The sequence below is a fragment of the Lipophrys pholis genome (genome assembly GCF_963383615.2).
Source record: "Lipophrys pholis genome assembly, chromosome: 3".
NCBI lineage: Eukaryota > Metazoa > Chordata > Actinopteri > Blenniiformes > Blenniidae > Lipophrys > Lipophrys pholis.
Genome location: NC_137627.1, coordinates 16,622,489 through 16,694,577, shown reverse-complemented (window position 1 = coordinate 16,694,577; position 72,089 = coordinate 16,622,489). Strand labels below are relative to the sequence as shown.

Below are 72,089 nucleotides of genomic sequence, written 5' to 3'. Positions count from 1 at the left end.
TTCTGTGATTTGCATACCATACGATCGGCTGTCTGTTGCGTAATTTATGATCTATTAGTCATAAAAAAAAAAAAATGAAATCAGCAGGCTTAAAGTGGGACTCAATGAAGTGGTACCCTTCCATGCACATTCCATTATATGTGGCCAGAATGGAAAAGTAATGGGATATTTAGGTCTAGTAATGCAGGCTGAGAGTTGATATTAATTTTTCATAAGCCCTGTGGGACAAACACAAAGCTACGCTGAATATGTATTTGTTTATTTTATTCCCCCTAAATGTACCAGCTGAATCATTGTTATTATCATACGGATCAGGAGTTTGTCCCTGCCAAGGCAGAATCCAATCATCGCCGGTTGATCCATCAAAGACACGGTGTCACTCAGTAACAATGGGGAAGAGGCACTGCGTGCTTCCCACATGTAAACATGCAGGTCCAGGTGTAGCACCGTATTTATTCCATGCACACCTCTTCTGTCAACATTGCTCCTACATTACCAACAATACCACGGGACCTGGGACGGTTGGCTCGAGGTTTTATGTGTAATGGATGCAAACTAATGAGGGGAGTGGGCCCCAAGGTTATACGATGCCACCCCGGGTTCAAATCCCTGGAAAAAAACTAAATTGAGGGTGACATGGCCTCCCCAGAGATGCCAGTAATACGATAATACAGACACGTATCTGACAGTGTTAGAAAATCACATTTAAAACATTCTCCCCACTACAGCATGATGATAAAAGCACAAACCCTCCTGGAAGACGACAACATTTTATCACCCACCTGCAATAAAAACAAATATAGAAAAGAAAAGCTGCAAAATACCACAGAATCGAGGGGCAGAACTTTAAAAAGCCAAGAAAAATGAACAAACAACATAACCTCAACCTGCGAAAGGCGAAACATATTGAGCTGGCCATCACCCACAAATCCACAATCTACCCAGAGAAAACCCATGCAGACACCGGAAAAACATGGAAACTCCACCCAAAAAGGGGCTTCAGGACATCATCTACTTTGAAAACGTTCTTCATCAAACCGGGTCTTACAGGGGGACAGTGCTTCATGTGCCTGTATACTCGACTCATCGGACCAAACGCACAAAAGCCCCGCATGTGTTATTGACGAGATAATAGTTTCCCAGTGTGAGCCTGCAAGTGAGGAAAGGAGAAGCTGATGCTGCGACGACTGCAGGGAGAGGTGCTCACCCACCACATGTGGCTGCATTGACTCGTGTAACTTTGAACGGAGACAGATTACGAGCAGGTTACAGAGGTCAGGTCTCTGTCTACATCACGCACTTAAAGAAAAAAAAATTCCTAACAGTTCACCTCGAGCTGCTGTAGCGTATTAAAATGTAATACTTCCCATTTACGTATTTCAAATGAGACCATGTCAGCAAATCTCTCAATAACATTACAGAAAAAAATCTTTTTAGAGCCTTCGTGAGAGAAAAACATATATGTATGTGTTGTCAATGGTGAAATGACTTCCACACCACACTTGCCACCTTTTGTATGTGGCCGAAAATACAATGTATTTTATTTTTTTTTTTAGCTTATGGTGCATAAAGAGGCCACACCTTTGGCAATTACTGACAAAATACAGATGATCTCCTCGGAAGAAAAAAATCGTTCATAAGTCCTGAATAAACTCCTATTCTTGGCCAGATTTGTTGTCCAGAAGTGTTGTCCATTAATATGTAACTGGTCACCAGTTGCAGTGGACTCCCTCCTGAGAAAACTGTGATCTTTAACGCCAGTTGGCTCATTCCGAAGCTGCTCATTGAATCAAATCATTTAGAAACAGCAGCAGCTAAAAAGCCATTATATTTTTCTTTCAACAAATTTCTATCAAAGCATTTCCAGGCTGTCAAAACAAACTCACTATTTGTTCAAACCATTTTTAATTCATCCCCAGTTCATTTTTCATTGTGTTTGACACCATTCAGCATGTTATTTACCTCCATTTCTTTCAGGCTGAGATCAAAAAACAAATATGAAGAGCGGGGATTTGATTATCGGGTTTTAACCATTTGTTTTTGTTTTCAGAGCTTCTGTTCTGTAAGTGATAATAATCGGTGCTGTGGTATTAACAGATTTGATTATTTCAAATCTAACTTTCATTTGTCCACAATTTTGATTTAAACAGTTGCTAATAGTAGATCTTTGTTTGCAGTTGTTGATTTGATAAACAACTTGAACAATTAGAAATGCGATAAAATGTTGCTCAGTTAAAGAAATTATGGCTGCTTTCATTCCCTTGATTTCTAGTAGGAGATCCAGAATAACATACAATCAAGCGTGCATATCAAAGTAATGACCATCAGTGGTGACTGTGGCACAGGTGGTTGAACAGGTTGCAGGTTGTTCAGTCCCATTTCCAGATGATGAAGTGTCCTTGAGCAAACTACTGAAGTTATTCCCAGTGAGTGAACACGTTGCACGGCTGCTGTATTGAGTGTGCCAGGGTGTTTGTGAACACAGCCATTCTTGTAATTAGCTGAAAACTGTTGAATTATGCAGATTAAATTAAATACTTTTACTATTAACAAACCATTAACTCAGGGAGCAAATGGACATACATTTTAGAAAACAACATGAAATTAATCTGTTATTTGTCTTTATTTCTAACATACATAGATGTGTAGAACAAAGGAAACACTATTGTAAAATGTTTGGGGAGTTTAGTTTCACCTTCAACATTGTCATCCCCTATGAACTATTATAGAAACTGGGAGATCGTGGATTAGACAGTTCCTGATGTGCTTGAATACCGGACTTCCTGAACAAAGGGTCAGGATTGGAACTCCCACTCTATCCGCACTCATCCTGAACACAGGAACACCACACTGATGTGCTCCCAGCCCCCTCCAATCCTCCCTCCTCCCCCGTGACTATTCAGCCATCCACCTCAGTAACACAAGAGATTTTTACTAATAGCACCACTATATACTAAGACCAATATGAACATCACAAAACAGTGAAGCAACAAAGCCTACAAGGAAGAAATTCAGCATTTTGACATAGAAAGAAACCATCTTTTAATGATCCCCTTGGAGAATTTAAGTCTCTGCTTTTGACCCAACCTATTCATAGTTAACCTTAGCTATAAGTGCTAAGAGCAGTGGGCTGCCACAGTGCGGGGTTCAGGGAGCAGTGGGGTCAACGGTCTTGCTGAGGAACCCACTATGGTGACCTGTCAGTGGGGTTCGAACCTGCAAACTTCCAATCCCAAGTCCAGTCCTCAAACCTCAAGGCTGCCATTGTCTGTTTAAATGCCAGAAATGGTTAATGAACTTCCCTTATACATTGTGTTGTTACTGCTTGAGATGGAGGATTGAACCTGCAACCTTGTGGCTGTAGCTGGACGAGTTTCAACGGAGCCACATTCACTCATCGATAATGTTCTGCCAATAACCTCGACATTAACATCGGGAAGACCAGAGAAATAACTCTAGAATTCAGAAGCCCTCCTGCTAACATTAGTCGGAGTTAGAGAGGCTGCAGATCTTCATGTTTCAGATGACCTCACCAGGACAACAAATGTCTCCCATAGAGTGAAGAATATCCAGCAGAGACTTTCTCAGGAAGCTTGTTTCTACCGTCCCATTTCTGTGGGTCCACCACAGAGAGCCTGCTTACCCATCGCTGCACTGAGTTGTTCTCCAGCTGTATGGAGCCAAACCGGAATGACCTTCAGTGGGTGGTGAGGGTGGCTGAGCTCCTCATAGAAAGACCACTATGCCCCTTAGAGAAATTTAAGTGACTGACCTTCTGTATTCAAAAGACCTGACCTAAACTCAAAATTGTTCTTATTGTTATTTATTATCTTATTATTCTGCTTCTCATTAACCACTCGACTTCTCAATATTTGGTGTTGAAGCATAATGGAGTTGATATGCTCTCTTAGAATGAAGTCACAAACATGGTGTGTTTATGTCAAAGGTTATGAAAAAAACTCTTTCAACACACACACACACACGCACACGCACGCGCGCACGCGCGCACGCACGCACGCACGCACGCACGCACGCACGCACGCACGCACGCACACACACACACACAGCTCAGAGCAGTGCTGCTGTAGATAGGAGTGGAAGTCCAAATAACCAGTGAACAGCACAGATTTGCTGTGCATTGTTGCAGTTAAAGTGCCAGGAATCTCAACGGACATATCTGATGTCCCATTCCAGGCACAGTCACAGACGTGCGCATCTCCTTGTGTGAAATGGATTGTTAATGGGGCATATAAAAAAAAAAAAATGCTGCTCAGAATCTGACTTGTGGAACTGGCACATTGACAGCTGCACCACATTTGCTGAGGCACAGTACAGTATATGCTTTACTGAGTATCATCCAGAAGTTGCACGGGAGCAATTGAACAAGCCATTGAGGCAGGGTGGAAAATCTGCCGTATAAAAACAGAGGCATTCATAAATATGATGCATTCAAGCCGTGCCATCTGAGAGTCTGCCCCTGTCTCTCAGCTACCTGCCATTAGTAAGACTCAAGTCTTGTATTCCTTGATTAATGTCTGCATGACCATGTCTGACTCCGAACAAAGTATATCTGAGTGAGAGCCATTTTGTAATTAGACAGCACACTGACACTGCAATAGGCTTTATTGACAAAGTCCTAAATCCCCAATGAGCTGCAGCAACGTGTGGGCGGGACGGATGTGAATGAGGCAGCTGATGCTGAAATGGCAGGACAAGGGTACAGTCACCTCGCTATGATGCGAACAAGGATGCGTGGTGGTGCAACTCACAATGGATGACACATTTATGCTGAAGTCAGGGAGTGGGTGCATCCCTGCTGGTGTATTGATTGAGGGAAGCTGGCAAGGTGGAGTGTAACGTGGAGTAAAATTCACTGACAAATCAGAACATGGATTGTCAGCAATTTCCCTCATTAGCATTCAAAGCCTTATTCTATTGACAGCTGTTTTGGCATTGACTCCCTTATTCACTCGTCAGCCTGAGAGGTTTCTTTTCTTCGAGAGGCCCGGGGTGAACTCCGCACTGATCTCTGCAAACCAGAATTAAAGCTCATTCATCACAGTGAGTAAAACTGATGAAAAGTAAAGGTTTGGAAAGCCTGATATTTCAAACTGCTCATTACAGTGAACTGTGGAGCCCAAAATAAATGCACTTATTGTAACCAAGCTCCAGTTCTTTTCGGGGGGGTTGAGTTCTACACAGTGTTTGTGTATTGTAGTTCTGAAAGTAGTTAAATCAGAAGGAAATGAATGCGAGTATGCCTGTTTTTTCTTTTTCTTTTATTACGCTATTACTTTAATTTAAATTAATTCTAAGTGTAATACACACTAATTAGAAAAAATGAATAGGTATAAACTCTGCAGATTATATATAGAGTGACCAAATGTTCTGAATTAAAAACATCTAATAAGAAAGAGAGGAGTTGTGCTTTTCATTCCCCAACAGCTGTTAACAATCATTCATATAATGTGAAGAACATAAGGATTCATTCAATTGAAAACCATGTCCTTGTGTGAGACAAAGCATGAGGAATATGAGAGTTGGGGAAGTGAATATGTTTTGTGAAAGGGGGATTCATCTTCCAACACTGTTTTAGATGAGCGACACGTTATATTGATCTTTAAAATTTTTACACTCACTCGCTGGGAATTGTTACTCCCTCCTCTTCACCAGTGGGGATTTTGAGAACCTCAATTTTTTAAACTTTGTCATCAAAAACTATCATCAAATCACACCTACACAATCACATGATTGAGACTCAGAATAGGTTAATACACTTTGACTTTTCAATTTTTTTTAAGAATAAATATTTGAGGTTGTAAGAGAAATGTTTCGGCCTTGAAGAAGCAGCTGACGTCGAATGCACTGTGAAAGCCTCCTAACTGTTTGCTCCTAGCTATCAAATATGTTTCTGCTGATCTTATGCAAAATCACCACAATGTCGAGTGCAAAGACGTGTCGGATCTGGAAAAAAAATCATTTCAATGACCAAGATGAAGACAAACAATGGTGGGACGCACACTCCTGATCAACATGTCAATTAAAGCTACAGTACACACCCACTGTCACCCATGACATCTAAAGTTGAAATATAACAAAAGCTTGCTGCTAAATTTAATGTAGTAACAGTGAAATTCACCTGATTAATCCTAAACTCATACGCTGCATTGACTTTGTCTTGGCTCGATGTTGAATGCTTCAATGTGTACAGTAATGAGTGCATGAAGACTTTTACTGTGAGTGTTCAGATATAGCTCTCTATAAACCCCCAACAAAAGCTGCTGGATTTCGATTAGAGCATTTTTAATAAATGTAATTTGTCTTCATAACATTCACATTGCTCTCTTTCTAAAATACATGTTTTCATGAAATATTAGGCTTTAAAATCAACTGGTGATGATATCTTCTTAATCTGGCTAACAGCCTGAAGTGTCATCTGATGAAAATACCATTGACCTGACAAAATATTGTCAAATAAACAGCACAGAGAGAGAGAGAGATGGCAGGAGTAGAATCAGTCATCACTTCAGGAGAACCCTAGATAATTGTGTTTAACAACACCAACCAGGCAGACGTACCGATTCTGTTTTGTTCTCAAGTAGAAGTAGAAGTGTGGGATCAAAGTGCAAAAGTGAAATGTATATTTTTGAGGAAGTGCTCTTCATGCTGTTTCCGCGCTGTGAGCTGACATCATCAAACATTTCTTCTAAATCGTCAAAGTGATGTGGCTCACTATCGGCCATGTGGCTACCAGTTCTCCCCGTCGATCAAATCACATCAAAGTCTTCACTCCTGCATCTAATCCCACCGTCTCTTCACGGTGCTGTGCAAGTTATTGAAATGTTTACCAATTAGCTAGACAAATTAGTTACAGTAACCAGGAATTTTGAACTCATCTGCTCCTTTCATTTGCCTTTCTCAATTAGAATTTGTTTGCATTGTGCACATAATAAGTGTAGTGTTGCTGTGACACTGGAGCCGAGGTGCCAGCGCCGCGCGCCGTCCCGCATGTTTTAGTCGTTGTTGCTTCAACTCACTTTGATTGTAATGAGCAGCTTGTTATCGGGCTTTCTGCTGAGCTTCATGATGACACATTCATTGCATTCAGGTGTATTGTATGTCGAAGGAGACAGATCTGCGAGCTGACGACGGTGGAAAGAAGCCTCAATAAAACTGCTGTGAAGAACAGCCAGTGTGCAGCGAGCCGCACACAACTCAGGAAGGGAAAACCAATGCTAGTGGATGCACTAAACAATCTTCTAAGTTTAATGGTATTACAGTGAACCTATGAATATTTGTACTTTACTTCATTGCAGTTGTGTCCAAACCAGGAATACATATTAATCAAATTCTGCTGAAAGCCTGACAATGAGACTCCTGGCATCACTGTGTTTTAGCAGAGAGACACCAGACACGTGGTCAGTGGACCCTCAGAGCCAGGATGGGACGCCACTGATATAAAGGGTCACATTCTGATGAGGCGAGAGTGAGAGGCTCAACGTGACTGACATTGTATGTAATGCAAGGCATGGTTTATATATATATGTTATCTACCATCCAGTATCACACAGCACTTATGGAGACTGGCTCTCACTACACCTTGTCCGAGTCCACTGGGAATAGAGAAGATACACCATGTCCCTGGAGCGACATACATACATATAGAGGCACACATAAATGTATGTAAAGCTGTCGATACGCACTGGTCCATGTCCACGCGTGCGCGCAGAGTCCACCTTTCACCTTGACAGCTGCTTGCATTAAAGATTGACTTACAAGTCTCAGCCACTCGTGGTTCAACACCTCAGTTTCCACTGCGAGCCCGTGCAGGTTCAGACATGGCAGAGCCGCGCTGGTAAATATTCATCAGCTGTGAATCAGACCACCGCTGCACCCGTGCGGCACTGCTGTATGGTGTCACGCTGTGTGGCTTCAGGGCTCGCATGTGTGTGCTCAGACACCCTGTGGCTGTCCACTGCATCACCTTCCCACGTCCCCAAAGGCCCTCCAAGCAAACGCCGCGTGACCAAGAGGTGCCGTTCATTTTGCGTCAGCTAACAGTATAGATCCCCCTCCTGTCTTGGACTGACAGTCAGGCTAATGGCTCTGGCTTTCCTCCAAAGTCCAAACAGAGATGGGAAGACGTAGCATGAGGGAGGAGGGAGAAGAAAAGAGAGAGAGTGTGGTTAATAGGCGGATAAAGCAGCAAAGGAAGAGTAGAGTGACATGGATTTGGAGCAGCAAACCAAGAAGTCCTTTTCCATGTTCACGCCAAAGCTGAGCCAACCGGAACTCTCACTCCCTGTGACAGTTCTGAAAGATATCACACAATTAGAAGTTGCCTCTTTGAAGGGCCTCCGCACAACTTTGTTTGTGTTTGCAAAAAAAAAAATTGCTGCTTGGTGTGATGAGCAAAACCTGGGGTTATGTGGTTTGTTTGGACAATTTCGTCGCTCGTAGCAAACCATTACGCAGACACACAGGAGAGCTATATTGCACTCAGCTAAGGAGAATGGGCTGGTAAATGTTTCTCTAACTCCTTCCAAGGCAGCGGAAATGAGCAATGAGGACAGGTGGGAGCGTTTAAGTGACAGTAATAATCTGAGGATGCGCACGAATCACTGTTTGCGATGCGTGTGCGTGGAAAGTGGGAGGTGAGACTCCAAATTGTACATCGCCCTGAAGAACTCTTAAAATTGTTGTCGCAAGATCAAACTCCAATACCCGGAAAAAATACTGCAGCCACTGGAGCGTGCTCCTCGTCTGTGACTACAACACCGTGTATTCACTATTTCACCGTGTCACAATGTTCAAACAACTGATGAGCTTGGACTAATAAGCCAAAACTTTATGACCATGTCCGTTTAATCAGTTGTTGGTTCTTTGTGTGCTGCCTGAGGAGTGCGTCCCCATCGTGGCATGTGGCGTCTGCCAAGACGTGAGAAGCAGATCATCTAAGTCCCCCAAGTTGTTCCTTGGAGCTGCCACGGATCACAGTTGTTCCAGCACATTCCCCAACATAATGTTGCAGGTTTATGATTTGTTCCTCATCGGACCACTGCTGGCCTGGAGCCCCGCGCAGTCCTCTCCATTTTATAGACGTTCTGACCCACTTGTCTGGGCGCATCAATTCGGCCCTTGTCAGAACTGCTCAGGTCTCTCCTTCTTCCTGCTCCTCTTGAATCCATCACACTGAGTACAAGAAACAACTGTTCACTTTTTGGCTGATATATCCCTGATGTCCAGCACTGAGATAAGGAACACTTCATTTGAGAGGGGTCGTGATGTCTCGGCCCATCAGTGTATGACAGAAATAAGTGTGTCTTTGACCGAGAAAGAAGATGAGGAAAGACAGTCTGATTTTAGAAAGACTCACCTAAAGGTTAACAGATAAATACCGCTCCTCCCCTCTTATCTTCCTCTCCTCAGTCAGGAATAATCTGGTCTGGATGTCAGTCACCAGCCCTGACGTTATTAGGGGTTAAAAAAAAAAAGCACAGATCTCAATTTCCCCCTGCCTGTGGAACAGGCTTTACATTGGCAGAATGCATTTCTTTAATCAGGCGTCTCGATCACAGCCACTGGCACACTGACTTTCAGCGTGTGACCTCCATAAACAGGGGCAAATAAGACGACCATTCAGGATCATCTATTATCTAGACGCTGTCTCTCAAGAGCACACGCATCTCCCTGGAAATGAGAAAATGAATGGTATCATTTCAAAAGGTCAAAATACCTCAACACTTGACAAAAGCCCATATGCTGTAAAAGCTATTTTGAGTGGCAAAAGCATCTTTTATCCAATTTCCAAGGTGAAGATGTTAATGGAGAGGAGGAGAGGCTTCTCTCTGGGCCACCTCTTAATAGGCGCCCTTCTCCTCTGCCAAATAGCGCCCTTGTGAACCGGTTTAGCTGGATTAGCGGGGCCCTTGACTGGAGTCATTCTCTGCAGAACCTCTGGCTGAACTTCTGCTCCAGTAGGTCTTGAGAGACAGCTCACCTTCAGGCCTTACCGGGGATTATTAGTGTCCACTGAATTCCTGCCCTTTTCAGAAGCCAGCAGGAAGCTGTCAGATGAGTTAAAGCGGACAGCAGGAAAGCCTCTCGGCTGTTCCAAATGACTAGTTTAGGTACTCCGGCCTGTGGCGGGAATAGCAACTCACGGCCAAACAAAAGAGTTGTTTTGGATTCCAGTCAGGTTTCGTTATTTCCTCTCCATCTTTGCTCACTTGTGGATCTTTTCTCTTCAAGTAGATGCATTCCTTCCTGATGTTGGCATAGGAGCATTATTGATCAGCTCCCTGCAGGAGCGTGTCAGGTAGATTAAATCACCTGACCCCAGCCTGGGCTCTCACCATCCATTCAGGACTTTTGGACAGGCACGCGTTAAAGTCGCTCATCTAGTGCTGAAATACAGCTGGAGCTGTAGAGGCTGGATAAAGTGACAAAAACAACACCAACAACAAAAAAAACCCTCCCTGGACAGCAGTTACACTGCATCCACAAATAGAAATACAACACAGGCTCAGATCATGACACCAAATGATTGATCAATCTTTTATAGCTCCTCAATGTTTATTCAGATTTTCAAACATAGGTTTTAATACTGAATCACAAAGGAAGCAATCAGTGATGCTTGCCCTTTTCTTATCTTTTCTTCTTTTTTTTTCTGCCACAGCCACAAATTAAATTAGAGTAGAATATGAAAACAAAAGATTGGGAAGCATCTACTGCGGTTTGAAGAGTTTTCCTGGATATTCATATTCCCTTTTCCCCTAAGTTGAATCTAGCCTCAGAAAGTAGTTTTCCCATACATTAAAAAAAAAAAAAAAATCCAATCTGTTTCCTTAGATTTAGATAGATGGCCCTTTTTAGTATTTCCCTGTGTACAAATATTACCAATGTACAACAAACCTGTTCAGCTTCAAGGGCTCATGCAAAATTCATGCTCATGCTTAAAACATAACCCGGGCCAGTGTTGAGGTATTAGCACCTCCTCATGAGAGGACATGTTGTAATTAGAGACGTGAGGTTTGAAATAAGATTGTGAAAGCCTTTTGCCATCACACACGCTTGCCAAGAGTGTTCAAACAATTAAGGAAATTTTGTCCACAGGATGAACAAAAAGATATTACAGAAACAAAGAAGACTCATGATTCCTACATGACTCACGCTGTGACTCACTTATGAGATTGTTCCCTGCAACACTAAAAAAAGGAGCCTATACGGAAGCTGCACACTGCTTTCAGAAGTGTCAAAATTACGCAACAGTTATGTAATTTTCTACTTTTAGGTATGGTTTTTAATCAAATGTAATCATGCGAGCAGCTGCTTCAAATTGTTTCTCGGTAGTTGAACAAGAGAAACCTACCACGTGAGATCAGCTGTATAGCAGTCGGTTGGGATCAGTTGGCACAGCAGCACAGGGAAGGTCTGACGGTCGGGGGGATTCATTAGGGCTCAAACACAGGAAACAAAGGAAGGGTCAAGAGCTGCTTTCAAGCTAAATCTCGAAGTTAAGTTTAAAACAATGACAAGCAAGATCTTACAAGCGGTTGGAATCACAGTAAAGATTCTAGCTGATTCATCTCTCATGCCCAATGTGCCTGTTGAATTTGCTGCCGGATCATGTCTCTGCCATCTTTAAATGATATTTACTCACACTTCAAACTTGTGGATTTTTCATTCGGTCTTGCTGAGAAAGGGAGTTGTCACAGAAGTGATAAATCAATTCATTCAAATAATGATTTGAAGAATTAGGGGTGAAGCTTATTTTGGGTTCAGAAATCAAAAAATGTGTCCAAAATGTGAAGATAATAAAGCCAAGTGTTTTTCAAACAGTAGATGTTATAAAGCTATAGGTGGTTGCAGCAGCAGGGATCAGGGGGATGCCTTTTCCCTGCATAATTATTTAAGAAAACATTTTAACATTTGACAATGATGGTTTAAGCTTAAAATGTAAAGCATCTAACGAGCATGAGAAAGAGTAATTCTTTTGTACTCTTGCATCCCAACAGCCTTCACAGTAATATATTTCATAATGCGGAAATCATTAGGAAGTATCTAAAAGCAGGAAACAACTGCATATCTTTCTTTTACTTGATTCATATTTGGCCCACGTTTCTAGAATGTGATTAGCTTTGTGCTAAGTTGTTAAATTGTGTGGCGGCCTTCAGAAATACATCATCCCTACATCTCTAATCACCAAGTAGTCATGACAGTAGCATCAATTCCCCTGTGGAGGTATTGGCAAGACATGAAATAAACGTCATAATATGGCTCAAAAAGAAGGATGTATTCTCTGGGTTTTGTTCCCCTTTTAATTAGTCTATTTCTTATGAGTCCAGATTGTGGCAGTCATGAATTAGGGATGATAAATACTAATCAATTCCTCCTCCCAACCAAATCCAGCATCAGGAGGAATGTAGCAGGCTCCATTCATTTGTTGTCTCATACAGTAGCGGAGGAGCCATCACATACCCAGAGGACAACACACAGCAGCTGACTGTCAGCTCACTTATGCTTTAAACCATCTCGCTTGGATTAATTTCTGCTTCTGGTTTTTTGGGGTTTTTTTCGCCCTTCTGTTTACATGATGTTGGACACAAATATAATTTCTCTTCCCAATCAACCAACAGAGTTGTGGAGGGGAGAGGTGGGGGGTTGGCGGCTGCAGCTGCAAAGCCAAAGTCCAGGTTACCAAACTCTGCACAGGCACGCCTGCCAATGGTGCCCTCTACTTCTGCTATGGATGTGAGTTGTATTGAGCCAGGGTGGGCTCTCATGCCCACAACTCAACAGCTCAACAGCTCAGTGCCTGAGCTCAGTCCCACTCGCTCTGGTTGCTCCTCCACAGCAGGCTGAACCAGGGATCCCAACGCCAGCTGGCCTGCCCGAAGCTTTTTACCCACATACTCCATCAAAGTGTGGTGTGGTAATTAGACAGGTTTAACGCCAAGTCAGGCCACAGGTGCCTTTTCATTAATGGATGGGTTGATTAAAACGTGCCCCACAACAGCCGCTGAAAAGGCTCGGGCCGCCTCTCTGTTGTTTGGCATGCCTGATTCTGTCTCTTTTTTTTTTTTTTTTTTTTTAAAGCATATCGCTCTCATTTAAAGGAGTCACTTCATCCATCCCTCAGCTTTGGCTTAACACATCCTCCCCAGGTATCACCTGGCTCATTGTTGTGTTTGGGACAGTGATTACTCCACAGAGGCTATGGATTAACCAGACTGTGAAGAGCACATTGATCTTCACTTCAATCCATCTGATATTGGCTTCTGCACGACGGAGAGGGAGAGGAGCAGCATGAAAATCAATCCTGTAAGGTCTCCATTTGGGAAGCGGGTTATAAAACTATGGTAATCTTTCACAATGTTTTCGATTGTTTGTGAAATTCATCGGAGAGAGTAACTCACCAAATGCACATAAAGGTTATGCGTTTTTGAAATGGGCAGTTTCTTGAGGTACTTTCCCCTTCATCCATCCATCTTCTACAGCTCATTGTCCATACCCAGCTTTAACAGAGCTGGACCCAATCCCAGCTGACGTTGGGTGAAAGGCACTGTGCGTCTTGGACAAGTCACCAGTGTGTTACAGGGCAAAGACAAAGACAAACAAACCACCCACGGCCAATTCAGAGCCACTGGCTGACCAAACAAGCCTGTCTTTGGATTGTGGTGAGAAGCCAGTGTACCCAGAGAAGACCAGTCCAGGAGATAGGAAGAACATATAAACTCCACATGGAAAGTCGCAGAAAGGATTAGCAATCGAACACTGAATCATTAAACTACAGGTGCAAAGCCCTGATTGAGTCAAACAATACGTTTGACTCAATTTAGCATCAACTCACATCTGAAATGTAATGCAGCAATTGAACCATGCACAACGGTGTCCCCACAGTACACCTATACAAACAGACATTCATAGTTTGACAATTTTCTGCAATATTATATTATATTATTATATCATGATATCGTATTTAGCAATTCAACACCATCCACAAAGCAAACAAACCCACTCAGTAATTTTTTAAATACTGTATTACACAACGATCAAATATTTCTATCTCTTTTTAAACTGAATTATGTTTGACATTTACTTTCCCTCCACACACAATTTGTTCCACAGTGTTATGCCACACATAACAAAGTAGTGCACACATTATAAATCTTTAAATGTAACTTTCCCCTGAAATCAAAACCTCACTTTCTGAATATTAGCCGCCAACAAGTTATTCTTTGCTTTATGAATTATTTGAATGGTTTTGAACTTCACGAGGTCAATACATTTTAAGGTTTCACATGGTAAAAATAGTGGACTGGGGCGTTCACAAAAATCAACCTTGTGGAAACTTTGTATTGCTCTTTTTTTTGCTGAATAAAAACTCTTTGTAATGAAATGACCTTGCATGTGTATTTATCCATACACAGTAAGTTTGTTGGGTAAAACCAGAGAATTATAAATGAGGTAAAGTGATTATTGATCTAACATGCCTTTAGCTTCGGCCAGGACTGAGATGCTTCAGGAAAGTTTGTTTTAGACATTTCAATGGAGGTTCCCAATACATTTTGTCAGGAATTATTACTCACCCTTCCTCTACATCTATACCTTCTGTCTGTAATAAAATAATATTAGAAATGAGTGAAGCCAGTCACACTGGTTGCACGTTAGTGTAATGGTTCCTGGTTCGATCCTGTGCTTGGGGATCTTTACTGAATGGATGTTTTATGTGGATTTTATCTTGGTATTCTAACTTTTCACAATGTCCAAACACATCTGTTTGATGGTGGCTCTAAATTGTGGGGAGGTGTGATTATGAGGGGTTGTCTCTCTGTCTCTCTGTGTTGGCCTGTGATGGACTGACAAACTGTCCCACAATGCACCCTGCCTCCAGTGTCTGTGATCCAAGCTGTGATTGAGAGAAAACTGGGTGGACAGCTGACATGTTGGCTCACACCCTGAGCTGGTATGTTTAACCTGTTACTTCCACAAGTCCCTGGGGTTTCATTAAGAACATTTCATCATTTCCTCACATCAGAGAAGCTGTTTTAGAGCTACATGTACTGTCTGTGGTGCAGAAGATTCACCGTAAAATGACTTCTGGCACATTTCTTAAAATGCAGATTTGGGGCGAGAAACTTGATATACAAGACAAATATACAATAAAAATCATGCAAACTGTTGGAATCCTTGGAAATACACAGGAAAAACAGATTGTTTGATTATAGTTCCAAACACCCACTGTCCCCACTGAATAAACAGACTCAAAACGAACAAAATCCACTACTAAAGCGTGTTTAAACTTTTTCTAGTAGTAGTTTGCATTATTCCTTTCTCTGTTTATCCTCTGTAGTTTGAAACATAATCGCGTTCGATGAGCACCAGGCAAGCAGACAGTGATTTATTGCATTGCAAAACAACCCCACCGAGCCTCTGCGAGAAAAGCTCCTCTGCAGTAGTAATGGAGGAATATAACTAATTATTTTGCTGACAGATCCTCACTTTGACCTCACACAGTCTTCAGGATTGGTGATTGACTGTATATTGGTGAGAGGAGCAGACCCCCGGGATGCTGCATGTGTGCATCCCGCTGCAAACGCAGAGATGAATACTGATGAACTGCACACTCCGCCAAACTCGTAAAGTGAGGCACGCTGAATGGAGGCAGGAGAGGAGGAAAAAGGAGGGAGGCCCACTGAATTGCTGAGTGAAATTCTCAAGCAGGACGGCAGACAGCGACACTGAAAACGATGCATGTGTGACAACGGCAGCGACAATAACGGAGTGATTCTATAGAGCGGCGCTAGATGAGCATAAAATATATAACACCTGAAACATCAGAATGGTGATTCAGACACTTGTCGATGCATTAGCATATTGACGAGAAACTCTCTTTTTTTTGGACAGAAACATGCATGCATACATGTGCATGTGTGAGTGTTTGCCAGGAGCTTCATTACGGGTCAATGCACACACACACAGTTTGATTATTACAAAGCTCTTCATGGAAATGTGAATGGAAAAGAATATCTGCCTTTGTAATGAAAACTAATGCTTGTGGATTCTGAGCATTCACACGCTGCACTTTTCTTAGAATATTAAGTATTTCTTTATTTGATGTGTTTCCGTCAATTTGCACGTGGCTTACATCACAATGAAGGTAATTCATCAGAAAAGATCCCTCCATTGCCTACAAATCACACTGGAGTGGTTGTCCATTGTTGATTTATGTTTAACCAGTCAATGTGCACTAAAATTGCTGGTTTCCATTTGCTTCTGATGATCGGAGGTCCTACCTTAAATGGATGTCAATTACTGCTTTTCACAAACGACAAACGTCAGAAAACAGACGTGTTCAGTAGAACTAGTTCTGCTCGCTCTTTTCTAAGCTTAAATAAACATCTCTTCCGGCACACTGCAGCACAGCTGTATGTACGAGTCGTTGAAAAGCTTTGTGCTGGAGAAATAACGTTCCCAACATAGTTTTTGCGAAGATGTCTCACTGCACCCAGACTCAAGACTCAGCGTCCTTGAAGCTGCTCTCAGTTCAGCCTTATAACACTGACCTAAAGAAAAATGGGTCTTTTATCATCACAACTTTAAAAAAAAAAAAAAAAAAGGCTCCAAATTATGAGCTGTGACGCAACTGGAAAAGCAGTAGAAGGTAAATGGAGTTACAGGGACTGAAAGGATTCTCGTTGGCGTGCACACGTACGACTGCTGCGGATGTCGAATTCCTCAATTCAGAAAACATCTATAGAAAAACGCACAACCCTCTTCTGAAGTGAAGTCAACAGATCAAATTCAAACGCATGGATTCGAGCTGTAGCTCAAGTTGTTGGAGTCGATCATCTTCCAAGGTTGGACACAAAAATGTGTGTTTGTGGGCGGTCACATATAGACTTTGGGGTGTGTGTTCAGCTGTCCACTGTTTACATTTATATTTATGTACTTGACCCATACGTGGGCACTGTGTGGACTTGTGCATGTGCTTCAACCTGGTTGGAAGCCTTTCAGTGTGGAGTTGGAATGTTCTCCGCGTGTGTGTGCGTGTGTGTGCGTGTGTGTGTGTGTGTGTGTGTGTGTGTGTGTGTGTGTGTGTGTGTGTGTGTGTGTGTGTGTGTGTGTGTGTGTGTGTGTGTGTGTGTGTGTGTGTGTGTGTGTGTGTGTGTGTGTGTTCACCCACAGTCAGCTCCAGCATCGTGTGATCCTGGATTGGATAAAGCGGCCTTACAGATGGATGGAGTGAAAGTATCTTTTAGCAGCAACGATTCAAAAGGTGCCCTTAAAAGAAGTTAAGGGGACTGTAAAATGTTTCTCCTTGATGTGGTAAAAAGGTTTTGCTCCTCCATAGTTACCAGAACTTTCTCTCGTCAGAAACTGGTCGAAAGAGAAGCCGAGGAACACCAGATACAAATTCACAGATCGGGGAGGGAGGAGTAGTTTGCACTTCTGCCTTAAAAAAAAAACATCCAATCAGAGGCTTGAGGGTCTTTCTATGCAGAGTTTGCACATTGTAACTGTGCATATGTGAGGTGTTCTCTGATTAATGTGAAGTTCATTGTCGCCTCGAAATTGCTCATTGGTATAATTGCGAGTGTGTGTGTGTGTGTGTGTGTGTGTGTGTGTGTGTGTGTGTGTGTGTGTGTGTGTGTGTGTGTGTGTGTGTGTGATCTGTCTTTGTTTGCACTGTGTGATGAACTAGTGAACTATCCATACATGTGACCGGTTTCAGCCTCTTCTGCAAACCTAAAATGGGTGTAAAAGATGGATGATGGATCAGGGCAGAAAATGGTCATGCACACATATGTGGTGGTCCACCACATATGTGTGCATGTTCAGGGGGACTGTGTGAACAAAATGTATGCACAGACCGTATGATTATTACAAAGCTTTTTATGGAAATGTGGATGAAAAAGTCCCTTAAAAAAAAAAAAAAAAAAAAGTGTTTGCCTCCTGTCACAGGTGAGTTATTTAGTCAAGCATCCTTATCTTAGAACTAAGCCCCATGGCAACAACCTTAATGATGTGCTCCACTATAATCATCCGCAAAACAGTTCTTTGTGATCCCGAGCATCAGGTAAACACATCAAATCCTCAACTTCATTTTTTTTTTTTCCACCTCCCGAAATGTATGCAAATCAGGATCTGAAAACATGAATGTTTTCTGTTTCGGGTTTTTGTTTTGTTTTTCATTCTATTTTTAGAGGATGACACAACTTCAAGGACCTGGTGGGTGAAAAATAAGAGAAAAACAACAGTTGCACATATGCACTCTCGTTGGGAGTGGTCTTGAAGGCTAAAAAAAAAAAAAAAAAAAAAAAACCCACATGCCCCGCTGGCTCGGGTTGGATACGAGGGAGAAAAGAGTCGTCTTGTCAGAGCTTGACAGGGTCGGCCCTCCTGAAAGCCTCTGATGTGACTGACACCTCTCCCGTCTTTGTCTTCACCACTCCAATTAGCCGGATGACAGGTGCATGTGGAGGAGTCACACAATCAATTACCAACCCCTCTATTCTCCCTCTGTCCCCTGATACATCTGCCCTGTGTCTTTACACCCCCCCCTCCCCTCCAAAACTGTTAATTTATCAGCCTCTCTCACTCTTTTTAACTGCTTGGCCAGGTTTCTACTTGTCTGCCCTCTCATTGTCTCCCCGTAACATCCCCTCTCTCTCTCTCTCCTCTGTTTCACTGCAGCATGCCTTCAGTCGGGGGAGAGAAAAAGAAGGAGAGTGTCATTCACACTGTGCTCTCCACTTAGAGCACACCATGCACAATCACCAGCAGATGCAACTCTGGGACTACAGGTAGCAGTAAAATGGGACAGAAATCACCATAAAAGCTGCCTCCTCCTCTGCGGGATCCTCTTGACCGCAGCGTCCTCTCTTTACGGAGGCCAGCAGGAAGCACTCCTTAGTTGGTTTATCCGTCACGACACTGGAATAGCATATATCTGGAAGATCAATAGGCACCCCGGGTTATTTAAAACACTGATGTCACTGCAGGTTTTAGGGTGGGTCTCCTCCACATGAGGTTTAATGGTGGAAGCTTGCCACCTGCTGGTAATGAACATCGCCTTCCCCCTGTGTCCTTCATCAAGCCTCCCTCAGTTTGGTTTCTTTAAAAAAAACTCCTCACCAGCCTGACATTTACTGCTGCCAAACGCCGGCTAAAAACACTTCCTTCTCTTAAGGTCAGAGAGAAATTTCCTGGCATTTTGACTAAAGGGATGATATTAAGATGCCCTGAAATGCCCGCGTTGCCCATGTTCCCAACTACCTTTTCAGTATTGAAGTTGCTCGGGTTTCATGTCCTTCATGTCTCATTCCGATTTGGTCACTCACAAGCAACAGGTGAGACTCAAAGTTTTCGGCATTGATGTACAACACTTTCTGGGAGTCTGCAATACAAATGAGACTCTGGTTGCTCTCGGTTGAAGTGCTCCTTATTGAAGTCACTCACGCAGTGCAGCTTTATGGAATTACAGATGAGTTTCCTGCAATTGTGAAGCACCCTCCCTCTGCCATTAGGCTGAATTATAAATACAGTCAAATCCAATTTGATGATTTTATTATAACTCCAGAGTGGAGCCGTCTTTGACTCGGTGGACCTCGACTGCACAGAAATCTGATCTGGCTCACAAACACACTCCTGAAATCATATTAAAAAAAAAAAGCTTCCCTGTTAACATGAGTGGCTGCAGAAGTACTCAAATATCCAGCCAACTCAGGGCTGGGAGGCGCGAGCACTGTGAGTGACACGCATAAAAGAGAACATGCAAACTCAGAGGGGCCCAATCCTCCAGTTACAGCTCAAACTCCTGCATCGAAAAACAGTAACCGTATTGGACATGAAAGCATGGATCGAGTGGAGACTTCCAATAAATACAGTCAAAGCAAATTGAAAAAAAAAAAACCCTACTCTGATCAATATATGAATATGTCTCACATTGTCTGCAGTCCCGGTAATGACAATACGTCCCATGAATCAAAGAGCCGAACTGTTGGATTTCCAGATTTTTGTAGTGTTCGATCAATTATCTCCAAGACACAGTAAAACTCCAATGTTATATATATATATATATATATCCCTGAGGATAACGCAGGGAGCTGGACAGAGAGACAGCAGCTCTCCATGTTTTCATCTGTGACATAAGTAGCCAATAACAGGCTCACGCAAACTTCAGTAACTGCAACTGTGTCAATAATTACAAAAGTGTAATTAAGAGACAGTTTCTGTTATCTTTATCCTTCAAACGCTCCTGTGTTTACAAGGGACATGCATTTGTGGGATGTGCATCAGATCAGTCTTTATGCCCATTTGGAAAGCTCATTCATTTGATTTTTTTTGGGCATGTCGACAGATCAAAACTCCAGAATAACTAGAATTTGCTAATTAAACAGGAGCCTCAGTACTAGTGGAAGCGGTTGATTGGGGCTGGTGGGCGACGAGTGTCCTTCAAAATGATGTCCATTACAAACATGCACGGTTTAAAAGCTAAATGATTGCATGTTTATGTCGGGCTTTATGGGGTTCACTTGCTGTAATGGATATTACCATTATTACCTGCAGCATCCTTCAGAAAACAAGCTCTACGAAGAGAGCATAAATCCTCCAGGAGCCGATTCCAGACAGACACAGGAAGTAACCCCAGAGCGTGTCGAGGTGACGCCTCGTTGAAAGGAAATATAACAGCGGCCCAGACGGGTGGCGGATTTATACTGTGACGCATGTCAGGACACGAGGACAGTCCATGTGGGACGGATACATTACCGCCATTAGACATGGAAGCTTTAAGCATGCCGGCAGGAAACACTGACCCTTCCCATCAGGATGGCCTATAACTCAGTCAGCGAGAAGCGAGGCGGGCAGGCTCACCGCCTCACGTCTTATTTCTTTCAAGTTTTGACATTAAGAACACAACTGAACATTGTCGTCACGCCGATAGAAAAAAATAAATAAATTGTCCTTTCAGCAGCAGGGAGTGAAAAAAATAAAAATAAAAAAAAATTCCCAAGAATTATTGAAGACAAAGAGCTGTTACATGTGATTCTCCCTTGTCCTTGATCTCCGTCTTCAAAATGGCTTCCAATCATTTCTCCATTACAGTACCCGTCACTCAATAAAGGACTGTACAAGTCAAATGTTCGAGTCGGCTGGTTTAACACCTTGCTGCTGTGGCGCACATTTAGAGTTCCCTCTCAGCAGTGTGTCCAGCAAAATGAGTATTTTACCGAAACAGACGTTTTTAGAACTGAACGTACTGTGTTAAGAAGACTGGCTAAGCTTTAGTTTCAGAATATATAAGTTCATCCACCGAGCACAAGAAATGTCATTTTTTATGTTGTTGGAAAAAAAAAGAAAAAAAAAGAGAAAAAAAAAGGACAAAACCTGCAATCAAGTGAAAATTACTACTTCAAGCTCTGCGGTAGAGCTTCATCCTCCTACAACCGGGTACGACAGCGGTTTTAAAAAAAACTAAACAAAAAAAACAAAAACAAAGAAAAAGAGGCGCGTTTTCTTTTTGGATGTGTCATGGCACCATTTATTTTTGTAAAGTTATGCATAAACCTTCCAACTCGATCATTGTACAGTATATGTTGAACTTCATAACATTATTAGAATATCCGGCTGTCGGATCTGCGTCACCGACAGTAGCGGGAAGAAGAAGAAGAAGAAGCAGTAGCAGCGTCTCGGTCAGGGATTGACACAGAAAGGGCATAACCACTCCTTGAAAAAGGGGGGGGGGGGACGGGACGACAGATACCCGGAGGCAGAGGAGGAAGCATGACATAAGAGGGTAGGAGGGGATAAATAAGCATGGAAATCCACTGGGCTGCAAGGGAGGAGTAACGGGATGACACCCATACATGTTCACAGGAGAGAGAGAGAGAGAGAGAGAGAGAGAAAACCGGGAGGGAGAGAAAGTCACAAGCAAAAAAAAAAAAAAAGAAAAAAGATGAGAGACAAAATAGTCCTTCACAGCGAGGAAGAGCAGGACGAGGACAAAGGAGTCGGCATATAAATGCAACAGGACCAGATCAGAGCCGAGCGACTCTTCATTCTAGTTTACACCACACCTCGAATTCACGGGGAATTCTCGACTTGAAACACAATTCAAGAGGATGATTCTTCTTTTTTTTTCTTTTTTTCTCCTTTCCTTTGTTTGTTTTCAACACGATGAGATCTATATTCACCACCAGTGCAACTCTGGCCTCTATCAGTCCGAGTATAGTCCTACCTTTTCATCGCAGGATGCTTGAACGCTTGTGTGCACTCACACTCACCCCCGTGTGATCCAAGCAGCCAAAAAAAAAAAACAACAACAAAAAAAAAAGCATGCAAGCAATGTGGGAAAAACACTTTTTTAAAAAAAAAAAAATGAAAAGAAAGAAAATAAATACATCTTGGGATAAAAAAAATCTTAATACATTATCTTAAAATTTTCCTTTTCTTGTTTTGTGTTTCATATATATATTCTAAACACACATCTTTGTACATTTTGGTATAAGTTCTCTTTCTTGCAGGGAGTTCATGGGGTGGGTTGGATGGTGGAAAAGGAGGTGGAGGGTGGGGTTTCCGGAGGGGGGGGGGGGGGGGGGGGGGCAATCCCACTTCCCTGATTGCCTTGTGCTGAGGAGGGTGGAGAGGGTGCGGCGTCCCGACGGCGGCTCCACCCATCACACGTTCGCTCGCACTCAAAAGTCTCTTGGTTTTTTTTCTGCGGTGACGGCGATGGAGAAAAAGAACGACAGAGCGGCTCAGCAGTGAGAGGACAAGCTTATAGGACGTCCAGAAAAAGTCCGGGACACAGGAGAAGTAGGAACAGACCACCAGGTCGGTACGTCCTCTTTGGGACCGGAGGCTGTCCCACTATCTCTTCTCTGAGGAGGAAAGGGACACAGCGAGCGGAAGGTTAACAGACGTGACAGGTAATATGGACGTACAAACACGGGACTCATTGTCGATGCTGAAAATGATCAATGGAACCGTTCTCTTAAGCCACAACTCAAACTTACACAAACTACAGAAGCAAATTAATTCAACAAATGTTACCAAATACCAGGGACAGGATTATTAAATAAGTTCTATTCACTTGAGTAAAACACAGTTCTAACAAGTTCACATTAAAAAAAACAAAATAAAAGCATTTGACCAGATTACAGTCTTAATAAAAGCTTGTTTATTTTCTCTTTCACATGAAATAATGATTCAAATGAAGAAAATAAGCGGTGTTTTAAAATGAATGCCCACCTCCTTAAACTTTATCTTTTCTCAACTGAAAGTACAAATAAATGTCAAAAGGGGTTTTATGAGTATCTTCTCCGTCTTTGTTCTTCCTCCATCTCTTCTGCTCCAGCTAAATCTCTACACCCATCGATCTTCCCAGAGCTTCCCTCTCTTCTCATCCTTTCTGCCGGCTCCCAAAAAGTGTATTCTTTTTTCAAAGGAAACTTGAAATCATAAATAACTTATCAATAAAATTAGCGCAGCTTTGCTGATGCTTGTTTTGCCCGTGGCTCCCAACGGCCGTTACTAATATTTTAAAGTAAAATTCCTTCGATACTTTATGAGATTATGTGCGTTCACGTTCACTTTTCATTTGGGAGAGAACGCCTCTCTGGGCTGTGGTGGAGTTGAAGTGTTTGCCTGTTCCTCCCACACACACACGACTTGCAAAAGGCAGATAAATTACACCTGTTTTTCATTACATGTAATTTGCAGAGGCGGGTGTTAAATCCAGAAACGTGCCTCTGAACTGAAACATGTACGAGCTTCACAGAGCTCCTGAACACAAACTGGGATACCTTTGTTTCCCTCCGTGTCCGCTGCCGACCTCTCGGGCCTTTGGCGTATTAGATCATTGTACTTGGCCTCAACCTCCTGCAAGCAAAGAAAACCACATTTAGAAAATCCTCACTGCACACACACACACACACGTCGTGACATTTACCACGGGTGTTCGTTGTGAGGGGGGCGCTCATGCTGGATACCTTCAGATAGTTGAGGTTGGCCTGAAGACTTCGAAGGTGACACAGGACCTGCCGGCTGAAAGACGAGAGGCTGCCGACCTGCGAGGTGGAGGAGAACCTCAGATTGATGCCCGAGTCGGCGGCGCAGCCCTTGGAGGCGCTCAGCTGCTTCTTCCCGGTGGCGGCTGCCAAGATGTCGTCGTCTGTGCTGGTCTCGCCCGGGCCGCCGTAACCCTCCAGGACCAAATATCCCGCTGGAAAGATCACAAGCGGAGTGGAAATTTTATCTATACTGCAACTCAACAGTGACGACGAAGCGTTGGCAGCAAAATCGAAACGACGACGGCGAAATGTTTTGAGCCGACAAACGCGAGGAACGGATGACGGTGAAAAGAGAATGGCGACACCGAAAGAGAAATGAAGACAGAAAAGACAGTAATAGAGAGAATGAAGACAAAGAATCATAAAAGGCAAAATAATGAATACAATCTGAATGTTTAAAGTGGAGACTAAAAATTTACTGTCAGCAGTAAAGGTCAAAACATCGGGGGGTGCCATTCTGAATGTTGAGGATAAATGAATGTCAAGAAAATAAAATGGAATATCACAAGAGGAGATTAAAAAGTTGAGAACAAAGTGGCTGTATTGTGTGTTGAGAGTAACATTATAATTCAAGAATTAAAATGGAATTTGGGGAGTAAAGAGTTAATGAATTTGGGAATTTTGACATACGCCGTCATGAGAAACAGGTTGAGCTGAAGCTGACGGTGGAAAATCTACTCAAACCGACATGCAGACGTCTCGTCTCACCATAGTCCTCTGGAGAGTCGAAGAAGCCGGTGTCCCCTGAGCCCAGGTCCTGCGTCAGGTCCTCCGTCTGGGAGCTGGTCTTCTCGGAGCCGTTGTGGACCATCACCCGGGCCCGGCTGTCGATTGGGGTCCGCAGCGAGGTGGTCCGGAGGAGGCGGGCCCCCGTGGAGCGTTTGCTTTGTTCGGCCGCCTCCTGGGACATCAGCTGGGTCACCAGCACCTGCTTCAGCGCGGCCACTGGCGGGAGAGAGGAAGCGCGTGACTTCACCACCTGTGCAACACATGTCGGGTCGCTCTTCTTCTGTGGACTTACGTGTTTTCAGGGCCTCGTCGGCTCTGGAGGGAAACGCGTTGAAGGAGTCTCCTTCTCGGCTATCCTCGGCAGCCTGATAAGGCAGCTCTGGGTCCACGAAACCTTCCTCCTCCTCCTCTTCCTCAGCCTTCACTCCTTCAAAGGGATTACCGGCAGGTAGAGGAGTCTGCGGCGCTCCTCTGGAGGCTGGACTGCTCTCTTTGTCTGAGGAGGTGTAATTACAGTTATCAGACCAGGTCTAATGAACAGACACATTATCTACACCGCAGCTCTGGGTGGGATAGTTAAGCAATATGCAGGGAGAAGGATTCAGTCGGTAAGTGAGAGCGCCCTGGTTACCTGTGGACTGGGTGCTTCCGGTGGATGTGCGGTCCGGGTCTCGACTCAGCCTGGAAACGCCCGCTGTGATCATCTCCACGCCGTCTCTGTCTCCACTATCACACATGCAGGACTGAAGGTCAGTAACAAGTCCAAAACACTGGGAAGCGACCCATCAGGACACAGTGAACACATGGGAGCAGCATACTCAGTCTGAGGTAACGGTATGACGCTGTGAGGCTTCACTTTCATGGTATCGGCTCGCTGGGTGATGAGTCGCTGCCACCTTGCGTAGTGGGGAGAAAGAAGCCATTAGGCCACTTAACAAATGAAGCAGTAAAAAATGCTATGAATCGATGGAAGGTCGTCTGGACTCACGTCCTCTGATCTGAGACTGTGGGCGCCATCAGCTCGTAGATCTGAGCTCCGTTGTCTGACATGGACAGGACGAAGAAGGACTTGTTGTCTGGCAGGAGAGAGGGGAGGCTTTTACACATCATCCTGACTTTTATCCTGAGACCTTGTTGTTTTTTTTTACATAATCCACAGGTTTCTCTATGTTGAGCACAACGTTTGGAAAACCCTCACTGTTCACGAAAGAACAGATCAGTAGGCAGCGGTGAAGCTCTTTAGCTTCACCGCTGAAATTTTCACAGCAGAAATTCCATGGAAATGTGCTGCCTTTGTCATCTGTGCATCTCTTAATCCCAAAATGAACACGAGGTGACTAGGACAACAAGGGCAGTATGTTTGGCCGACTTGAAGCGTGAACTTGAATTTAGGATCGTGCTGTATGGTTTGTGTGCAGGCGGCCCTGTTACGGCGCTTTCCACACTGATCAACACTTTGTGCAGGTATAGCACAGATGGATTACTCTGCTTCACCTCGACAGCGGCACCCAAAATTTACAACAAGCAGCAAATTTTGGTCGACTGCTGTGATTCATCTAATGGCCGACTGGCGGCTAAGTGTATGGCTCCTCGCTCTCTTCTCGCACACCGCAGTGCAAACATCCTGATCCCGATCTGATCTTCTCTTTAGTTCAACGGAGTGAAGATGTGAGCATTTATTCCTGCTCAGTTTTTCACCTGACTGTTTAAAAACTGACCTGTGGCCACCGAGCGCACCAGCACGGTGTTGAGTTTGATGATGGGGCTGAAGATGTGTTTAGTGTCCGCGGTTCCCGCCAGGTTCTTGCTGTGACACTTCAGGATGAGACGTTCGTCCTGTTTCTGCAACAGAACCAGGATGTCCTCCAGGAGGAGAGTGTACAGCTCTGAAAGGACAAGAACGGCGCGGGCCGACGCGAGCGGTGAAGCTGGGTTACAGGAAGCTGAACGCCGTTTAATTCTTATGGGGGGAAAACTTCACAAACCAATAGTTTTGTCCTTGTTCACTTTCCATGACAGTGGACCTTCGTGCACCATTGCTCTCTTGGTTAGATCCAGATGCTGGTGGATGTGGAAAAGAAACACAGAGACATGTGAGCTTCATGTGAATGGAGCCAAATTCAGAAAAGTGCATGCCAGCGGAGTGTGTAAAGCTAAAAGGGTTGTGCAAAGAACTCACCTTCAGCTCCAGGATCAGAGGGTTGTCCGTCTGCTTTAGAGAGGAGAGGTCCAATCTTCTCTGATAGTCCTCCAACCTCTGGAGGAGTTAAGCAGAGGCAGAGAGAGGGGGGATAAGTGAGTGCTCTTTAGCAGGAGCAAAGCAGGTCGTGAAAAACATAAATTGTGTCTGAGCAGGAGAAGAAGGAAGGATTGAGGGGGGGGGGGAATCTAGTAGCTGGCTTTAACTTAAAAAAAGATAAAAATAATAAAAATAAAAATACCTGCTTGTCCTCAGATTCCTTCACAGCCTGGTTGACGTGGCTGAGAATGTTTCTGCAGCAGTCCGCTGCCTGCTTGACTTTGTCTTTCTCCACCGTGTTGTCTGAAAAGACAGCAGAACAGAGTGTGGTGAGTCCTGCTCCTGCTGGGCAGCTGTCCGACAAATTGATATTTCCTCTCTCCATTAACACGTCATCGTTCTCAAAAATTATGATAAAGCGGGGAGGGGGGTGGGGCGTTATGGCCCATAATAGCTGGTTATACTTTATCATTAGTGCTTTCTCTTGGGGTGCAAGTCAAACTCCAGCCGGAGCTGAAGTGATGGGACCAAATAATGGGTGCGAAAATTTCCCCAAAAAATGAGCACTGGCCCTGCAGGACCATTAAAATATCTTCCATTTGTCTGAGTAATTCACAACAGCTGGCTTGTTGCCACGCACGCACGCACGCACGCACGCACGCACGCACGCACGCACGCACGCACGCACGCACGCACGCACGCACGCACGCACGCACGCACGCACGCACGCACGCACGCACGCACGCACGCACGCACGCACGCACGCACGCACGCACGCACGCACGCACGCACGCACGCACGCACGCACGCACGCACGCACGCACGCACGCACGCACACACACACACACACACACACACACACACACACACACACACACACACACACACACACACACACACACACACACACACAGGCCTGTTCAAGACTTTGTTTGGCTCACTTTCATCCGCTCTCCTTCTTCCTCAAGGGTTGATTTCCATTTTTATCTATTGAGTTATACTGCGTTCACATTATTAAATGCAAATTAAGTATTAATGCCTTCCTTTATGTGTTGCCATGGTTACTTGCAACACGACTAAATTAATTTCCATCCTGAATTAACTGCCTCATGGGGTGTAATTGACCCGAGGATCACAGTAGAGCCGGGCTGAACACAATAACAGAGAGTTTGTACTGGATAGAGGTCTAACATAGACGTGAAGCAGCCAAACTTCCACGGCAAGAATTAAGTTTTGATAAGATAATCTGAAGAGTTTGGTGTGTACACAGTGGTGCAACCCGCTATAAAAACCAACCTGTCGAGTGTGATGAACTAGACTGCAGATATAATAAAGCATCACTCATCAAGTCAGCAGACTCTGAAGCAGCATGCATTTCTGAACAGAGCGGGTTTAATAGAGGGTTGAAGTGCCATTTTTCAAAGAGTCAGTGACAAATTGAGTTTTTGTGACTGGACTCTGGAAGCTCGTTTTGGCAATGTTTTGGAGGGGTATAGTCTCATTTATACAGGTATATGTTGTTTTATTTTCCCCCTCAGAGCTGCACTTTTTGAAGAAGAAGGAAAAAAATACAGAGGGTGACGCAATGTTTCCCCCAAAATGTGCACATTCTTCAGTGTTTACAGTGTTTCTATTGCTTTATTTTGCAAAGACAGCACTTCAGTTACATCAACTCATTTCTCAGTGAATAAACGTTGCAATACTGTCCTCCTCTATAGCTGATGACATTGCTTGAACTCTACATGTTTGTTTTGACATTTCGCCAAACAGCGCAAGCACCTAGGAAAAGGGGTGCCATTAAAGCAGGCCACCGGAAGATCCATTATGCTGCACGGAATAAACTTTGAGAGAATCAAAATAACAGGGGAAAAAATACATTTGTGTATTTATCAGAATGAACTGCTTGGTGGATTGCACTGATAAGTAAACAAAAGTGACAACTCGCTCACTGACAAAGGAAAGATTTAGAGCTTGCAAAGGTCCTTAAGTTAAAACGTCACAGGTTCATCCCACTCAATGTCAAACTAAACTGTATGTAGCCATTGAACTCCAGTTGAACAGTCCTGATGTAGGACTTGGATTTTGAAGCTGTCGTGCGAACACAAGCGCCATCTGGTGGTAACTGGAGGAAAAATATGAATTCCAATGAAAAGAAATTCATTTGAAAATATGTGTCCTATTTGAGCAAATTATCAAATAGGACACAACTTAGATTAATCTTTGAAGAACATAGAATTCAAATCTAAAATGATCAACATGAGGTTCGGGCATACAGTGTGGGCATGCTTGGTGCTAAATTTCCCCTTTTGGTTATTTGAATTGAGTGCAACCTTTACAAGACGAGACAAGAATATTTTTGGGAAAAACCGAAAACCTACGGTCCTGGAAGCCGACTGTGTGTAAATAAATGAAAACTAAAAATTTCTACATTAAGTACCATCTTCTCTAAATCGTGGTCATTCTTCATGCTCTAACTTTCTGTTTTCATTAGAGAGAAATATCTAATTCTGTCTAAATCTGTTTTGTCCAATGTGGACGTCAAAATTTATCAAGCAGTAGTCCTTTTATTTGGAGTAAACACGTCTCCTTTGTGTCTGCCTATAGCTAATTCATTCATGCAAATACAACAGCAGCAGTTCATCAGTTAATTATGTTTTTTTATAAGACTCCCAGCATGCAAGGCCGAAACAAAATGACTTTTTCTAACGTGCCACTATGAGGTCAGTTCTCCTGTGCAGAAGCCGGGGATGGCTAAACTAACCTAGAATATACTGCAGATTTTCTTTCATTTTCCAGTGACTACGCTTCACACTTTCCAATGCATCTAATCTAAGAGCACAAAGACACACTCATGAAATAATTTGGGCAGGAGCAACCTTGTGCATGTAAAGCGAGCTGTTGATGAGCAAATCCCAGTCACCTGTGGTAAAAGCGCTCTGATTATAAGGCAACAATACAGCACCTGTGTACTTGACGATGTTGTCTAGCAGCAGGGGGTACTTTGTGAGCCGTAGCATCTCTACAGGAATGATGTCCTTAAGCTGCAGTCGGCGACACAGTCTGTTACTCTCTGCCTCCTGCAAAGCAATGTCATCGGAGTTTAACGCACTGAAACGGACACAAAACAGCTCAAATGTTTCTTTTAATCAGCCTATATTGTGACTTGGCAATTTAACCTTTTTGGTGGTGACATTCTGTGCCTTACTCAGGCTGTAAAATAACAATTACATGAATGGCTAGTAAAAATTACCCCTTTTCTGTACTACATGAGCAATCTGGGAATACCTGGATGAATGATGTGAACCTGGAGTCCTTCTTCTGCTTGGTCTTGATGATCTCCAAAGCAAAAGGCTGGTTGCTGCAGAACTTGCCCACCGCCTGCTTGATCTTCTCCTCCTCTCCAGCGCTGAACTGTGACCACCAGACAGGCCAGAACAGAAATGGACAGAAAGTCAGCCAATCTGGGTCAGGGGTTGTTGCCATGGAAATAGCCAGTATTTAACCACTGCAATTGAGCAGGCGGCTCCCGGAAGGGGGCCGGACTTACAGCCTTGCAACAGACATGGCTTAAGGTTCAATGCAGACTGGATCAATGCTCCGGCCCTCAGGGGACCGTTTACCCTACTTATTCTTCACAGAGAGAATTTAGACGCGGCTGCCAGCTGATATATGGCCACTTCTCACATCAAATGTGATACCGAGAAGCCGAGATGTCATCCGAATCTAGGCCATTGTGTGACATAACCATTTACTGAGGAAGGAGCTCCCACTTCTCGCTCTTGCTGCCACCGAGATGACATTTCTTGTGACTGAGGAGGGGAGACATTCTTCAGCATCAATTTTTATCTTTCATGTGACGCATGACCAAAAAAATGCAGATAATCCCTTCAGTGTCATGTATACACTGTGCTGTTGAGTTCATGTACATATGACATCGAAAATAATAGAACTGAGGCAGGGAATAGCAATCCCATACCAACATCAAATTTCTTTTCTCATCATAAAGCAATTTCGGGCAACAGTTCAATTTCATTGAGCACAATATGTTTTTTCCCCCCCCACCCACATCAGTCATCTTGAAATTTATTCCATACAAGAAATTGTTTGAAAGAGGAAATACAATTTTGGCCTGAGAATTGTACTCACCCAGGAGAGCAAGTCGTCTCCTATCTGATCAATTACAGAAGACTCATTTCTCTTCCGCACCGCCGCCATTTGCTCAAGTATTGAAACTGAAAATCAAAGCAGAGGCACCGAAGGACAGTCGGCATATGCGTGTGTACGATAACAGAGACGAATAATACAACACAGCAATGCAAGGAACTATATAATGATAAAGTTTGACTTGACTTTGAACTTTAGTTTAATTGACGTGCACTTACTTTTGAGGTTTGTTTATGCCTCCACACAGTTCAAACAGGGGCACATGCGACTTACCAGTCGTGATAATTGTGACACTTGAAAATGAAATCCACCCTCTAACATTGTGTTAAAATGCAGATATGATAATGTTGCATGAAAGATTTAGTACAACTCTTAATTTGGTATATCTTTCCGTTTCTTCCCACTGCTTCATCTCAGTAAGAGCAAAACACAGCCGGCCATTTAACCTGTATTGATAGTGAGCATTGATAACTGGAGAGACTCTGCATTGGATGTGGAGAGGTTGTGTGAGGTTTATTTTAGGCACTTTTACCAGTGGAAAATACCATTTCTGAGAGAACTTTAATTAGAATGCTGAGCTCGTCCGCAGTGCTAACTGGAGAAGTAACCAGTGAACACATTTCACAAAAGGACATCAACCGTCATCTACCAACTAAGATCTAAAAATAAGGCACCATGATCATGAAGAGAACATCGGAGCCCCAGTTTAAACACAGTCATGGTAAGAATAGTGATTAAAGGATGCATGCTTCTGTGCACGTACCATGCAGCTGTACAATCTCTTCCAGGTTGGTGAAGATGTTCTTGATGTCTGCAGCAGGCAGGATGCCCTCTTTAGTGAGCCTCTGGTAGAAAAGATGGTCCAACACCCTGAGCATTCGCACATGTGCACGCTCCGTGTAAAACAGCTCTGCGAAGACAACGTGAAACGTTAATTGAGGTCGGCAGATGATTTGCCATAGCATGCTCCATGCACATATCTGTCCGTACAATTACTCTACATTATCCAGTGCAGCGAGATTTTAAAGTCAGACACCTGTTATGTTCTTTGACAAAATAAATGTAACTTCGAGGGAATCTTCAGTTAAAGGTTCTCACCATTGATAACTTCCTGCCTCTTGATTTCGTGAGGCCTGAGACCCGCCAAAACCTCCCGTCCCACCAGCTGCTGCCAGTTTGGTGGATCGTGCTCAGAGTCTGTCCCTTGGTCGTCCTCACTGTGGACATCAGCGGCGCCCAATCCCTCCAGCCTAGAGTGAGAAGCAAACGTAGTTTTGTGTCGGGGTTCATTAAATTCACGACAGCATGCCAGCACTTCTTTGTTTCTTTATAGATCGATACGAGTTAAGAAAGTGAGAATGAGCAGAGCGTTCTCACCTTCTTATGGCCTTTGGTGTTCCCTCATGAGCTCTGCGAGAAATGTCAGGAGAAAAATCAATAACGAAAACAAGAAATCTTGACGCGAGAGAAACACAAGTGTTACTGAGGCTGTGACTAAAAATGCACCTGTCGCTTTCTCTGTCGTCCTCTTGAAGTTGGTCCAGACTGTAAAGGTCAAAGTGCGAAGCAGGATATGGCAACCCGTCCAGAGGGTCAGACTGAAGGCCGTCACTCAGCCTGGAGGGGCCGGGTGTCGAAGGGCCACCTGACAGAGGAGTAACAACTGATAAATGACCTCGTTCTCCACCATCAACACCACAGGCTCCATGAAATGAGTGAATTTGATAGCTCAAATCAGATGATAATTATAATACTTAGAGGGGCCTGGTAAAGATTTGATACTACAGAGTGGTCAACAGTAAAAAAAAAAGTGAATTGTTTTGTTTCTCACAACATATTAATTAATACAATTCAAGCTAATTTCAAATGTTGTAACGACGGCCTTACAACCACAGATTATTATAAAGTATTACAACATTTTGAAATACTGGTTTTCATAAGCTATAAGCAAAAAGGACAACAAATGAACCAAAAAGGCTTGAGATTAAACTATATAGAAGGTTCAGTGTTACATTAAATTATGGGTGCAAATACACCCCTTCGTTCGATTCAATTCAACTTTATTTACATAGCACCACATACAACACAGCCATTTCTAGGTGCTTTTAACGGAGAGAAACCCGACAATCCATTGTATAATCCTGCAAAAGGTCGGGAGAACAAATGAACACTGTGTTCTGATATTTTAAGATGCACCTGGAATCATTTAAACTGAATTCAGAATAAGGAAACAATCAAGCTGGAAAAAGGCACTTTGATGTGAGACCATTCATTACGATCGTTACGTCATTTTTCATTAGAATAAAAGAAGAAAACTGGGGCCAAGTATTTGTTAATTGAATGTGGTCTTCAATTAATTATAGGTCGTCTTACAGAGTGCTTTTCAAAGACAAAATTGACCAAATCCTCTTCAAAGCAGAACTGTGAGACAAACATAGGTTTAGAGCTTTAGAACTGTATTTTAGTATTTTGTCTGACCATTTTCTAATTTCACTCCCCATTTGAACAAAAATATCTTTACTTCCTATGCACGTTTCTCAAAGTTGGTCCCTTAGTTGCTCGTTTAAACAAAACAAAAAACAAGTATGTGTACTTCTACTTCAGTCGAAAATGTGAGTATTTTTTTATCATATTTGCTTCACCCACGTTTACCTGCAAGTCTTTGTGAACCTGTGCAAACCCCTCTGTTTAAGCCATTTGGATACTCACCAATATCAGCATCTCGACTAACATCTGAGCTGTAGGTGGCGCTGTTTGGAGATGAGGTGTTGACAGACATGGAGTGTGTGAGTTCAGAGCCCTCGCTTGACTGGCTGCCTCTCAGACGACCAGACTCCATATGGTCGCTTGCCCCAAGTGTCGGTTGAGACAGCTGTTTCTGAGGCCGGGGCCGGCCGTCCAGGGCTTTGCCCACTGAACATGGAGGAGAAGTGGCGTGAAAATTTGAAAGAGCTCGAGGAGCAATGTTGCCATTTTTCTTAACGAGAAACCACCAACTCGCCTGATGCTGCTTCAATGCGACTGGGCCGACGCTGAGGTCCAAGGATACTAGGAAATCTGGGTTTTTTCACTTTCTCCTCTCCTTCTTTTTCGATCTTGATGCTTTTCTGTGATCCATTAAAAACAAAAGATAAAGTTTCAGGTGGGTGATAAAGAAAGAGAGAAAGAGATAGAGAGAAGGGCTTGAAGAAGAAAAGAAGTACCTTGATCTTGGGAAGAAAGCTGATTCGGACCCGTTTGGATTCCAAACTGCGAGGTTCCTTGACCCTCACACCAAGGTGCTTCATGTATGTATAGATAACATACTGCATTGTAGTGCTAAATGAAAGCGGAAACGACAACACGTGAATTTGGCCGTTTTCTGAATCATGACCAACAAAACGAGGCAGAGCTCAGATTCGAGGAGAACAAGTAACCAAATTGTGACTCGTACCATATGTCATACCAGTCGTTCTCATACAATTTCTACACAAACCATCTGGGCTGTGCTGCGACCATATGGCATTTCAAACAAGACTCGTTTCAGTCAGTCACACTTTTGAATTATTTAACGTAAACATACTGCATAAATTACATGTTTTCTTTAAGAGAGTGCCCGAGTGCTCAATTTGTAAACTGTGGGGGATTGTAGAATGAGTCTAGAGTGAGTTCAGTGTGTGTCTCATGATGATATATACTCCTGTTTGAAACATCAAAGTCTTTACTTTAAAGAATAAGAAACAATACCTCTTATTACTTAGGCTCTAAATTCCAATCTAAAGGAATCAAATGGGGCTAATACAATAGACCATGCTGCAATTCTTTAAGAGAAACATTCAGAATTTCAAGTAATTTTGGGAAAGCCTAAATAAATTGTGTAGCTAACAATCTACTTCCTCCTATCAGCTAAACACTTTATAATAGAAGATTTCTTACCATTTCTCTTCCTCTGTGGTCTGAGTAGTTAACCTGTGAGCAACACAAACAAAAGGGGATGGCGTTAAAGTCGTAAGACAACAAACACCTCTCTATTTAAATAGCAACTGTCTGCATGTGCATGGCTCCTTACAGGACGTCGTCTATCTTGGTGATGATGTTTTCAGCATACGAACGTTCTCGCTCCAGAGTGACACGGTCTCTGATTCGCTCCTGGTCCAGTCTGGAAAGCTCTACTTCAGCCACTGTGAGGCCCATACTGCGCTTCTGCCTGCACGCACCAACACATCAGTAGTATAAATTCACCAGATTTATCAACAACTTAACAGCAAACATGATCCCAAGCTTTGTGTATATACTAAAATGTCAATCCAGAAGTGGTGTGCGTACCTGAAATCCTCGAGGTTTCTCTGGATGTCAGGAAGCAGGGAGTCCTGCAGCGTTTGAACATGTTGTCTGTTGATTTCCTCTGGGATCAGTTCTGTCCGCCGCCGGTCTGCAAGTACAAACACACACCCAAACTCATCAATGAGTCAGCAGGTATCAAGGGATTGTAGCATGTACACACTAGATAGGTGTTATTAACTTTGAGCAATACTTTCCAAACCATCAGAGCATTTGATTTCCTAACACCGCGGTCAAGAGCGGTGCAAGACTGACTGAGTGATCAACTTACAGGGGTAATGGGGATCACCAAATGGCTGAAGTGAGCGAGTAGAAGTGCAAATAGTGGCATAAAAAAAACCCATAAAACACCACCTTAACATGACAAGACGATTGGTGGCATGAAATACTCACCCAGATCAGAGGAGACCGATTCAGGAACGGGAACTTTTAAATTCTGCAACAAAAATGAAACATTTGAGAAAATTCACAAGACTATGATGTTGTGTGAGAAAATTACTGATGTATTTATCCCACATACAATAACATTATGGCCACTTACAACTGAAGCAATTAAATAGAATTTTAACAAGTCTGACAAGGACCCAGAACAGCTCTAATGCAGTTCTTGTCAGGTGTTCTAGTTCTGCTGTCGTCACTTTCTATCAAGAGTGGGCCAATGAAGGAGAAGAATTGAACCAGTGACTGGGTCATGGACGCACACATGGAGTGAAAGCTTCCACGTGTGGTCAAATTCAGCAGCTCTGTCGATCAAACTGCTTCAAAGGTTCATGCCTCTAGACAATATTAGTCAGGTGGTAATAATAGTATGGCTGATTGGTGTATTTTATGTGTAGTAGTACAAGGTAGAAAACTGATGACATACTGCTCCCCGGTCAATAAAGAAAGAGTGGAGGTCCATGAACACCCGTCTGGTCTCTTTGGAGTTGGTCTGCTTGTAGAGGTCAGCATAGAGGTAGCACAGCTGAGAACATAATATTAGGACAGTCAGGCTGGAAGAAAACAGGAAATGACCACACAAAGGATATTAATCGAGGAGAGTCTCACCACAGGAGCGGGGTCGAACTGAGATATGACATGATGCAGAAAGGCAGCAAGGTGGGCGGGGCGAGATTTGAGCTGCTCAATACTGTTAAAGCTGTTACACTGGCCGTTTGTCTGGAACACAACCGGGACAGGACAGTTACCTCTTATTTCCTTGTCTGGAAAGTGAGGTTTCATCGTTTTCTACAAAGATGTAATCTGGTGGGTCAGTGATGAATGACAGGCATGCTGATATTACCCCGTGAAGACAAATACCTGCTCCTGATCTGAATCAAAATAGTCGTCTTCAGCGCCAATGATTTGCGAGACAAGGCGAGAGGAGGAGGGACTGCTGACTGTGGTCGGAGACAGAGAGTCCTGAAGAGAAGACAAATGAGGTTACTTCAGGCATTTAACTTCCATAGGTGATAAAAGTGCACAAATACCTCACTGCAGATAAATTCAAAAATTAAGCTAATCTTTAAACCATCGACTCTGACCATTTTCTTTCTAAATAATGTGACGGAAAGGAAAAGTGATGTTGCTGTAAATATGTTCACTCTCAGTGATCTTATTTATCATTGATTCCTCTAGAGAGGTTATTGCTCTGTTTTCGACCCACCTGATTCATACACATAACTGAAGCCGTGGGCTGCTGCAGTGCAGCGCTGACTTTGATTCCTCATGTAAATCTCCACCAGTAACAAAGCTTAACCATCTTCTCGTGAAGTTTACTTCTCTAACCCCTCCCTCTCCCTTTTATTTTAGTATTTCTGTTTTTAGTGCTGTTAAGCACCTTGTGACTCATGTCTGGGAAAGGTGCTATAAATAAAATTATATTCTATTCTATTCTCTAACCACCGCTACTAGTTTCTTCCCATAGGCATTACATTCAACAAATGTTCATTCACTGTCGTCAAATCTGCTACACTGGTCTGATCAGCTCTGGCAAGGGGAAGACAAGCACCCTGTTCTCCCTGGTCAACAAGTTACAAGTTACCAGGTTCTCTGCCTTCCCATCTACAAACAACCTCCTACTGTGATTCGTGAATGTCATTTTTCAAGAGCTCAATGCCACCCCCCATAATTTTGCCCCCCTTCTCTATCATCAAAAATAACTGCCATAATCCATTCCTCGTTCTCCACTGGAACTGTTCATATTCTATTCAAATCAGCTACAATAACCCTCAAACAAAAAAAACAACTCCTCCAATAACCTCAGTCCCATATCTATTCTCCCATTCATAACCAAAATTCTTGAAGAAACAGTGGCATCCCGGATCCACACACCTAACCAACCTGTATGAATCCAGTCTGAGACAACCTTGTAAAAATAACAACATCCTCATGGCCCCAGACTCTGGACTCCTCACCATCCTCATCCGGTTGGGACCCGAGTGCTGCCTTCCGACACCATCTCACACAACATCCTCCTCCATTGGTGTCACAGGCACACACTTGGTTTAAATCATATCTCTGGCCGCACTCAATTCATCCAACTCTGCTCATTGACGTCCCAGCAATCCCCCGTCACTTCAAGTGTTCCACAGGGTTCTGTCCGTGGTCCTCTCCTCCTCATAAACCCCGGCAACTCAGAAATATAACATCCACTTTCACCGTTACGCTGTTCACTACACCCTTTCTCAAGCCTCCTTTATATTATTTCCTTCTACAAATGCCTAAGTGAAGTAAATACTTGGCTCTCTCACAATTCACTCAAATTAAATAGCAATAAAACTGAGGCCTTCCTCGTCGGCACTAAATCACCATCAGTATCGCCATCAAGTTTAAAAACTCAATCATCTTTACCGCCCTGCAGTTTAAGAGTCTGGAAGTCATCCTGGACAGCGCCTTAATATTTCAATCTCTATTCAATAATGTCTCCCGCTCAGCTTTCTTCCACCTGCAAAATATCCACCGCCTCCGTCCCTCCCTCCCTCATAGCCAAGAGCACCACCATCCTGGTTCATGCACTCGTCACCTCATGTCTGGACAACTGGAATCTCCTTTTCTATGCCCCCATCACTCCAGGTCTCCAGCAGCTCTATCAATGCATACATTTCAAGATTCTGGTCCTTACATTCAAGGTAATTCACAACCTGGACCCCAGTACCTCTCACATCTCCTCTACATTAACACACGCAGACTTGGGTGTTCCTCATCTGTTCAGCTCTCTGTACCCCCGTTGTCACCATTGGATTATTTATTCACCTCTTTTTAGCCGGTGATTACAAATATTTGATAAGCTGAGGAAAATTAGTGGTGGTGCAAAAGAGAGCAGGTACCAGGTCAGTGACGTCCTCTGTCTCTGGGGAGTGGCAGGAGTTGTAGCTGTTTCTTGGTGTGCTCTTTGGGCTGGGGAAGGACGACTCCCTTTGACACAGGCTGTCTGGAGATCCAGGACCGAATGTGCGAGATAACTGCAGGTGTGAATAAACAAAACATTTCGGATTCAATTAATCTCAGCAGTATCATTTCTTGCAGGTTAATATCCAAAATCTTGAGTCCATGTGGTTGTAAAATGTTCCAAGAGAGTGATTAAATGCCATTTTACCTCTGACACAGCCTACAAACAACCTTGTTTGATTTTCTCAAAGAAAGTATTAATAAAGCGCACTGCTCGCCAGCTTCCCGCTGTTTTATATCTGCAGTCGACCTGAGCACTGCTACGCGGTGGAGGACTGCAGTCTAATGGTCCTGGAGCTCTAGTTAGTGGCAGTGAAGCAGCCTTGCATGTAAATCAAACGCAAATTTGTTTAAGTGACTACTATCTCTGGTGCCGACAGGCAGTGGGACACATTTTTCTTGCTTGGCGGACTAATCGCATGCATTCACAGATCAGTAGTGCATACTAGAATCGAGTGGAATATTTGGAGGCGTGGGCTCCACTTTTCTGGACCCATTCAGATTCAGAAATGATTTAGTGTACATCCGTGTAAATTATACACTATTAGCCAACGACAAAAACAATTTTTTAATGATAGTAGGTTTTTGGTATACACATGTATGTGCAGTTTCTAAGATGGTAAATGCACTATTACAAAGAAGCCTAAATCTGTCTGCTGTCTGAAATCTGACCTGATTTCCAAAACAAAAGTTTATTATGAGGTTCCGAGGGATTTCTACGCTGTAATAACTTACAGGAGTGCTGCTCCAGGACAGGTCTGAGCTGTTGTCTCCTCTCGAAGCCAGTGTACGCTCTGTCTCATACATGCTACCGTCGTCTGCATCACCACCTAGAACAGCCTCCTGAAGATTCACGCAAAGGCACACTTCCGTTAATAACTGTGAACAAGAGATATTCACAATCACAATCTCTGTTATGTGCATAAGACTTCCACAGTCTCCAAAAAAAGGCAGTAATATGGGGTTAAAAAAAAAAAAAGATTAAGTGTGTATGAGTATTTCAAGAACATAATTACATAAAATACAACAGCTTTAAAATACACATGGGGCAGACTAATGCGTTGATACACATAACACGGAGCTCAGTGAGTAATGTGTATAAAATAAGCTGTCACACAGACACAAAAGAGTGGCTTCCCACAGCGAAAGCCTAATCCCTTGATAAGATTAGGATTAATGTTTGTCTGGAACCATCTCTAAATGTTCGACACAAAATAACACAAAGACTGCTCGGATGTTGCTGGCGCATCACTGTGCCGAGACGTCTCATTTTGTGGGGTGAATTTGTGAATTAGTACCTGTGTTGTCCCTGTGGCCTTGAAGAGCTGACCCTGCAGCTGAGGAATGTGTTTTTTAGCTTCCTGGATGTCTTTCAGTAGTTTAGGGGAGGGGTTCCTGCTGTACTCTTCCTTCATGGCCTAAACAGCAAAGAACAGCAAACGGAATTTCATTCAAACAATATGAATCCATAAACACAAACAAAAAAAATCTATTCAAGTGTACATGTAATAATGTGTTTCAATAAAAGGTAGGTAGAAATTTGTGTTGTTTTCAACAGAGATAAGCAATGTTCCTTTACAGGGCTTCAATATACAGAAAGATATTGATGAGGAAGACAGTGGTACAACAGAAGACAGTAAATGATAATCATTTGTATGCCAACCTGCAGCTCCTGCTGCTCTTTAGAGAGCTTCCTTTGTAAGATGTCAGCCTTCTGGTTGCAGACAATACTGTTTTCATCCTGTGGGCGAAAACAAAAATTAAAGCCGACAAATGACGCATTCAAGATGATATCACATCGACATAATCCGTGTGCATTATTAGATATGTAAGCACAGAGGGACAAAATGCGAGCGATAAAAAGGAGCCACCGCAGAAATGACAGTACATCTCGAGAAGTAACAGATAAAGACAGCTGAAGAAATGAAAAGAGGATGAGAAGGCACTAATGCCTGTCGTACCCATGGCGACTGCGGAGAGGAGAGGCGGTCCTGAGGACTGTAGGGGCGTTCTGAAGCTGGAGAGTTTGGTGAGGATATGCTAACGCCCAACATTTCAGGCTCTGCTTCAGGCAATGGGATCTGGGCGAGCCCTGGGGGACGCCCCAACACTGTGAGGGCCACATATGAGCCCGCTAAGACAAAAAAAAAGAAAAAAAAAGAAGAAAAAAAAGGGAACACAATAAATGACAAGGGAATTTATCAGGCTCATTCAAAGAAAAAGAGTTATGTTTTTTGAATATGTCTCACACTTAAATAAACACTTACATTTGATGAGTTTCACCACCTCTATGTGATTAGAATGTGTAACAAGGGTCCCGTTAACCTGGGGGACAAAAATAGCAGGACGATAAGAATTTTTTTTTAAAAAAGGGAAAAAAAAGAAGTCACAATACCCCCATTTTAGAAACAGCTTCAGATAATGAATGCCATTTATATAAAAGATTGTGACCATAGAGTAGATACACTGAGTGACCAGAAGGTGGCAGCCTGGAGCCTTTCCAGTGGCCTTGGAGCAGGGGATAGATATGGAAATGAGCAGTGTGAAGGCATCGGAGGCAGAGGAGCACAATACCTTGATGATCCGGTCTCCTGTCTGAACACCGGCCCGCTGAGCAGCCCCATCTAGAAAAGAGAACAGGAGGAAAAAAAACATTGAAGGCACAGAAATAAATCAAGCAATGGAGGAGTGACATAGGTAAGTGTAAATGAGAAGGAGACCATATGGGTTCATGGTGCCGTTAGTGATATTTCTGCAGGCTGAATACACCTTATAGCCTCCACAGACCAGATACGGCAAAGTGACTATTTTGAAAGACCATAACAGTGGTTATATTACAAGAAGGACCTGTTTCACAGCTCCACCCCAAACAAAGGGATTTAGACATGAGACAGGTTATTATGACAGCTACGTCTGACTCGGCAGTCAGCAGTGCAAAGATTAAGTATTTTGCAAACCAAAAACAACTTTAGGTGCTTCGAGTTCATGTCTATGAGGACGTTTAACAAGTGTCACCAAATTCACGTGCAGGATGTTTGCATGAAATCAGAACAGATATACATGTCAACACAGTACAACACAGGAAAAAAACTGCATCAAGAGATCAGAGGCACATTTTGCCCACTTCTCAGTTGTCATTGAAGTGAAAACGTTGCACAAAGTTGTGGAAATCATACAAATTAAACTATTGGTATTGAGTCAGTGACAGTAGTAGATACAGGAGCCAGTGAACACTGCAGAGCACTGATGACAGTGCAAGTAAAGTCCACCATGAGTTCCTTCCTTCTGTTTCTTTCCACCAAAGTACAGACGATGTAATGTTTTCTGTGACCCGAAAATAGCCTGCATCATCATCCAGAACCAGTGAGAAACGACCAGGAAGCATAGTGACATCCTGTCGAAGTCCCCTCTTTAGGAGACCACAAGATAAAGCAGAAGCTGCAGCGAAGCTACTGGGAAGGAAACAGAGAGCCCAGAAAATTACGTCACTGGTCTAAATAGGTGTTGAATGGTCGTGGTGGTTCGTGTGCCAACGACCACTCATATCACACCTCTTTACAAACGCCCCTCACCACAAGGACTTCATGTAACAACATATTTTTCTTCTTCCTTTTAAGTGTGAGCCACTCAGAATTACCTTCTTTGACAAGCTGCACAAACACTGGGTTGTCGCCGCTGACAGTGAGCCCAAAGCCATTTTCATCTTTCTGGATGATCACACATCGCTGGACCAGACCTGTGAGAAAGACGGAGAGGACAGTGAGAAACAGAACAGCCTCTTCAAAAGGACTAGGAAGCCACTGAAGGAAGTTTACCTAAGTTATGGTGGTCAGGAAAACCATGTATACCTCCAGCTAGTTTAAAACATTTATTGTGAAGGGACTCCTTTGAGTGATAAAATGTGTAAAAAGGTCCGGTATTTTAGGTTTTATGTGGGCGCACACAGTTTATATATTGGCCCAGTCGGAAGATAAGATATTAAGTTCTGAATAGCAACTCTAGAATTTATACTATTGTAATATTTTTGATCTAAAGATGAACAGGTGCATTCTGAAAATCTCCACAATCAACTGTTTATTTGTTCGGAATAAACATATTAGTAACACTGCTCTGTATGGTGTTGCAGTGCCCTCATCGCAAGAAAGTCATGGGTTTGAATCCAGGCCAGGTCTCTCTGTGTGGTTTGCATGTTCTCCCTATGCAGGCATGAGTTTTCACTAAGTTATCCGGCTTTGTCCAACATTCCAAAACCATGCATGTGTGGCTAATTGGTGACACTATAATTGCCCATGCGAGTGTGTGTGGGGTTCTGTTTTAGTTTGCCTTGTCGTGGACGTTCAACATGCCGGGGTGCACCTTGCCTCTCCCCATAGGAAGCTGGAATTGGCTTCAAATAACTGATTAGCTTTCACTGCTATACTACTCCTGGCATCCCTACCATCTGCTCTTTAGTTGTGGGTGCCGCGGACAAATTAAGATGGGCAATTTTTTATTTTTTATTTTTAAATGGCAGGAGATTTATTTGCGAAGTCATACCGTGGGCTTGATTGATCGCTCTGACACATTTTTTTTTTTTTACATCCGACTCCTTGACGTACAGTGAAATAGCTCTAAAGCCTGAAGGAATTTTAGCGAAACTATCACCCACATTGTTCTGAAGGTATGTTTACCTCCACATGAGGGTGTGTCTAATGCACTACAAGTAACTGTTGATCGAGTTACAAATGCTGATCAACTGATCAGGTGTTGGAGAAAATTACATGCCATGCTGCAGTATAGAACAGGCATAAAAACCCAGGTCTATGAAGTCAATAATATTCAATGAAGACGTTCAACGTACATATCTGAAAGGGACGACACACAGTGAACTTTTAACATCCAGATAACATATCTCCAGGGACGGAGTACTGTTTTCAGGCTTGAGTGAGTCCATTGATGAGAAACTAGTGAAACAAGTGAAACTAGCGGCAAATGTTTCCAGTTGGGTTGGGCCACTAAAATGATGTCATTGAACTTTAGATAGCGAAAACTCAAAATTTACATTTCTGTTGTAGTGTCGAGTTGAGGAGGACATTCTGGGAAAAAAAAAAAAAAAAAAAAGAAATGTCTTCATCGATATTAGTGTGATTTTAACATTAAGCCACTTTCACAATGCCACCTGGAGCGAAATATCGTAGAATATCCTCTGATGTTTTCAAAACTTCTGTTGTCATTTGAAATGCAACAAATATCTTGACTCCATCATGTATCTGACGGTCCAAATCTGCCAAAGGGACACGTTTCAGTGGAGTAATATTAAAGCAGTTTAGCACACATGCCTTCATAAAGTCAGTCCTTGTAGGATGGCGCTGATTCTGAAACTGCTTTGCACCGAGGCAGTAGCTCGCTTTCACCGCCACGTCAATGATCCGTCAACCACCAGCAATGCCGCCATCTGCTGTTCACGTTTAAGTCTCAGTGTTTCACTGACTCTGCTACTCTTACTAATAAGGTGCGATAAGTCTGACCGAACTAGGAAGTGGCGGTTACTTTTATTGACAATTTTTCATTTGAGATCTTATTTGTCACTTTCAAACAACAGCCATATGATTGACACCCCTGGTTTTAAGTATGTTGGACCCAAAAGGACGTTTTGCAATTACATTCAGTAAGAGCAAATCGGAATTTGTTAGCTATACAGGAAAAAAAAAAAACAGACTATAATTTAAAATGTAAAAACTGACGATGAAAATCAGTCAGACATATCTGCTTGTGTCTCACAAGTCAAAAAGGTGGAACCTAACATTTCAGGTTCTTTATCTGATTTTTCATGAGAATGGCAGGAAGAGATAAGTGCTTACCGTACGTGTCTATCTGACACTGACTCAGTGGACGAGACAATACATGTTTAAGGAAACAATGCAAAGTGTGCAAAAATGATCACAAATGGGAGAAAGAAGTTATACCATCTCATGTTATTAAATGCAGAGGTGAGCAAATCGTGAACATCTCTATAAAACAGATACTGAACATGACCCAGACTGAGCCAGGTTACCCTGTGAACTGCAACGTCCGGGATTTCATGGTCAGTGCAGCGTCAACTAGAGGTGAGTCAATCGATGAGGGTGGGGAGGAGCGGGTTGGAAGCGGAAGGGAAGCTAATATATGGAAGAGAGGTAAGTGGAGCCAAAAGGCTAGGGGGAGGGCAGTAAATAAAAGGTAAGCATAGAGCTTAGGGGAGCAAGGGGTGAAATGTAGAGGGGGGCAGAGGTGTCAAGAAAGCAGATGAAGCATCCATATCCAAGAGCTGGTGTGAAGTTGCCTCTAGATGTTGATCTTTCAACTGTGTTCACTGTTCAACAGTGCTTTACTGATCTTCGGTGGCTGGCTACAAACACTGAAGAGTGGGTGTGCTGACGTGATCACTGATCAGGTTAATCCATCACAGCTCATGTATTATTCAGAGCTTTTGACCAATCTGTAATCAGCACCCTTGACTCAAACACAAGGAAGTGCACTCCAAAGAATGATCTGACCTTTCCTACTGACCGATCGCCTTCAGCGCCACAATCACGATAAGAAGGAAATCACGTTTTTAGAATAGCACAAGAAAGGTCAGGTTATTTTCCTTCCATGAGACAGTCTGAGTTTTGGGAGCTCCAAGTGCTGGTTTATGATAAATGATTTATTTTATCAATGGATTTATTCACCTCTGAACTGACACCAGACCGAACATGATGCGGAACAACACAACATATCGCTGATGAAGTGCCTCCTTGACAGAAATGAACTTTCACTTGCAAAAACATTACAGAGATAAAGAGTTTATCTTTAAGAGTCAGTCTTGTATATTCACTTGAACAAGAGACAAAGATCATGCAGAAGGCAGGAGAGTGCAAAGGATCAGGGTTACACTTCACACCACAGGGACGATGAGGCTGCATAATGACCTCTCTAATGCGGACGCCAAGTCACTAAATCCATTGTTGGTGGAGTGCTTATCTGAACACTAAACATGGGTAAGTCCCTGTAAGCGAGAAAATATATAATGTGTGGGCTTGACTTTAAAATATCTCCTTATTGAAAATCCAACACCAATAATATGATCTGGCTCAACTAATGGGGGGAAAATAAATAGAGAAAGTGCATTACGGTAATCCTAAATCTATATGTTAGTACTCAGTACAGCTGCTAATGTCTCATACGCGCAGTAATCCGTGCATTAGACGCCGCTGCTCACATTTGATTCATTGCTGCCGTGCCGGCAGAATTAATTACGGAAGCACCATAAATCCATTTTCTATAAAGCAGAGAATAAATAATCACATCAAAAATTCCACATTAATGTCAGAATTCGCTCATCGTCTCAATCTTACATGATGGCAAAAACATTTAAGCATATTTGATCAATGGAATACAGCAATCTTTTTTTTATTCAAACTGTGAAACTTGTAAATCTTTCATATTCAGACTTTTCAGTTTTATTCTTTCTAATTTTATCTTGGGAGCCTTGACAATTGAAAATAGAGTATCAGACAAAAGGGATTATTGAAGAGGTCGTCCATTTTCTTTTTTAACAAGAGGTCTTAATTACCTTGACGTATTATCAAAACAAAATGGATGAAACTTATCAATATTGAGGTCTTGAATGTAGAAATAACTGAAAAAAACAAATGAGTTTAATCATGCTATTCTTGCCAACACATGTCTTTACTTTTTATTCAGATAATTTGGACATAATTTATATTTGTGATGTGGATTTATTCTTTTAAGCTTTATTATAAGTACTCATACCTGCAGCTAATCATTATTTGAATTATGTGGATTGCTATAATGTCGCACTGATGATCAATTTGTTCTTTAAAATTCCAGAGACTTGAGAGAAACTAACATATTCTCTCCCAAAGCTTGACAGATGTTTAAATTGTTTGTTTTGTCCTAATCAACAGCACTTACCCCAAAATGTCAAACTGCTGATTAAAATTGTTTTGGCAAAAAAGAAAAAGAAAGAAAAAAAAAAAAAGGTGCATTGATTTGAGTAATCAGTTAATGTATTCTAAACACCAGAGCTCCATACGCCCTTTGTCTGTACAAAACAGGTGAATTACAAGCCGACGTGTCCCAGTTCGGCTAATCTCCTGGCACCTATTCTCAGACCTCTGGCTATGAAAGCAAAATACTTATTGTTATTAAAAATGACGCAAACTCGTTTCGGTATCGTTCTGCCGCCAACAGCTAGTGGCAATTTCACACAGGGTTTTGGGAGCATGTATAGACGCAGCTGTCGCACCGGCCATCCTCAGCATGGAGCATCTTACCACAGGACTCAGGCTTCCCCTCTGCTAGCACACTGCTGCTGCCACTCTTCTGCACCACCAGAGCTTCTGCTCACAGCCCCCACCAGGCAGAACACAGCGCAGACAGCACAGCGGCACACAGAGACAAACAGACGACACAAAGACAAGGAAAGGAAACACACACACACACAAAAAGGAAAGAGAAAATCATGAGGGAGAAAAACAATCATGGGAGAAGAAAATTAAATGAACAAACAGGCTGTTGAATTAAAAAAAAAAAATAATAATAATGGTTTGGATAAGTATTCTAGAGTGCAGTCGCTGAAATTAACAAACTTGAAATTTGCAAAGTGAAACTATGGGCTGTCCAAATAAGAATGTGTATAAACAAATAAATATTCAGCTTTATACGGGGTTCTGGTATATTTCGTTTCATGTTATAATGTTTGAATATCCAGCTGTTGCAATTGCATGTATAAGTGGTGTAATTCAGACTTTTTATTATACACCCTGGTGGGTGGTGCCATACACTGTGGCAACGGAGATGACACAATAAAGGCATCTAAAATTAGGCAAACCCTACTAACAGAGGAAGTGTTGTTTTTTTTAGATGACTATCCAGTGTATCTTAAATTTTTATTGAGTGGTAAATGACTTTACAACACGTCGGTTTGTCTGGAAATGTTTATTCCTAAAGTCTATTACTTCTCAAATTGCTTCTGCCAATCACTAACAAATCCAAACCACTTTTAAATTATGACAGAAAACATGCAATCAGGAGAAAATCTAGAAAGACTTTGGTAAAACAATCCATGCAACTTGCAGATGAATGAAAGGCACAAGCAGTCGCAAGCATCATGCAGACGGGCAGAATTTCACAACAAAAATGCATGAATGACTCATGCCTACACGTGAGCTTTGAAAAAGGAACCTAGAGCTGGATGTATCGGTTAAATAAAGAGTATTTTTCAGCCGTTGGCCACTTTGTTTAGTCACTGCACCTATTCTAAAATCACAGGAATGCACATAAAACATTGAAGAAAGGTGTGAATACAGACAGGCAGCATTGTGCACGTCTTGTGTAACCACTCTTGTCTGTGTTTTGTTGCATCACACACAGATAAGCCACCATGTGGGGGCAGAGGATTTCTGGTTTTGTTGTGAACACAGAAGCTTCAGTCATATCTGAAATCACACTGCCCTGATTACTGACAAATACCACTGGGAGTGTCACCATATCAGTCTGCTTCTGAACCTAAACCATCTTGCCATGCTATAAACTGCAAACTGGGGAGCATAACAGGCTTTAGAGGCTTTCTATGCCCTTCAAGTATGCATGCAAGGATGAGACCACCCAACCACTTTGAGCATACAAAACCCGGAGATTTATGTGAAACTACGAGAACATTATACACGGAGCTGTACGTTTTCAGTGCGTTAATCAAACCTTAGTGTGCTTATCAGCTTACGATTCAACACCATGTAATGCAACATGTCAAATCCTTACTGTAATGCAAGTGCAATACGTATTTATCCGATAGGAAAACTCTAGGCTGATTTGTCGAATTAGATAAAAACAAAAACACATGTATGCCTCCTGTTCTAAAACAGTGGTGCAATCACAATGGTGAGATTCACACATCTGGATTAGATCACATGTGCAGATTGGTGCCCAGACGTCATCGACAGCTGTCCATCAATCAAGAGCAAAGCACAGAGCAAAGTCCACACATCACCCGACATCATCTCAGCATGCCTTGTGCAAACTGTCATCAGCACACTCGTGTAACGAAACAATTCGTGTGTTCAAGAGAAAGAAATGAAGAAATGTGTGCGAGGGACAGCCAGAAAGAAAGTCAGTGATGCACATGTGAGACAGAGGGTCCAGATGGACAGAAGTCAGAGTTTGACAGAGTGAGGCAGAAGAAGAAAAAGCAGAACAGGAGAGTGAACCGAGAAATGAGATTGAGAAATTACCTGTAGGGTCAAACTCATTGGAGGGAAGTGAACTTTTGTCACTTTTGGGTTTTTTGTCTGGCGGGTGGTCTTTACTGAGAATGCTGCTGGTTCTGGAGAAAAAGAGAAAAAGGACATCTGTGAGAAATAGACCGAGCAGGTGGTTGAAGTAAGCAGAACGAGCTTTTGTCCAGGATGTGAGCTCATTCCTTAAGACTTTCACACCTTTGTTCCGCGTTGGACTGTTGCTTTTGACATGCCGACAAAACAAAAAAAAAAACTTGTTGATGGCTTGTGTTTCTGCCTCCTCGTGCAATGACAGCATTCCCGGAGGGCTCTCACTGACATCCTGAAATATGTGTCAAACCACTGTATGTGCACTCCTATGCCTGGGGACACACTATCGACAATAAGTACTTTAGCATAACACCTGTCTATTGTGGGGCTTCAGCACAACAGTGTGACTCCTCTTATCAACTCTTGGTGCAGCGCTCTGTCAAATGGGAAGACTTTAAAATTCTGCTACTAAATGGTCTCGGACATAAACACATTTCTGATTCCCTTGTGCGTTATGAAGTACCCAGACTCCTCAGATCTTCTGCAACAGGTTTTCCCACAATCAAAGCCAAGCAAGATGAAGCGCTTACAAATTCTCTGCGAACCACCTTCAGAATAATCTTCCAGAAAATCTGAGTTTGGCTCAAATCGTGAGATTATTTCTATCAGGGCTGAAAACGACACTGTATACAGCAGTTCACGAGTGAAGTAGACCCATAACTTGACACTGAAACTAACCCAATAAGCAGAGTTTTTGAAATTTTGAAATTTCTGGGTGTTCACATTAATGTTGAGATGACAACCAACAGGGGGACGGGGTAAGTGCAAGGGATTAGAGGATGTTATTTCCCGGGACTTTTTCTCTAAGTTTATTGTAATTATACCCGCTGGTTTTGTGTTTCTGTTATTGTTTGATCAGGCAGGTGATGTTATAACATGAGTGAGTCGGATGTTGCATGTTCACACCCCTCTTTGTTGTTTGATGCGTTTGAGTTCATGTTGATGTTAAAAGTCCAAGTTTTGAGATCCAGTACGAAAATCTCGGGGATCCATTCATAGCAGGGCCGGTCTGCGCTACAATATGCATAAAATGCAGTCATGGCCCTTTGCCTAAAAATCCTCGCACTGTTTTGGTGAACTTCTCGGGCACTGCGACATTAGCGTCAAATGTCTGTCCTCGTTCATGGTAGCGCTTGGTTCAGAAGTAACCTGAAGTTTGTAAACACTACAAGTACGCATGCCCAATGTTTCTGGAATTGCAGGCAAGTGTAATTGTGAGAATCAGATATGGGTCACTTGATAAAATCTGTGTAAAAAAAGAAAAAAAAAAATCGGATTTAGGCAGCAAATCTGCTCAGAGCATCTAGACTTGCCTTAACCACCTAAGAGGGTTAAGGCAGGTCGCTGAGTCAGCGTAAAAACAATATCAGTTATCATCATCATTTGCTGTTTGTTTTATTAAAATTTGTCTGATGATGATTTTGATCTGTTATTTAATTGTAATTTCTATATTGCTTTCAATGAGTCCGTGTCTTGCTTGAGGTTTGTTTTAAATTATTTTAAAATACTAATGATCTTTAAATCTTTAATTTTTTGATGCATTTCTAAATTCTTTAAAAGCTCTGCCTTTCTATTGGAATTCTATTCTTTTGCTATTGGAAATCTCCTAGTAGCGATGAGGTGCACAAGATCACAGATTATTGACCTTAGATGGAACATTTGTAACATTCGTCACAAATTTGTGAAATACTGGATTTTAATAATCAAAAAATTTGCATTTTTATGACATTTGCGGAACCAGTAAGTAAAGTCCATAACACTAGTCTTTTTCAGACGCAACTTTTGTACAGACGGTAATTGTAATGCATGCAAGTTTCAGCCAAGTGAGACTTCAGAAGGACTTACAGTAACAGAAAGAACCAACAATTGTTCATTTCAGCACTGAGAATAATGTGTCCGGGGACACTCGTAGTGTATGAATCATGTCGAGTGTGTCGGCTGTATAATGCAACAAGCAGAGAGGATGTGGAGTTGCTCTGCTGAGTGCCCAGAGAGCAAAGCCAGAGAAAGGGCGCTCCTCAGCGGAGATGCCACAAGGCCAGACTCCGGCTTGAACCTTGGGAGGCGATGTGCGGCTGCCTCTGCCTATACTGGCCCCAACTGTGAAAGGCCACTGTTCTGTTCACAGTGAAAGGCAGTGATGGGCCACCCTTAGAAGAGGGACCCCTTTGTCCCTCACTGTGTGTGTGTGTGTGTGTGTGTGTGTGTGTGTGTGTGTGTGTGTGTGTGTGTGTGTGTGTGTGTGTGTGTGTGTGTGTGTGTGTGTGTGTGTGTGTGTGTGTTGCCTGAGTGGGGGTTGGTGGGGTATGTTTGGTCCAGATTCTGAAGACCTCTGTGTTGCAGTTCACCCGGCCTAGTAAAGCCTAAATCATTTCCCTCGTCTGTAGCTGTGTATGTAAACAAGAGGGGTGTACTTCTGTGTTCACACAAAGATTGCAAACCAGTCTTTACAACAAAACAAGACGAGATGGGGATTCTTACCTGTTTGCTTTCTTGGGAAACCTGCAAGACAAAACAAATGGATTATTCGTATATATCTCACACGCCCTGAAAGACTACCAAATTAAAATAGCTTGCGGAAGCTGAGCTGTTGATGCCTATAAAGGGAGTGTGGTGGTGGTGATGGTGGTGGTTGGGGGGGGCAGCCTTCTCTCAGATTCTTATCGTGGTAAACACAATAATCCGATCAAACATCAGAGTTCTTCAGTTGCAGATTAAAGCTTTTTCCAGGTCAAATGTCCTTCATCTCCAAGATCTGAGCTGTGTGTCACAGACATTGCAACTTGACCGTAATAATGAGACCAGAATCACATTCATGGCGTGCTCAGCTTGAAGCAGCCCGCCACACTGTACGACACAAATCTAAATAAACTGAGGCCACCACATGACGGTTGCTGTGTGCAGGCAGTAAGATGAAAACACAAGCTGAATTGCAGCCTATGGCGACGTGAGTCGACACGATTGTGGAAGAATACGTGATCGCGCAAAAACAACACGTTCCAAACATAAACATGAACAAAGCCCTCAGCATTGTGGCATTTATATGTTTGGAAAGAAATCTCAAAATAAAAGGAGCAGGAAAAGAGTATGGACCCAACTGGAAAGAGCTCGGAAATGGAGGCCAACTTAGGATGATCATTTTGCAGTGGGAGCTTGAATTAAGTACAGTACTTGTTAGCATCTACTAGAATTTACTAATATTTATCACAGGTTGTTTAGGTTGCAAGACCATGACACCAGCCGTCCTTGAACTGGTCTCATTGTTTTGGTTTAAATTGTCATTTCTTCGCTAAATTGCAAAAGACTCAGAAATATATACACAGTATCTATATTTTTTTTTATACAAGAAGTTCAAATTAATTCTACACTTATTAACAACCTTGACACTTTCACTCTAAATGGTGGTGAAAAAACAAACAAAATGCACATTGGCATTTGTGAACTTCAAAAAGAATATATATATTACCCAGCAATTCTTACAAAACAAAACATTTCAACTCCCGTATGAAATAAAGATAAGTCATGAATACGCTTCAGGAAAACAAAACAACCATTAATGCTTCAAGTTCCTTGTCAGCCAGTGAGAGACTCCAAAGCAACATGCTACTCAGTCATTTAAATGGTGACAATAATCATATTGTTAATGTACTTTCCACTGAAAGGAAAGATTTTTAAATACATATGAGGCTTGTGCCAGTTATGTGGGTGGCCCTCTCAACTCAGCATTAATTTAGGAGTCCATGTTGGGGTACAGTCAGCACGGCTCATTTTTCTCCAGACAGAGGGAGGCATGTTTTGCCATTTCTGCATTCATTTAGTGTGAAAAGCTACTTCCACGAGTGGGCTTCAGGTTATATTGTTACATTGTCCTGGTACCATAAAGACTAAATAGAAATTATTTATTAATTTTTTTAGTTTTTTGAAGGAAAAAAGATTGGCATCTTAAGAGTTTGAAACGGTCCCACACACTTACTCGCATGCCCACATCTTTATTTGCTCTGCAAATTTAAAGCTTTCTTTTTCACTGGAACTATATGGGATACGCTTTGTAAATTATTAATTACACACATACAATAGCGGTAGGGATAAATTGCACTCTTGTATCTAAGTGAAGTGTATTTTCAACAAAGAAAAATACAACTAACAGCAACACTGTTCAGAACATTAGTCTTCTGTAATGAGGAGGTCTCGGGACTTACTAGTCCACATTAACTCTCTTTCTGCCTGCGACACTGTGTCCCATTCAGACCTAAGCAGGGGCAGCTGAATGGCCCGTTTATGAAAATGCCTCAGACTGTAATAAGTTCCAGAGCCTCCTGCAGAAAAAAAAAAAAAAAAAAAAAAACTTGCCCTAAGTAGCCCACTCCCTAAGCAACCTCTGAATCGGAGACATGGAAAAGTCAGCATATAAACACACAACGAAATGGTACATGTGAATGTACAAGGTGGGAGAAGGCAAGACTGAGCAGGCAGATGTTGTTCTTGGTTGATCCTACAGGAACAGATGAAAACGTGACAGAGCTCCTTGGGTCTGGATGATGTGTCAGCTGTCTGTAAACGTCTGAGCTCAGCTTCACTTATGAGTCAAGGTTTTTCAGAAATAATGCTCGGTATGGTGTTTAAGTTTTGTGTTTTTCTGGGGAGAAATGGAAATGAAAAAGACTGTGCTTAGTATTACATCATGCAAAATCTACAGGGGGAAAAAAAAAAAACCCCACTTCAGTTCAAAGAACCTGCTGTGGACACACTTATTGAGGGCCGATGAAGTCCTCTAACTGGAACACAAGGTTAAACGTAGACTCAAATTATAACGCCTGTTCACCATTACGGGAGTAATGATGCAGTAAATCAGGGCTGACAAACTCATTTCAATTCAGGTGCCAGATACAGCCTCTCATAATCTCACTCGGGTACAATCAGTAAAATTATAGCTACTTAAGTTTTAGTGCAAAGAAGAAGGGACGGTAGTTATTTGAAGTTAGCCAATTCTATTTAATCGTATTTAATCAAATAATCTGCAAGTGCTAAAATACACAGACTTTATAGCATTAGAATTTTATTACAACCTAATCACATTAATATTAGGAGAAAGAGCTGATCGTCATTCACTCCAGAGCAGGTTTGTCAAATCCACTTCGGCTCATCGACCACACACAGTCTCAGTTGGCTGAATCAGTAATATTATATCGCAACAATGACTCCAAATATTTTTAGTGCAAAAAAGCATTTGTGTATTTTGATTATGTTCACATTTAATCCACTTTTTACAAGACCTAATATTACAGTGTCATTCCACAGGCGATGTTTTTGGCCCTCGGGCCAGATGTTTAACACCCCTGCCGTAGATTGAGATGGAAACATCATGCCCATACTAAGGGACAGAGATCTCTGTAGTGCAAAGAATATCAAACATAGCATGGGTTTTAAAGCTATAATAAATACAGTGTGGAATATTTTTTTCTTTAATTATAGGTACTGCTCCTAAACAGCAAGCTGAAAACATCCTGGAGCTGCGAGGCCTCTGGGAGAAGATGTTGAAAACATACACCCATAGCAGGACTACAACTTCAAAACTACCCTGGTTGCCCCGAGCAACGAGATCTGGATGGCAGCTCATCACTATTGAGGTCTGCAGTCCTTTATTTACAAACAGTATTTTCAGTGTTTTCTCTAATCAAAAACTACAAAAAGCCATGACAAAAAGGAAAAACAAAATCAACCGTGTGATGGTGTAATGATAAATACTCACTTTCAAAACGTGCAGTATGGCTCTCACAGACTGTGATTTTAACAATCTTATAGGTTCACAACTAGCCACACTGTACGACACAAATCTAATAAGTTTTCTGTGTGCAGATTGCACAATAAAAAGGCAAGCTGATTCGCAGCCTACGACGGCGCGAGTCGACCTGATTGTACAAGAACATATTCAAAACATAAACATGAATGGAGCCCCTCACAATTTTGGCATATATGTGCTTGGAAACAAATCCGACAAAAAGGAGGAGGAGGAGAATATTGGTACGGCCGTGGCTCGGAAAGAGAGGCCAATTTTGCAAAGGGATCTTGAAGTAAATAATTGTTAGGATCGACGAGCATTGAACGTTAGCATTCACTGTTAAGGTCTTTCACTTTCCAAGAAAACACACGACATATAAATGGAGCAAACAGGTCGGCGGTCACAATCAACCCAAATTTCTGATTGATAAAATTCAAATTACTGTCTGAATTATATCCCAGGTTGTCTTAGAGCTGAGACCAAAGATTTTGCCATGATTCTCCCACGATTGCTATTTTTCCTTTGCAACGGCCGATAATCGCAGTGTGTTTGGGGCTTTTACAGGATCAGTCAAATTTACACATTTGCACACAAAAAGTAACTGCTGTCAAGCAAACATCAACATGAGAAACAATTTGGGATTCAGTGCCTTTTCCCAAGGAGACTTTCACACACAGACAGAGAGATGGGACTGCCAACATTGGGATGGGAGGATAATCCTCCCTACCAAACAAAAGGCATCAGGTCCAAGCTCAGATTGCGTGTGCAGAAACTGCCCTTTTTTTTTTTACCAGATTTATTTCATTTCCCTAAAAGCCCAGACTTGCAGTTATTTGACATGCATAGCAACAACAGTCAAGAAGAAATAAGCAATCACAACATGCGCACCAAGGTAACTTGATTAAAAACAATTTTTTAACTAACAAAATGTTTTGAAAAGAATAAATCATAATGTCTCCCCGCTTGAGCTCTTGTGAGCATTGTGTGAGATTGAGCTGACAGGAATTATAAAAATAATATCAAACCAGACTAGTACATTCAATGTGGAAGCAAAAGTGTCCTTGACTGCAAAGAGGAACTAAAAAGGACATCATACACATCAACCACAAACTTGTGAACACGGCAAGACTCTGCAGCATCAGACGTGTTTGCAGCAAACCGACAGTCAAGTCATCAAGCCTGATTTATGTAGTGGCAAGACATAAATCAGCAGAAAGACATCAAACTTCAATCAAGTCATATTCTGTATTCTATGCAACACCATGATGCAAAATAGAAAGTGAATGCACTTACATTAAGGCGACATGTTACTTCCTGCTGAAAGGCCAAAATAAATAGAAAAACAACAATTTCGTTTGAATATCATAAAGACTTGAAAAAAAATTTTTTTGACAAGGTTAAGACCCTAAATACTGTATGAGCAAATATAATAACACAATTGGAACTTGCAATGTTGACTTACTAAGACTGTAAAATGCAATATATATAATACCCTGAGGGGAATTCTTTAATGGGCGCTTCCAACAACAATGCAATGGGATGCAGGATATCAAATATAGAAAAGGCTGAGGAAGCCAGTCTTAGTGTTGAAGTATTGAAAACTTAATAACCATCATGTATTCTAGTGCTTCAGCTGTAATCATATTAACGTGGGCTAACCATGTAATAAATGTTAAAACTGATTTCCCCCCCTAAAAATAGTACAAACATAATGCATGAGCCTACCTGCTGAGTTGGAAAGACTTAGAATGCCATTATTTGCAAATCGTAAAAAAAAGTTGGAAAAATCATATCAATGTACTTGCGGGAAGCATTAAAAGTATATTCACAATACATACACCTAATTTATGCTTACTAGAGCACTACAAGCAAACATCATGACTCACATTGAGCCAGACATAAGAAGCATTGTCTGAGGGAAGTAATTATCTTGGTCATGTGTGGAACTAACAACTTTCATTCGCGACACTGGTGGAGGCTGATAGCTGAGCTTTGTCTAAAATCGTCAGTCAGCGTGCAGAGAAGAATACTGTGCTTACTCTGTATTGAAGATAGACTTTGTGAGGAAAAAGTGTTGCTATGACTTGGCGAGTTCTGACAGTTCACTGCAGCCCCCTTGTATATTGATGGATCTCGACTCTGGTGACTGCAAGGCTGACTGGGCATATTAAAGGGTCTCATTTCAAGGCCAACATTTCTCTCGATTTTCCACTCAAATACATCGCTTACACAGAGACACAACTCACACAACTTAACTGGAAAAGCCAAGTCAACTATCACACGGGTTTTATTATCAGCAGTAAAACCCTCGCTTCAATGATAGTTCAAGTACTTTACAACTACTATCCAGGATGATAAGAATTCGGTACATATCATATAAAAAATACAACTGCAGTAATTAGGTGCCTAATCTTCATTTATTGTCAATACCAGATATTAGATGTTGTCAGCTTTCTCATTATATACCAAGCAAAAGAAGAACAGAACCATAATAGGTTGTGATGAAAATTAACGACTGCAGTACAAAAATACTCATGGAAAACACAGAACTTCTGCTATCATGCTCGTGTGAGTAAAGCCTTACAGCTGCCTTCTAACACAGCGTGTGAAGTCATACAGAAACTTTGCTTCTGCTGCAAGAATGTTGTTTTCAAGATAATACAAATAAGAATCACGTTAAAACTTGTGAGTCTTTCTTCTTGAGCAACAACTACAACTGTTCAAGTGCGGCTTCAACTTAAACGTTGTAAGACTCCAGATGGCACAGTATGTAAATCTAGAAGAAACTATAAAAACCAACATGCCAAAAAAAGGCTGGGTTGTTTTTTGTTTTTTTTCCTTCCTTCAAAAAACCCCTCAGAGACCACGTTTAAGAATCAAGTAGCTAAGGTCATTCGATTCTTCAGATCCAGCTATAAAGGTCTGAGCGAGGACCTCTTCCTGGATGAGCCCGTTAAATGTGCAAGAAGCGAAAAAGGGAGAAAGAAGGCAGAGTCGGAACAGGGTGGGATGGGAGGGAGGAGCGGTGCTGGAGCGGGCCCGGGCTTGAATGCTCCATTGAGGTTTGGTGTTTTGATGGAAAACTGTGGCAGAGCTGGGCCAACTGCAGCAACAGTGGCAGCAAGCAAGGCTGGGACTGGACCAGACCAGACCATGAGGCGTGAGAGAGAGTGAAAAAGAAGGGATAGAGGGAGGGACAAACAGCCCTGAGAGAGCAAGACTCTGACACAGTCACTTCTGTGAAGAGGAACGAAAACAGCTTATAAGGAACTAGAACAACTTGGAATGAGAGGAAGCACTACAGGTTACACTCAATTCCTTTTAGAATAACAAGTGTCTGTTATGAAGTAACTAGTAACTCGCGGGCGGTAACAACTTCTAACTGCTCATGAGGATGAAAGCTGGCAGCATGCATCTGACATCAGGATATGCAGCTTAATAAAGAATGTATCTCCCCGTCATTCATGCAAAGTTGCTGTTGTGACTTGCACAAAATGAGATGTTGCAGTAATGTGGAGTCTCTACTAGAGCGCAGAGCAATACAGTTCATAGCGCAGGTGTTGTTGGGGTTGGGGGAGGCGAGGCCTGTGTGAAACTCGCAGAGGATTGGACTCTTTTAGGAGTTGCCCGCAGGCTGCAAAGATCAGACTGAGGTGTGTCCATACCAGGAGATGAATTACAACGTCGTACACTACAGCACATCCTCAGATGCCGAGATTGCGCTGCAAGCTTTGGTAGAACTGACGGGCGAGTCTGCGGTGGCGGCACAATCTCCTCGCAGCTGGGTTTTGAGCTGAGTCACGCCGCTGGCCTGCCAAGAACCAAAAACGGCTGGCACTATCTGCTCCTCAACCGAGCCGGCCATTCATAGCGCGCCTCTAAAACGAGCCAGTGCTTCTCTCTGAATGGTGTAATGATACAGTCTGATTCAGGGCCCGCAGCCAGCCAGTGCGAGAGAGAGCACAAACACACTGCTGGTTATCTAATCTTTATACCTGAGTCACACAATGTGGGTGCACAGACAAACACAGACTGCATGACGTCATTCCTTTCCACTCCCTGCCACTGAGAAAGTTGTCTACACCCACGCAATTATATTTCTTTTTTTAAACTACCTCTACATGACACTGGCTTCGCGTCCAACAAAGCAATGTCATTCTCAACATGTGGCCCCAGTGGTGTGACAATGCAGTGTTGAGTACACTGAAGTATGGATTTAAGGGAAGAAAGGATTAAGTCAGTGTACGAGACAGAGACAGAGCGAGGGAGGGGGTTGCAGTGTGTGCTAGAGAGACAAGACCAATAGCTTTGGAGCTCAAGCTACAGCCTCGGGGGGAAAACTGTGCCCTTTCTGCCCCAATAAACCTCATCAGGATTCCTGACATGAGGGCCGGGGGATAGACATTTCTTCACGCTATGCTGTCTGCTGTCCTCGAGCACTGGGAAAGGAAAGAAGGTGGCTCAACATGCTTCACCGTCCACACCGGTGCGAGCTACGAACACCGCCTCAAAAACCTGACAACTTCCCCGATCGATAGATCCTCTGAACTGATTCTTCAGATCTCGACAAGGCATCACTTTCTAAGTTACTTTTGATTTCAAACTGTTTTATGAAAGTTCATCTAGTTGTTATTGATGAGGTTTATTAACCAGTCCAAACTGTGATTTATTAGCAGAGACACAAAATCACCTGAAAAGACAAATCTTTCAGGAAGAACTAACCTGAAATTATCTCAAAAGATTTGTTTTAATTAATAGAACTACAGCATGCTGGTACTGACACTTGAGTAAAAACACATTACTGACACGTGATTCTCTCCCAAGCTGTAAAACATCCGCCAGGGTTTCCCCACAGAAAAAGTTGCTCAGTCTGGTAGCGTTGGGATCGTTATTGTGCTGTAATGCTTGATTCTCAAATTTTGGGGGAACTTTCTTTTTTTAATCATACTTATTTTGATTATATTTGGGTTTGTTTGTTTGTTTCCAAATCTACAGTATGATGTACAAATATAATCTGAATGTTATTCTATTGTTAGAATTTTCACCAACAGAGAGCCTGTCTAATCAAGTTGAGAGTATATACAAAAACAACAGTCCAATGGAGAAATATTCCAAATGTAATAACTACAATTATTTGTTATTTTTTGCCGAATTGTTGTACATACAATGGTCAAAATGATGATGTTCTGAATGGTTTTTTTTTTTGGTTTTTTTTTTTTTAAATGGTGGGTTCTTAGTTTTGGAAGACTTAAACCACAATCAAAAACATTTTGGCATCAAGTTGACTTTCCGATTTGACACCAGTTGCTACAGAAACTGTTTTCGCAAAATGCAGATTGCCTGCTGTTGCCATGCCGCCGTTAGATGTGTTATTCCCACTCAAAAGAGTCTTAGCAGAGGATTACATTTACTAAAACATTGTAAAAATACTCCAAGATAGGAAATGCTAGTTTCCTAAACATTTTAGGATTGAAATGTTTACTGTTAAACAATTGATTTCTCTGTTATTAGCAGTTCAAATGCTGTATTTTTTTTTCCTTCTATTCATTGTGGATATACTGTCGTCCTTGATGCCAGAAGCAAGAATGTCAATGAGCTAAGCAATGGTCTGGTGTTGACAACAACTGATGCCACCTCCTCATCGTGAGCAAATGCAGCCCTGCATCATTGATGCAGCTGAATGATGTAGCCGCACTCATGCAGCATCCACTCTGATTATAAAAAATGCATTAAAACAAGAACTAATCCTCTGGTTAAACCCCGCAGGAGGTGAATAAAAGAGTGACCAAGATAGCAATACAGTGAAGAAAAAACTGATTCTATTTTTTTTTTTCGTTTACTCCGCACTAAAACAACTTTGCTTGATGAATGCAAGGCGTCGGCGATACTTAATACGCCGAGTAGCCAGTCGCTAAGGGAAACAGAGAATGATTATGGCCTTCACTCGCCAACAAGAGTATACACGAAAGATCCTCATGGAAACCGTATAATATTTTGCAGTAAATCCCTGCACTTCCTCTTCATTGGCTTTTCTATTGCTTTCTGCTATTAAAAGCGTGAACAGTCATTCAGAAAGCAGTGAGTCTACAGGTAGATAAGAGAACTTGTGTTGCGACGCTTTGTTCTTGGAGAGAAAGAGCTGGAGTGTGTGAATCCGTCTATTCACCTCTGAATCAGCAGAAACAGGCGATGGAAGATTAATCACAGATGAGCAGCAAGTTGGTTCATTCTCTTGGCAATACAGCCTCCCAAAGTGCTTCACAGACTCAATTAGAGCATCCTCAGTCCCTGGGAATAAGAGTATCAGCATGGCATGACACAGAAATCTATATTTCCAACTGGAAGACACAAGTGACCAAATCAGCGTAGTAGTGATACGCATTATATTTCCATAATCAGCTCAGTAAAAACGTTAATATCTGTATTTACTTGTGCAATCAGCGGAAATATCAATGCTCCGTAAGTGCTGCATTTAGCCTGGAGGCAAGAGCCTAGTTTCAGACCACAAAACCCCCTTACATGTACACGTGAGGACATGACACTTGGACGAGACAGATCTCTTTTCTTGTCCCCTTTTTCATCCTCCACTGTTGTGATCCTATCTTTTGTGGAGTGAAAGTAATGTTTGGGCCCTAAAGCCCTTTAGCCTACCAGGGCAGGATTGTAGAGGGTGTCCACAAGCATCAACATCACAGGGCTGGGTGATAGACCCCCTCAACTCCCCCAGCACTCTGGGCCCCAGCTCGCTCTATGTCCCGGCTCCACCCACTCCACAGCATCACAAGCCCCCCGAGGCAAAACTAGTTTCTTTCCTCTCTGCCATGCCCAACCATTCTTCTATCTCAACTTCTTTTCTTTTCTTTTCAGTCAACCTTAAATTGATAGCCAAGAAAATAATCTAAAGATTTGAATATTTTTTCACTAAAATGTTTCCTATATAATTTTGTAAACAAATACTACTTTGATGTGCACAGTGAAAAAAATAAAATAAATAATAAAGTGGGTGATTTGAAAACTGAAATTAAAGATGCATATAATTCAGAGGGGGTGAACGAAGAGTGGCAGGGGTGAACTCGGTATGGTGGGATCTGGTGTGTGCCTGCCAAAGTGACATCCAGGTGTGAGCCCTTTCTCCAAAGGGCTTCATTTACATTCTATAAATAACCAAAACAAAGAATCTGCTATGTGCATTGGTGCAGGGGTCTCTGGTTTGGTAGTATGTTTCAAAGAGATTGAAATAACATATAAATCTCAAGTCCAGCTCTCCAATAACCACAACAAAAACAAAGTAGCGCTGCTGCACCGATAACGTCAGGCCGCTAAAGTGTGGACAGGTCCTAAACAACAAATCCAATCTGAAGAGCGATGCATTTAATGCAATGCTGATAACTTGACCGGCCATTAGAACGCACTTATAAGAAGATGAAGTAGATGTAACAGGGACCACGCAAGACCATATATTGGGCATTTCGAATGAGAGCATCTGTGATGCGGATTAACGAGTGTCCCTTCTAACTGTGGCAGTGACTCACTGTATGATAGAACATACTGCAAGGACATGCAGATGTTTTATTTTCATTCTTTATGTAGTTCAATAAAGGCTTCAAGTGTACAATAGCTCTATTCAAGACCTTTGTGCAAAATAAATACACACTATTGTGCCGATTATGTTGCAGGCTATTGGAGCACCACGTTGTCGGTGTTTACAGACAGCTGAGCTAACAATGTTGGATTAAACAACACACATTAAGGAAGAATACAACATTTCCATTCATGCTTTACAACGTATGCTACACATTAATGCGGGATCTTAGGCTGGAAGTGCTTCGGTGAAAAGAAAACTCCTTCCTGCAGCGTGTGCATAATACTTTGTTGGTCGACTGTTCCGTTTTGGGAGTTTTTTTGGACTCAAAATTTCCTATCGAGAGGGCCAACGTGCCATTTAACACCTTCCATATCTAGTTGGTTCTTCTGACTGTCACTACCGGAGCAATAGCCCAATAGCACATGTGCAACGGCAAGTCTACTTGGACAAACTGCCTGAAATACATTGCCAGAGACTTCTCAGGGATTTTAAATCAGTCTGCATGCAGATGGGTTAATTGTTTCAAGATTTTGAATCCAATTAATCATGATGATAAATGAATCTGCGTTTATTGTGATAGAACTCGATTATCAAATAATTAGTGTAGATTAAACTTTACACATAAAAATCTCACAAGCCTGGAGCTATCTTTTACCCCACCACTAGTTTTAGCTGTGTCTGTACAACACCAGAACCCCTCGAGTTGAATGTGGCAGTCTATTTAGTACCTTTTAAGCCATCATGCCGGATGAAATATTGGTTGCCGAGTTTGTGTCTAAATGTATCCATCTTTACTTGCAGAAGCCTCATTGGTGTGTAAACACTGTTATCCCGTGCATGCTGAGTGGGAGCCGTTGCTCTTCTGATCAGAGCGCTGAACGACCTCTGGAAACTCATTTAAATGCATAGTAAGAGCAGCTGACACAGCTTCCTCGGTATCAGTGCTGACTAGATGGAGTCGACGCATGCTGCATTATCAGGGAGGGACGCTAAATACAGGAGACGCATGCGAGCAGACCGAGCTGTCAGAACTACTCTTGAGGACATTTATCATGAGGAAACAAACTACACTGCAGTGGGGCTGAATATAAACTCTACAACCCTGGTATTATCCAGCTACATAATTATTTTATTGGTCAAAATGCATGACAGTAATTGATAACAATTCTGACAAACGATGAAGCTTTTACCTAATTTATAATGTTGCAACATCAAATATACTTCCGCTGTATTGTTTATTATAAATTTAACAATCTTGAGTTTTTAGCTGATGATTGGAAATACACACACAAAAAAGAAAAAAAATTGAAGACATCACTCTGGCTTCTGTTAAGCTGCGATTGGCATTCTTGCCTTATAACTGACAGTTTAATGTCTCAACAAATACCTGCTAACTCACCAACATCATTTACATTCTAATCAATGACAACAAATCAATTCCTGACAAACTTGATGGGGGCTGACATAAATCCACACTTTTCCTCCCACAATACAATAACAGAGACACAGTCCAGCCAGCCCCCGCTCTGAAAACACCTGATCTCCACTGACAGACCTGTGTGGAGAAACATACCACACGCAGCCGGGGTTGCTGCCCCCCTAAAAGCTATTGTTTACTATTAGTGATGTCACCAGCACCACTTCCCGGGAGGGCCTCAGGGTGGGGGGGTGGTGGGAAAAACGTGGAGATCAGCAGAACTCTATGACAAAGAGCTAACCGCGCAGTGAACTGATCCACCGGCTGGCAGCCCAACCCCAATAGATGCTGGATGTATACGCCCCCAATCCAAGGCCAACAGGGCGAAAAAGAAATGCACAACATCACATGTGAAAGTGGAGAAAGCAAGGCCAAGAGAATGCAGAAAGACCAAAGGAGGGAGGTGGGGACACGTAACACTGCTAATCGATAAAGTCATTACCATGGACCATAGCGAAAATCACTCTCATGAGCTGCTGCATGCTAAACAATAATTCAAATGTAAGACAACTGTAATTTTTGTGCAAGGTACACAGCTGCTTGCATGCATGACCTGTAGTCTCCTCAATCACTGTTTTGCATTTTGTCTGTTTAGGTTTATCCTAACAAACTGCACCAAGTCAAACTGGCAGATTAACAATTACATTTTTAAGGCCACTGAGCTCAAGAAAACAAAACACACACACACAAACACAGAACCAGGATTTCACATACACCACTACAAGGAACAGGAACATACACAAAACCTGTTTCGAAAGTCTATTACATGCAAGTTATTTGAGGTTGCTAAACATGTGTAAAAGCATCCACCAGAGGATAGGATGCTCCATGTTGTCAGAAGTGATATTCACTTTTTAGTTAATCACTTTTGGTTCTGTTAAAGGCTTGATGATAGCTCGCTGAAGCATCACAAGATCTAATACAGGTTTAGTCAATGATGCCAGTCTTAGTGCTATCACACACACACACACACACACACACACACACACACACACACACACACACACACACACACACACACACACACACACACACACACACACACACACACACACACACACACACACACACACACACACACACACACACACACACACACACACACACACACACACACACACACACACACACACACACACACACACACACACACAAATAGCAGTTGGTGCCAGCTACTGCTGCCATCATTTGCAGTGGGGGAGGGTGGTCATGTAAAAATGGGGTTGGGCTTTAGCCTCTAGCTCTTGCCATGAGGAGATTTCATATCCCAACCTGTGCAATAAGCTCCCCTCTATTCTGAGTCTACCAACCACATTCCAGCGTATTGGCCTTCTCTGTTCTCACAGGTATGCGGGATTCAGGTGGGAAGGCTTGATGCAACGCTGCAGTTTCTCCTGTTTCACTGCCAAAGTGCATCTGATTGAGAATAGGAACCACTTTATTCGGCAGGTTCAAATATCACGGAGGAATTAATTCCTGTGACAATGTAAACCAGAGAACAGGTACGTATACTACACCTCAATGAGCCAAGTTAGTATGAACAACAGCTTCAACCTCACTGTTGATGAATCTGTTGGTCACTTCATGATGTCTGAAGAGTCACAAAATGTTGGAAATGTCAACCAGTGTTTTCCAAAGCCTGTGTAGCAGCCTAAAATGTCATATAAGCTACCCAAATGTTTAAAAAAAAGACATTGTAAAGACGAAACATGACCGTAAAATCAAAAACATACAAAAACAACCCCAAGTGCTTGAATATCAAAACATTTGTTGAATAATTTTTTGTCAATTGATCCATCATTGCAGCTCCACCATGAACTTATCTTTATCAGCTAATTTAGTCTATTCTTCAGGCTATGACACATGAGTTAACCCTCTGGTTCAACCTCTGAGTTGACAGCTGCCTCAGATAAGGTGATTACTTCACGGAGCTACGGTTTTGTCTAAATCCAGAGATTGTTTTAATAGGTGTAGGAGAAGGTTAGCGTTAAAGGCTTAGGGGTAATAGTGATGTTGAAAGGTGTACAGGGATCACGGATGACTGTTCCCTGGCACACAAACAGTAGCAGGCCTTCTCATTCCCTGGGCAAGTAAGTAGTACTTTACGGTCTGCAGTGAACTCCATTATCCATGCTGAGATCAGCAGAGTTTCCATCAAGACCTAATGTCCTTACTTAGTAATTGTATAACGCAGTTATTACCAAGCACATCAATACAAAGAAGCGTTTTACTTGGACCATACAAGACACAGTTAAATAGACTGGAGGTTTTGTTTCGGACCAAAACACACCGTCACCACAGCCTAGTCACAGTTCCACTACTGTGGTGTCACAGAGCATGAAGGTGAGTGTGTACTGTACCTGTCAGTGAAGCTGGACTGTGTGTCACTCATTGGGCTTCCTGTTCTAGATTTGCAGCAAATTATATCCTATTAACATTTTCCAGAGTGTGGTGAGGCAGTTTCCTGGATCGTCCTTCCCTGGCATTCGTCTTTAGTAGGATTTATAGTGAGCTCCGGTGCTTTGAATCAAACTCAGGAGGACAGTGTTGAGTTGTTGCAAGCAAGGCACCTCCAAACACTGAAGCAAAAAAAAAAAAAAAAAAATACTAACACTGTGTGTCCTTGTTAGAATTAAATAGCAGCACGGATTTTTACAAATGAATCAGGGCCTCGGTCGTGTGAGCTTGTCCAGCCCCGGCTATTAACAATATTATGGCAACAACAATAAATACACTGTTCCAGCTGGCAGTTTGTCGTGCATGTAACGGGACTCCTTCTGTGACCCCTCTTGCATCCACGTCCCCAGGTTTTCAGCAGATATGAAGCGTGTAAACAATCCTTATTCCGATGTAACAGACACCGTGTGGCCCTGCGATGGAGTCCCGTCCTGCCACCACCCTGGCTCGGCCGGAGTAGCCTCGCTGCGGTCGCCTAAACGATCTGCGGAGATGCTGGAAATTCCTGCAGTCCCATTTGGTAGTCCCAGCTCCTAGAAAAAAGCCCGTGTGTCGCTGCGTGGACGGCGGCTCTCCCGTGACCATGAGAATCGCTCAGAGGAAAAAAACCCGAGTTTCCAAGCGAGCCGTGATCCAAAAATTAGCAAAACAACTGCGGCTAATGCTCCGTCGGCGCGACGCCTCTGTTTTAACACTCGGAAACAAAAAGACGATTGCGGGATTAAAATTAGGTTTTTTTAAACGAAGCCCATGCGGGAGGGTTTTTCCTCTCGGGAAGATCCTTTTTTTCTCACGGCAAGCTGGCAGGCGTTGGATGTGACCAGCTACCAGCTAACAAAACAGATGAGCTCTTTCAGCAGAAAACTTTGCTTCGTGTGCAAACTAAAGCAAACTCGCCGTTCACAACAATGAGGCCGGCCGAACACCCGAAATATAAATATAACACACAACACCTCATGGATGATGACAAGCTGGTGATGTGTCTCCGCGCTTATGTCCTTCACACACACACACACACACACACAAAAAGAAGAAGAAAAAAAAAAAGTCTCCTTGAGGAGGGAGAGAGGGAGGTGTGGGGGGTGAATATCCAGCGGAGCGGCTCGGTTAGCACAGCGCGGCGCTCCTTGACTCCATGTTTCCAGGATTCGGTCGTGTCTCGGCAGAATAACCCGTGGATGTGAAGCAGAGCAGAGCTAGCTCCGCGGCCAGCTAACGGGACAGAAGGCAACAGCCGCTCCGCCGCGAGACAAACGAGCGAAACACCTCCCGGGAGGCTGGAGGGGAAACTTCACACGGAGAGCAAACGAGGTTCGGTGTTTTGTTTTTTTTCCTTCTTCTTCTTCTTCTTCGTCTTCTTCTTCTTCTTCGTCTTCGTCTTCTTCGTCTCACCCCCCCCTACACACGCAGGACGTTAGTCGCTCGGGAGGATAACTTGTGGAAAGACAGCAAGAAGGAAAAAAAAAAAGAAATCCCACTTTCTGCCACTAGCAACGCCCTAGCAGCCAGCGAGCAAGAGTCCAGAGCGGGTCCAGACCGACCACTTCCGCCGGTAGATGGAAGATAGAGAGTTTCAGCATAATGTCACTGTACCGAAACGGATTGCATTCACATGTTTTTCTGAATTAATGACATAATTATCTCATAATTCTGAGAAAAAAAAAAAAAAAAAAATTCGGCTCTGTTTTTCTGAATTTATTAGATAAGCACAAAACACAAATCATATCGTTACTCTCCCAAAAGATTTCTTTAATATTTTTTTTTCTTCTTAGTTGCTTCACGTTTGTCACGTTTTACTTTTTATTTGTGCTTTTTATGTATTTTATTTGAATTCAAACGTATGCTGATCTACTTATGTGTTTTTAATCATCATGTTTTCTTTCTGTGTGTGTGTGTGTGTGTGTGTGTGTGTGTGTGTGTGTGTGTGTGTGTGTGTGTGTGTGTGTGTGTGTGTGTGTGTGTGTGTGTGTGTGTGTGTGAAGTGCAAAAACTATGCAGATATGATAAAGTGATGATACATAATATCTCATACAAATTGGAATATGGTTCACATAATATTGTATTGCCTCAAGTTTCTACAGCAGACCAGACCTGTATAAAATTATGTTCGTTGTATCAAATCATTGTGAAAATTCAAGTGATTGTTTCAGGTTTGCCAATATATTTGAATTTCAAACTTCTATATTGGGGTGATTAGACCTATTGGAAAACATCTCTGTGAGGTTCTGATGGACACTCTTCTTATTTCCAGACCAAATATAAGAGAAATCACTAAAGCAATAAGCTGATCAAGCAATTACTGATAGTTTTACCCTCAGCAAATCCTTTTTCCTACTTTTCTATTTACAAATGAGTTAAATGGGTTATTCGGCTGTAAGATATGGTTCACACAGAGAGGGCAATATGTTGAGGTTAAGTTGATTCATCAATTAACTGTGAAGTAGTCAATCGTTTTCATTTAGAAGCCGTTACAAAACTTTGTTTGGTTCAGTTTCCCAGAGCAGAGAACCTCCTGTTTTGCTCCTCGTAATTGCCATTGCATTGAATGCCTTTAAATCCAGCATTAATGTAGAGCAAAATTTTTTTATAAAAACTCGCTACAGCATTTTAAAATTGTTTACCCGTGTTCATTGACCAAACAATTATGTCTTCATAGAGATAATCAATAGTCACAGCTCTTGTTGTTGACATCTTTTTCAATAGTTTGTTTTTCTACAGAGGCGAGAGTTATACATACACCGTGTCAACAAGGAGGCACTTTTCCCTTAGGTTTGATCACCGTTATTATTGTTATCATTATCTGTTTTTGTTTGGCAGCCTGTGGCTGGCTCGCATTATAAAACAGTAATTACACGGCTCATTAATGCCTCAGAGTCCAGAACCTAATGCATTGGAAGAGACCTTTATTTGGATAAAATGTCCCCAACTCACCCGGTGAAAAACTGAGTGAAATGACAAAATATTACATAGAAAACACACTAATATGTAAACAATACTCTAAATCTCTGTGGTGGCTTTTGTTCTTGTATTTGTATTTGTTCCATTTTAAAACCACATGGTGGAGAGTCAGCGTTCACATGCTTTCAGGACTGAGGAGCATAGTCAGTGTTATCAGCTCAATCAATATTTACTGACTCCACCAGTAGTCTGTAAAGACTGTCGATGCGCATGTTTGTAAATTGGTCCGAAAACTAATAACTGCAAAGAATATCGGGTGCTTTTTATTTTGCAGTGCCAAGGTTTATCTATCTAAATTCCTTTAGGAAATCAAATGAACTCATGCCAAACCTTTCACTATCCATCGTGCCACTAATGGAAATTATACAGTAGCTGCATCCCCCAACCAGTACATTAGAAGGTGCTATACAGTATGGGTGCAACTCGAAAAATTAAATGGAGGGGAAAGGGTTTAGCTATTTTTTAATCAAAAACAATGACAAATAGAAATATTTTTTTTGATTAATCTAAAAAGAAAAAAGGCTTTAAGTCATGAAAATTACTCTTATAAAATGTGATGTTTTCTGTTCTTTTTAACTCTATGTCAAAATGATCACAAATTAAATTGAACAAATGGTCAAATATGATTGCAACAACATTCAGATCTTCAAATGAGATTCACATGCCCCCTATAGTCATATTTTTGTCATTCAATTTTCAAGCAATTGACAAGATTCACAACCTATTCAGTATGCAGTGACTCAAATAGAGGAGTTGGCAATTAACATTCTGAGGGGGCCACCTTACAATCTAAGGTGGGGGAGGGGATGAGTCTTCAGTTCTACTTATTTCTTCCCGATGTGGACAAGTCTCCTATTCAGCAAGCAGTGAGTTACATAACTATTTCTTTCTGTGTTTTGTCTGGTTCAGACAATCAAATAATACTTTTTTTCAGTACAGCAGAGATAGTTTGAAGCAAGGAACTACTGGGAAAAAAAGCTGCCAACTTGAAAATGAAAATAAACTGTATTCTCTGCATCATCAATCCAGTTTATATACTACTTGACTACAAATTTAATGAAAACACATCTAATATTATGGAAATTCATAATGAAATTGGCACCAAATCAAACATTTAATTACTCGCATGTAAACACAGTCAGTTGACAATAGTGCAAATGTTCTTTTCTTTCATTGTGAAATTTTCTATTTGGAATATACAGCACAACCTTCCTTATGTTGACTCACTACCCATTCTCACATTATTGATATGACACCATCATGTGGACATTCGAGGTAACTCCAGTCTCAGTGTAATAATTCCTCTGTGTCACTGGTCCATTCAGTGTTTTCTACATTTGGTCAAAACATCATAAATCATTTATTTTACTTTACACACACATTACAAAGTTGAAGCATGATGTAACCCCAAACTAAACTCCTTTAGTCCTTGACTTTCTCATTGGGGGATTTACAGTACAGTCATAGACCAAAACAGACATAGATTAAGAAAGTACATTCAGATACCTAAGGCACACACCAGTTAGATTTGCATTCCCTTGAATGTAATTCTGATTTACATGAAACTGAAGTCAGGCAAACAGACTGAGGTGTGAGAAAAAGTCAAACTGAAAACGAGAATTAAATGCAAACCAAAGAAATTATGCATGTCTTGCCACATAAAAGAAATCTATATAGACTCAAAAAACCAATAACGTATGCACAGAACAAACACAAAGTGGAAACACAAAAATAAAAACGGGTAGTTTGGGGATATATTGGACCAGTCAATGTGTTGGACACCTAGAACATATCACCTGCTCTCATTGAGTACCGATCATCTGCCTGAAAGATTAATCACGCAGGGCTAAACTCACACTAAAATCCTACCCAACAAACACCAGAAGAAGTACACATTTGATTCATACATAAAAATCCAAATGAAGTGAAAGTTAATCAAATCATTAGTGGGAAAAAACCTGTGTCACTTCACATAAAAGACTCTAATTGAATACATGTTGAGGCACACCTAAAGTAGGATTTCAGACAGGCATCTCTAAACACATCACACACATTTTTTCTAAAACTCAAGCTTTGATATTACTTAACTTCCCTGAGTACGTCGTCTTTCAAAATTATCAAAGCGTCACATAAAAAGGCGACAGAATTTTTTTTTTTTTTCAAATTTTCTGATATGCCTTAACGGTACAGTATGTGAAATTGTAAGACTGGAGCCAATGAATAATTAAGCATGATGAAAGAACAATTTGGACTTCATCCCAAGCACATCTGTGCATTGATCTGCAAGCAAAGTGAATCCAGGGTTGTAATACCACAGTGCTCCACAGGAAGCTGCAGTGAGTAAAGAAATCTACAACCTTTAAAGACCAAGAGAGACACTTTTGTGACTTTTTTTTATCAAATCAAATTTAACTGGAGCCACACAACTTGTTTAACATTTAAAAATGAGGCTACCATGACACATATACATATAGTGTAATATATAGTTATGATGCAAGCATTTACTAAAGTTTCAATTCCAGTTCT

The 72,089-nt window shown here is 42.2% G+C and overlaps 1 protein-coding gene across 2 annotated transcripts; it reads right to left on the bottom strand.

Moving 5' to 3' along the window:
• Positions 1–21,528: 21,528 nt before the first annotated feature.
• Positions 21,529–68,049, bottom strand: arhgef12a (Rho guanine nucleotide exchange factor (GEF) 12a). Of its 2 annotated transcripts, none has more exons than XM_080459300.1 (40): positions 66,509–68,049; positions 51,789–51,809; positions 49,212–49,303; positions 42,596–42,694; positions 41,533–41,582; positions 41,226–41,283; positions 40,920–41,092; positions 40,622–40,699; positions 40,257–40,376; positions 39,694–39,801; positions 38,838–38,972; positions 36,829–36,930; positions 36,577–36,687; positions 36,395–36,493; positions 35,923–35,965; positions 35,515–35,620; positions 35,258–35,395; positions 35,125–35,157; positions 34,413–34,527; positions 34,211–34,316; positions 33,919–34,122; positions 32,716–32,854; positions 32,587–32,619; positions 32,308–32,459; positions 31,973–32,119; positions 31,192–31,277; positions 30,331–30,456; positions 30,008–30,122; positions 27,248–27,348; positions 26,986–27,063; positions 26,792–26,867; positions 26,525–26,692; positions 25,795–25,882; positions 25,625–25,702; positions 25,438–25,532; positions 25,099–25,302; positions 24,786–25,022; positions 23,997–24,229; positions 23,811–23,886; positions 21,529–22,886 (listed from the first exon to the last, which is right to left on the bottom strand). In XM_080459300.1, exons 1-40 carry the CDS (start codon positions 66,538–66,540, stop codon positions 22,876–22,878), a joined length of 4,266 nt encoding a protein of 1,421 aa, XP_080315426.1. In that variant the 5' UTR covers positions 66,541–68,049; the 3' UTR covers positions 21,529–22,875. The 2 variants fall into 2 exon arrangements, with proteins under 2 accessions (XP_080315426.1, XP_080315427.1); XM_080459301.1 differs by lacking the exon at positions 66,509–68,049 and adding an exon at positions 56,380–56,406.
• Positions 68,050–72,089: the final 4,040 nt, after the last annotated feature.

What these genes read in the sequence shown, in the direction of transcription:
- arhgef12a (XM_080459300.1), bottom strand. Translation starts at nt 66,540, where the DNA reads ATGAGTGACACACAGTCCAGCTTCACTGACAG. An exon ending in TGTGCAGCTTGTCAAAGAAG is followed by an intron (nt 41,583 to 42,595) that starts GTAATTCTGAGT and finishes TCTCTTTTCTAG; the next exon opens with ATGGGGCTGCTCAGCGGGCC. An exon ending in GACGACAGAGAAAGCGACAG is followed by an intron (nt 32,620 to 32,715) that starts GTGCATTTTTAG and finishes CATTTCTCGCAG; the next exon opens with AGCTCATGAGGGAACACCAA.